At 45.3% G+C, this 72,089-nt stretch overlaps 1 protein-coding gene and 1 long non-coding RNA gene across 4 annotated transcripts; both read right to left on the reverse strand.

The window, feature by feature from the left end:
* Positions 1–34,642: 34,642 nt before the first annotated feature.
* On the reverse strand, positions 34,643–37,551 carry LOC123145076 (dof zinc finger protein 2). Of its 3 annotated transcripts, none has more exons than XM_044564389.1 (2): positions 37,143–37,551; positions 34,643–36,209 (listed from the first exon to the last, which is right to left on the reverse strand). In XM_044564389.1, exons 1-2 carry the CDS (start codon positions 37,164–37,166, stop codon positions 35,058–35,060), a joined length of 1,176 nt encoding a protein of 391 aa, XP_044420324.1. In that variant the 5' UTR covers positions 37,167–37,551; the 3' UTR covers positions 34,643–35,057. The 3 variants fall into 3 exon arrangements, with proteins under 3 accessions (XP_044420324.1, XP_044420325.1, XP_044420326.1); XM_044564390.1 differs by lacking the exon at positions 37,143–37,551 and adding an exon at positions 36,520–37,115; XM_044564391.1 differs by lacking the exon at positions 37,143–37,551 and adding an exon at positions 36,496–37,115.
* Positions 37,552–47,546: 9,995 nt separating this feature from the next.
* On the reverse strand, positions 47,547–48,122 carry LOC123141638 (uncharacterized). Its single transcript, XR_006470382.1, has 2 exons — positions 47,904–48,122; positions 47,547–47,818 (listed from the first exon to the last, which is right to left on the reverse strand). It is a non-coding gene; the product is annotated as an uncharacterized lncRNA (long non-coding RNA).
* Positions 48,123–72,089: the final 23,967 nt, after the last annotated feature.

Consider the following 72,089-nt stretch of genomic DNA (forward strand, 5'->3'; position numbering starts at 1 on the left):
TGTTGTGGCATGCGGCATCACGAGCTGTTCACCATGCCTCCTCAGACTAATGCTTCATATTGTTTTGCATGTTGAGCTAATGTTTGTGATTTGCATGTTATGAAGATCATCCTCTTCTGTTGTTTCTGTGCTTAAGAAGTTCATTGTCTTATGTTTCATTCATAGCCTATACGACAACTCGGGTAGGTTAGAGGTGAAACTATATGATCTTCCGACCAACTCATCATCTTAGGCCGTGATTGGATCGTCGTTTTCCAACCAAAACCGCTTGTAAAACTGACGCTTGTAAACTAAAGCATATGGTCTCGGGCAAAGCGCTTGGTTGGTCGATTTTGACTAGTAAAATATACACTGGTCTCTCAAATTACACGCGTAACACGCTGGTTTTCGTTACAGACCTCGGACCCTCGGTTTCATTACGCCTGTATTTTACGCGTTGTTTTCGATGACGAGTAAATTACACTTGTATCTTAATACAGGTGTGAAATAAACCAGAGCTCCCAAGCGCGGCCTTACCATTTCATGCTGTCTCAGTCTCTCGAAGGTGCTCACAGGTGTCTGATGATCCTGGCTTCCTGAATGAGCAGCAGGCGTTGTATCAAACCATCCGTAGGGCCCGCGAGGCCCTCTCCATCGTCCTTCGAGTTGTTGCGCTCGCCGTGGCACCGACCATTGTCAACATGGTCAACGAACATGAGGATTCAGGAGATGACTTTATTTTGACTGGATGACAGTAGAGACCCACTAGGGCCATAGCCGTACGTATGCAAGTGCCTCCTTATTATGTACAACTATAATTTTTTTGCTTCCTCCTAGTTTCCTGACATCACGGTCCCACACCATTGTCAATCTATGTAGTCAATAAATGAGAGAACTGCACAAGGAGCGGCCGACAGCTGGGACCAAGCACCTCGAGCAGTATTTGTGTTTTTGAGGTGTGAGCACTGCAGAGTTTTTCTTGAGTGATGTTTTCGTTATTGTTCAGAGGAGAGCAGGGTATTAACTGGGCGGGCTGTGGCCCGTCTAGCCCAGGCCAGATATCCAGCCCAGATATTATTTTTTTTCAAGTTGAAAATGGCTAGCTCAGCTATACTTTTTTTTGAGGAATACCCAGGCAAGGTCAACTTGTTATTCTCTGCCCTGCTGGGCTGCAAATCTTTCCTAGGAGGGATGCATTAGGCTTAACAAGAAAATTGGATTTAAGAAATAATAAATGGGATGTAATTATAAAAACTATGCAGTAACTATAAAAATGCAACCAACATGTAATTAGTTTATAAAATATTATTTTTAGATTTTGAAAATTTTAATTTCATTAATTGTTGCGTGCGCAATGTTTCGTTGGATTTTTACGTAATACAAATTTATATTGAAATTGTATTTAATCTGACTAGAAATTTCGGGACAAAAATATTTTTGATCCCATCAAAATGTGGGAAATTTTATTGAATTCTGTTTTGAACGGTTGGTTGAAATTATTAATCGTTGTCCTAGGTAGAAAATGGGTTGTACTTTTAACAAACTGTAAATGGGTTGTAGTAAATTCCATTAGAATTCAAAAATGGGTTGTACATTCTTACAAATCGTAAATGGGCTATAAGTTCTCTGCCACACACTTGTGGTCCTACTAAGTTGACGCATGCCCTCAAAAGAAAAGTAAGTTGACGCGTATGCAAGGCTTTGTCAACTTATAGTCAACACACAGTTCTAGCAGCAGTGGCCGTTGGATGTCCATCCAACGGATGTCATGCTTCTTCTTCAATCTCGAATATTCTAGCTTCAGCCGCCCAAAAAATGATTCCTCCCCCTGACATCTGGGGCGCACTGTTTCGGAGGCTGACCTATGGGCCTACTAACTTGACGCGTACCAAGGGCTTTGTCAACTTAGTCAATATAAACGATTCTAGCTGCAGTGATCATACGATGTCCATCCAATGGCTGTCGTGCTTCTTCAACCTCTGGTCTTCTTGCTCCAGCCGCCCAAAGCAGCGCCGGTCGTGCCGCCTGCTCCTGCCTCCCGTGGCCGATTGTGCTGCCGCGAAGGCCTCACCACCCCCTACTACTCCCACCGCTGGCCAGGCCATCCCTCTACTCACCCACACCCCCTGTTATTCTACGGCGATGGCAGCCTCACACCGCAGCCGAACCAGTGAACCCTTGTACTCCTCTCCGCGTGGGCATCCACTGTCGCGTCTTCCCCAGCTCCGCGTCGTCCCCTTCCTAGGCCTCGTCGTCGTCCACCGCCCTCGTGCTCTCAATGCGGCGTGGTCAACGTGGTCAAGGAACGACTTCCATCGGAAGAGTACTGTACGTGGATAGGCTAACAGATGGGTCCAAGGCTGCAGCAAGAAAGTGCCTCCTTATTACGCAGAAAATAATGATTCCTCCACCTGACAGCAGGGACCCATCGGACGGGCCACCATATTTCGCAAAAAAAAGTTTCCCCCTGACTGCTGGGACCCACCAGCTACATCTTTGCACGCAAGGAAGTGCGTCCATATTACGGGCAAAAAAAATGATTCGCCCCCTGACTGCTGGGACCCACCAGCTACATCTTCGCACGCAAGGAAGTGCCTGACAGTCGGGACCCACCTGGTCGAAGCGTACGTAGCATTGTCATTCTGGTCGCGAACGTGCACGTACATTCTGGTCGATCGGTCGCTCTGCAACGATGAACCGTGGCCGCGTAAGTAGCGGCACATGTCATAGTAGAGCCCCCACGTAGCAGTTCAGGCTGTCCCCTCTAAACTGTGTACACGTACATACAACCACACACCAAAAAATACAGCCACGTACGTACATACGGGCGGGGTCTCGAACGCCTACTCACGCATACGTACGGCCAGGGCTCATGTACATGCCTGGTTCGGAACAGAGAAACTGTGTCGTCGTCGTGTTCATGCAGAGGCAACGGAATGCGTCATGTTCATCGGGAGGCAACAGAATACGTCGTGTTCATCGGGAGCCAACCAGCTTGGACGGAACAGCCGATCGAAACGAGGCCTGGCATACCATAGAACGGAGCAAACGGCCTTGTGTTCGACCGGCCACGGTCGAAATGGGATCTTGTTCATCAGGAGGGGTCTGGCATACCGCAAAACGGAGGAAACGGGCTTCTCTTGGACCTCCTACGGTCGAAACGGGGTCATGTTGATCGGGAGGGGTGTGGCGTACCGCAAAACGGAGGAAACGGACTCGTGTTGGAACGCTACGGTCGAAACGGGGGTCCTGTTCATCGGGAGGGGTGTGGCGTTCCGCAAAACGGGACTCCACGGGATACTGTTCATCTCCATCGTCGACCTCCTCTAGCCTCCACCTGCGACTATTCATCCACGGCGTCTCCCCTCCTGCCTCCACCTGCGACTGTTCATCCACAGGCTCCTGTTCATCCAGCCTCCACCACGCGCTCCTCCGCCGGCTACTGTTCAACCAGCCCTCTCCACGGGGTCTTGTTCAACCACCCCTCCACGGGCTACTGTTCATCCAGCCCTCCACCGGCTACTGTTCAACCAGCCCTCCATGGGTCCTATTCATCCAGCCCTCCACGGGGTCCTGTTCATCCACCCCCCCAACCGGCTCGATCGATCAGGGTCCTGTTCATCCAGCGGCAACGACCTCTACTACCACGGGGTCCTGTTCATCCAACCCCCCACCGGGAACTGTTCATCCAAACCCCCAACAAACGCTCACTGTTCATCAAGAGGCAGCATCGATCGGCTTCAATTAGCAGCAGTAGCGAAGGAATCACTCGGGTTCTGTTATAAGCAAGGGATCGATCGCTCGGGTTCAGTAACCTAGCTAGTGCAATCGCTCGGGTTAAGTAACGCAGCTAGTGCAATCGCTCGGGTTCTGTTAGAGCCCAACGCCTCACTTGGGTTCTGTTAAAGCGCAACGCCTCACACACACACGCATACGTGTACGAGAGAAACACGCATCGCTTGGCCCTCGACCACCCACCGAAACCGGGAACTCCCCAATATTTTCCTCGCCCTCACTTCTACCACGGTTTTCTCCGTCATGGACGGCCCAAAGAATGTCATGCAGCTACGTCTCCGGCCTGCCCAGTACGAAAAGCCCATTTTCTGTCATGATTTTTTGTCATAGAAGTAGGAGCCCACCACATCTATGATGATACCGGGTTTTGTCACAATTATCGTCATAGAAGTGTCATAAGCATGACAGAAAAAAATTCGTTCGGCCCAAAATGTCACGGATGTGTCTTTTTTTTGTAGTGGGAGAAACATCATAAGATCCAACTATAATAGCAAAGCTCGCGATACATCATGATTGTGCCAAATCAAGAACACGAGAGAGAGAGAGAGAGAGATCAAACACATAGCTACTGGTGCATACCCTCAGCCTCGAGGGTGAACTACTCCCTCATCGTCATGGAGAGTGCCAGGATGATGAAGATGGCCACTGGTGATGGTTTCCCCCTCCGACAGCGTGCCGGAACAGGGTCCCGATTGGTTTTTGGTGGCTACAGAGGCTTGCGGCGGCGGAACTCCCAATCTAGGTTTATTTCTGGGGGTTTCTATATTTATAGGATTTTTTTGGCGTCGGGAACAAGTCAGGGGGCTCCATGAGTCAACAACAAGGACGGAGGACGTGCCCGGGGGGGTAAGGCGCGCCCTCCAACCTTGTGGTTGGCTCGGGACTCTTCTCGCCCAACTCTTTTGCTTCGGGGGCTTCTTCTGGTCCATCAAAATTCTCCGTAAATTTTCAGCTCATTTGGACTCCGTTTGACATTCCTTTTCTGCGAAACTCAAAAACAAGGAAAAAACAGAAACTGGCACTGGGCTCTAGGTTAATAGTTTAGTCCCAAAAATCATATAAAATAGCATATAAATGCATATAAAACATCCAAGATAGATAATATAATAGCATGGAACAATCAAAAATTATAGATACGTTGGAGACGTATCAAGCATCCCCAAGCTTAATTCCTGCTCGTCCTCGAGTAGGTAAATGATAAAAAAAGAATTTTTGATGTGGAATGCTACCTAACATATTCATCCATGTAATTTTTTCTTTATTGTGGCATGAATGTTCAGATCCATAAGATTCAAAACAAAAGTTTAATATTGACATAAAAACAATAATACTTCAAGCATACTAATAAAGCAATAATGTCTTCTCAAAATAACATGGCCAAAGAAAGCTATCCCTGCAAAATCATATAGACTGGCTATGCTCCATCTTCATCACGCAAAATATTTAAATCATGCACAACCCCGATGACAAGCCAAGCAACTGTTTCATACTTTTGATGTTCTCAAACTTTTTCAACTTTCATGCAATACATGATCATGATCCATGGACATAGTACTATAGGTGGAATAGACGGTGGTTGTGGAGAAGACAAAAAGGAGGAGATAGTCTCACATCAACTAGGCAAATCAACGGGCTATGGAGATGCCCATCAATAGATATCAATGTGAGTGAGTAGGTATAGCCATGCAACGGATGCACTAGAGCTATAAGTGTATGAAAGCTCAAAAAGAAACTAAGTGGGTTTGCATCCAACTTGCTTGCTCACGAAGACCTGGGGCAATTTGAGGAAGCCCATCATTGGAATATACAAGCCAAGTTCTATAATTCAAAATTCCCACTAGTATATGAAAGTGACAAATAGGAGACTCTCCATCATGAAGATCATGGTGCTACTTTGAAGCACAAGTGTGGTAAAAGTATAGTAGCATTGCCCCTTCTCTCTTTTTCTCTCATTTCTTTTTTTTTGGGCTCTCTCTTTTCTTGGCCTCTTTTTTTTTACTTTTTTACATTTATTTTTCGTCCGTAGTCTCATCCCGACTTGTGGGGGAATCATAGTCTCCATCATCCTTTCCTCACATGGGACAATGCTCTAATAATGAAGATCATCACACTTTTATTTACTTTGAACTGAAGAATTACAACTCGATACTTAGAACAAAGTATGACTCTATATGAATGCCTCCAGCGGTGTACCAGGATGTGCAATGAATCAAGAGCGACATGTATGAATGAATTATGAACGGTGGCTTTGCCACAAATACGATGTCAACTACATGATCATGCAAAGCAATATGACAAGGATGGAACGTGTCATAATAAACAGAACGATGGAAAGTTGCATGGCAATATATCTCGGAATGGCTATGGAAATGCCATAATAGGTAGGTATGGTGGCTGTTTTGAGGGAGTTATATGGTGGGTTTATGGTACCGGCGAAAGTTGCGCGGCACTAGAGAGGCTAGCAATGGTGGAAGGGTGAGAGTGCGTATAATCCATGGATTCAACATTAGTCATAAAGAACTCACATACTTATTGCAAAAATCTATTAGTTCTTGAAACAAACTACTATGTGCATGCTCCTAGGGGATAGATTGGTAGGAAAAGACCATCGCTCGTCCCCGACCGCCACTCATAAGGAAGACAATCGATAAATAAATCATGCTCCGACTTCATCACATAGCGGTTCACCATACGTGCATGCTACGGGAATCACAAACTTCAACACAAGTATTTCTACCAATCCACAATTACTCACTAGCATGACTCTAATTTCACCATATTTATATCTCAAAACAATCATAAGGAATCAAACTTCTCATAGTATTCAATGCACTTTATATGAAAGTTTTTATTATATCCCTCTTGGATATCTATCATATTATGACTAAATTTATAACCAAAGCAAATTACCATGATGTTTAAGACTCTCAAAATAATATAAGTGAAGCATGAGAGTTCAACGATTTCTTCAAAATAAAACTACGGTCGTGCTCTAAAAAGATATAAGTGAAGCACTAGACCAAATGACAAACTACTCCAAAAGATATAAGTGAAGATCAATGAGTAGTCGAATAATTATGTAACCATGTGAAGACTCTCTAACATTTAAGAATTTCAGATGTTGGAATATTATTGAAACAGCAAGCAGAACAAATAAAATGACACTACAAGGATAGCACATATCATGTGAAGAAGCAAAAACGTAGGCTCAACCAAAACTGACCGATAGTTGTTGAAGAAGAAAGGTGGGATGCCAACCGGGGCATCCCCAAGTTTAGATGCTTGAGACTTCTTGAAATATTGACTAGGGATGCCTTGGTCATCCCCAAGTTTAGATGCTTGAGACTTCTTGAAATATTGACTAGGGATGCCTTGGTCATCCCCAAGCTTGAGCTTTTGTGTCTCCTTAATTCCTTTCATATCACGGTTTCCCTAAATCTTAAAAACTTCATCCACACAAAACTCAACAAGAACTCGTGAGATAAGTTAGTATAAATCCATGCAAAACCTTATCATTCTCTACTGTAGAAAATCACTAAAATTCTTATTTGATATTGCATACTAAATGCCTCTGCATATTTAATAGTCCTATCCTCAAGTAGAATCATTAAACAAGCAAACATATGCAGACAATGCAAACATAACAGAAATCTGTCTAAACAGAACAGTCTGTAAATAATGCAAGAGGAATCATACTTCCCTAACTCCAAAAGTTCTGAAAAATTACCACACTGTAAAAAAATTGTTGTTACTCATTTCGTAAAAATTTCAAGATTTTATCATGTCCTGACTATTCACAAATATTCAAAACATAACAACAAACTTTCTGTTTTTAAAACAGCAACATATGGACTTGCAAAATAAGCATGGTAAAGGTTATACTTGACCTTTTTATTGAACTAAAAGATGCAAAAAAATACTCTAAATAACAGAAAGAAAATCCTAATAAAAGAAAATTATGCTTCAAGCAAAACACATATCATGTGGTGAATAAAAATATAGCCCCAAGTAAAGTTACCGATGAACGAAGACGAAAGCGGGGATGCCATCCGGGGCATCCCCAAGCTTAGGCTCTTGGTTGTCCTTGAATATTACCTTGGAGTGCCTTAGGCATCCCCAAGCTTAGGCTCTTGCCACTCTTTATTCCGTAGTCCATCAAAACTTTACCCAGAACTTGAAAACTTCACAACACGAAACTTAACAAAAAAACTCGTGAGCTCCGTTAGTATAATAAAACAAATCATTCACTTTGGTACTGTCAAGACAAGATTTGTAATTTTTCTCACATGATTACTAATGTAACCTATTACAATTTATATTAAGCAATATAAGCCATAGAAACTAGAAAACAAGCAAACTATGCATCGAAAACAGAATCTATCAAAAACAGAAAAGTCTGTAAAGATCTGAATTGAAATCATACTTATATAACTCCAAAAATTCTGAACAATTAGGAAAATATAGAAAATTTGTATATCAATCTTGTGTAAAAAATTCAGATACAAATCACGTTCCAGTGAATTTTCAAAATTCCTGGACTTGGAGAAAAGGTTTCTGTTTTTGCACAGAATCAAGTCAACTATCACCCATACTAACCCAAAGGCTTTACTTGGAACTTTATTGAAACAAAAGCTATAAAGAATGATTACTACAGTAGCATAATCATGAGAACACACAAAAACAGTAGGTATAATATTGGGTTGTCTCCCAACAAGCGCTTTTCTTTAATGCCATTCTAGCTAGGCATGATGATTTCAATGATGCTCGCGTAGAAGTAAAGAATTGAAACGCGAAGAGAGCATCATGAAACATATGTGGCAAGCATATTTAAGTCTAAACCACTTCCTATGCATAGGGATTTTGTGAAGAAACAATTTATGGGAGCAAGAATCAACTAGCATAGGAAGGCAAAACAAGCATAACTTCAAGATTTTCAGCACATAGAGAGGAAACTTGATATTATTGCAATTCCTACAAGCAAATACTCCTCCCTCATAATAATTTTCAGTAGCATCATGAAAGAATTCAACAATATAATCATCACATAAATCATTCTTTTTATGATCTACAAGCATAGAAATTTTACTACTCTCCACATAAGCAAAATTATTCTCGTGACTAGTGGTGGGAGCAAAATCAACAAAATAACTATCATGTGAGGCATAATCCAACTGAAAATTAAAATCATGATGAAAAGTTTCATGGTAATCATTATTCTTTATAGCATACATGTCATCACAATAATCGTCATAGATAGCAACTTTGTTCTCATAATCAATTGGAAGCTCTTCCGAAATAGTGGATTCATCACTAAATAAAGTCATGACCTCTCCAAATCCACTTTCATAAATATCATAAGATTCAACACCCTCCAAAATAGTGGGATCGTTACCTAGAGTTGACACTCTTCCAAACCCAATTTCATCAATATAGTCATCATACATAGGAGGCATGCCATCTTCATAATAAATTTGCTCATCAAAACTTGGGGGATAAAAAATATCATCTTCATCAAACATAGCATCCCCAAGCTTGTGGCTTTGCATATCATTAGCATCATGGATATTCAAGGAATTCATACTAACAACATTGAAATCATGCTCATCATACAAAGATTTTATGCCAAACATTTTAATGCATTCTTCTTCTAACACTTTGGCACAATTATCGAAATCCTTATTTTCACGAAAGACATTAAAAAGATGAAGCATATGAGGCAACCTCAATTCCATTTTTTGTAGTTTTCTTTTATAAACTAAACTAGTGATAAAAAGAGAAACTAAAATATTCGATTGCAAGATCTAAAGATATACCTTCAAGCACTCACCTCCCCGGCAACGGCGCCAGAAAAGAGCTTGATGTCTACTACGCAACCTTCTTCTTGTAGACTCGTGTTGGGCCTCCAAGCACATAATTTTCTAGGACAGTAGCAAATTTACCTCAAGTGGATGACCTAAGGTTTATCAATCCATGGGAGGCGTAGGATGAAGATGGTCTCTCTCAAGCAACCCTACAGCCAAATAACAAAGAGTCTCTTGTGTCCCCAACACACCCAATACAATGCTAAATTGTATAGGTGCACTAGTTCGGCGAAGAGATGGTGATACAAGTGCAATGTGGATGGTAGATAAAGGTTTTTGTAATCTGAAAATATATAAACAGCAAGGTAGCAAGTGGTAAAAGTGAGCGAAAGCGGTATTGCAATGCTCCGAAACAAGGCCTAGGGTTCATACTTTCACTAGTGCAAGTTCTCTCAACAATGATAACATAATTAGATCATATAATAGTCCCTCAATGTGCAACAAAGAGTCACTCCAAAGTCACTAATAGCGGAGAACAAACGAAGAGATTATTGTAGGGTACGAAACCACCTCAAAGTTATTCTTTCTGGTCGATCTATTGGGCTATTCCTATAAGTGTCACAAACAGTCCTAGAGTTCGTACTAAAATAACACCGTAAGATACACATCAACGAAAACCCTAATGTCACCTAGATACTCCAATGTCACCACAAGTATCCACGGGTTTGATTATACGACATGCATCACACAATCTCAGATTCATCTATTCAAACCAACAGAAAGAACTTCAAAGAGTGCCGCAAAGTTTCTACCAGAGAGTCAAGACGAAAACGTGTGCCAACCCCTATGCATAAGTTCACAAGGTCACAGAACCCGCAAGTTGATCACCAAAACATACATCAAGTGGATCACGTGAATATCCCATTGTCACCACAGATAAGCACATGCAAGACATACATCAAGTGTTCTCAAATCCTGAAGGACTCAATACTATAAGATAACTTCAGAGGGAAAACTCAATCCATTATAAGAAGGTAGACGGGGAGATATATCATAAGATCCAACTATAATAGCAAAGCTCGCGGTACATCGAGATTGTGCCAAATCAAGAACACGAGAGAGAGAGAGAGAGAGAGAGAGAGAGATCAAACACATAGCTACTGGTACATACCCTCAACCCCGAGGGTGAACTACTCCCCCATCGTCATGGAGAGCGCCGGGATGATGAAGATGGCCACCGGTGATGGTTCCCCCTCTGGCAGGGTGCCGGAACAGGGTCCCGATTGGTTTTTGGTGGCTACAGAGGCTTGCGGCGGTGGAACTCCCGATCTAGGTTTATTTCTGGGGGTTTCTATATTTATTGGAATTTTTTGCGTCGGGAACAAGTTAGGAGGGTCCACGAGTCAACGTCAAGGACGGAGGACGTGCCTGGGGGGGTAGGGCGCGCCCTCCAACCTTGCAGTTGGCTCGGGACTCTTCTGACCCAACTCTTTTGCTTCGGGGGCTTCTTCTGGTCCATAAAAAATCTCCGTAAATTTTCAGCTCATTTGGACTCCGTTTGATATTTCTTTTCTGCGAAACTCAAAAACAAGGAAATAACAGAAACTGGCACTGGGCTCTAGGTTAATAGGTTAGTCCCAAAAATCATATAAAATAGCATATAAATGCATATAAAACATCCAAGATAGATAATATAATAGCATGGAACAATCAAAAATTATAGATACATTGGAGACGTATCATGGTGCTATCGTACGTCCACGTTGATGGAGACTTCAACCCACGAAGGGTAACAGCTGCGCGAGTCCACGGAGGGCTCCACACATGAAGGGTCCATGAAGAAGCAACCTTGTCTATCCCACCATGGCCATCGTCCATGAAGGACTTGCTTCACTCGGGTAGATCTATACGAAGTAGGCGATCTCCTTGCCGTTACAAACTTCTCAGTTCAACTCCACATCACCACGGAGGCTCCCAAGTGACACCAAACCAATCTAGGAGAAACCGCTCTCCAAAAGGTAATAGATGGTGTGTAGATGATGAACTCCTTGCTCTTGTGCTTAAAATGATAGTCTCCCCAACACTCTACTCTCTCTCTCTCACACACAGATTTGGCTATGGTGGAAGAAGGATTTGAGTAGAAAGCAACTTGGGGAAGGCTAGAAATCAAAGGTTCAAAAGGCTGGAATGGAATATCTTGATCTCAACACATGAGTAGGTGGTTCTCTCCTAGAAAATGGATGGTGGAAGTGTAGGCACATTCTGATGGCTCTCCTCAATGAGAAAGAAGGGGTGGAGGGGTATATATAGCCTCCAGAAAAATCCAACCATTACTTACACACTTTTGACTCATCTCGGTGGCACTGATTAGGAAACTCGGTGGCACTGATCTGTTTAAAAATATAAACATTACGAATCTAGGCGGGACCGAGTGGAACAATGATACATCTCCAACGCATCTATAATTTTGGATTGTTCCATGCTATTGTATATTCTGTTTTGGATGTTTAATGGGCTTATTTATACACTTTTATATTATTTTTGGGACTAACTTATTAACCGGAGGCCCAGCCCAAATTGTTGTTTTCTTGCCTATTTCAGTGTTTCCAAGAAAAGGAATATCAAACGGAGTCCAAACGGAATGAAACCTTCGGGAGAGTTATTTTTGGAACGGAAGCAATCCAGGAGACTTGGAGTAGACGTCAGGGAAGCTTCAAGGTGGCCACGAGGCAGAGAGGGGCGCCTGCTCCCCCTGGGCGCGCTCCCCATCCTCGTGGGCCCCTCGTGGCTCCCCTGACCGACTTCTTTCACCTATATATGTCCATATACCCTAAAAACATCGGGGAACAGAATAGATCGGGAGTTCTGCCACCGCAAGCCTCTGTAGCCACCAAAAACCAATCGGGACCCTGTTTCGGCACCCTGCCGGAGGGGGGATCCCTCACCGGTGGCCATCTTCATCATCCCGGCGATCTCCATGACGAGGAGGGAGTAGTTCACCCTCGGGGCTGAGGGTATGTACCAGTAGCTATGTGTTTGATCTCTCTCTCGGGTTCTTGAGGTGGTACCATCTTGATGTACCGTGAGCTTTGCTATTATAGTTGGATCTTATGATGTTTCTCCCGCTCTACTCTCTTGTAATGGATTGAGTTTTCCCTTTGAAGTTATCTTATCGGATTGAGTCTTTAAGGATTTGAGAACACTTGATGTATATCTTGCATGGGCTTATCTGTGGTGACAATGGGATATCACGTGATTCACTTGATGTATGTTTTGGTGATCAACTTGCGGGTTCAGTGACCTTGTGAACTTATGCATAGGAATTGGCACACGTTTTTGTCTTGACTCTCCGGTAGAAACTTTGGGGCACTCTTTGAAGTTCTTTGTGTTGGTTGAATAGATGAATCTGAGATTGTGTGATGCATATCGTATAATCATACCCACAGATACTTGAGGTGACATTGGAGTATCTAGGTGACATTAGGGTTTTGGTTGATTTGTGTCTTAAGGTGTTATTCTAGTACGAACTCTATGATAGATCGAACGGAAAGAATAGCTTCGTGTTATTTTACTATGGACTCTTGAATAGATCGATCAGAAAGAATAACTTGGAGGTGGTTTCGTACCCTACAATAATCTCTTCATTTGTTCTCCTCTATTAGTGACTTTGGAGTGACTCCTTGTTTCATGTCGAGGGATAGTTATATGATCCAATTATGTTATTATTGTTGAGAGAACTTGCACTAGTGAAAGTATGAACCTTAGGCCTTGTTCCAACGCATTGCAATACCGTTTACGCTCACTTTTATCATTAGTTACCTTGCTGTTTTTATATTTTCATATTACAAAAACCTATATCTACCATCCATATTGCACTTGTATCACCATCTCTTCGCCGAACTAGTGCACCTATACAATTTACCATTGTATTGGGTGTGTTGGGGACACAAGAGACTCTTTGTTATTTAGTTGCAGGGTTGTTTGAGAGAGACCATCTTCATCCTACGCCTCCCACAGATTGATAAACCTTAGGTCATCCACTTGAGGGAAATTTGCTACTGTCCTACAAACCTCTGCACTTGGAGGCCCAACAACGTCTACAAGAAGAAGGTTGTGTAGTAGACATCAACCTCTTTTCTGGCGTTGTTGCCGGGGAGGTGAGTGCTTGAAGGTATATCTTTAGATCTTGCAATCGAATCTTTTAGTTTCTTGTTTTATCACTAGTTTAGTTTATAAAAGAAAACTACAAAAAAATAGAATTGAGGGTACCTTATATGCTTCATCTTTTTAATATCTTTCATGAAAATAAGGATTCCGATAATTGTGCCAAAATGTTAGAAGAAGAATGCATTAAAATGTTTGGCACTAAATCTGTGAATGATGAGCATGATTGCAATTTTGTTACTATGAATTCTTTGAATACCCATGATGCTAATGATATGCATAGCCACAAGCTTGGGGATGCTACATTTGATGAAGATGATATGTTTAGTCCCCCAAGTTTTGATGAGCAAATTTATTATGATGAAAGCAAGCCTCTTATTTATGATGATTATTGTGATGACGCGTATGCTATAAATAATAAATGTAACCATGAAACTTGTCATCATGATTTTAATTTTCAATTGGATTATGCTTCAAATGATAGTTATTTTGTTGAGTTTGCTCCCACTACTATTGATGAGAATAAATTTGCTTATCTGGAGTGTAGGAAAATTTCTATGCAAGTAGATCATGAAATGAATGCTTTATGTGATAGTTATATTGTTGAATTCATTCATGATGCTACTGAAAATTATTATGAGGGAGGAACATATGCTTGTAGGAATTGCAATAATATCAAGTTTCCTCTCTATGTGCTTAAAGTTTTGAAGTTATGCTTGTTTTGCCTTCCTATGCTAGTTGATTATTGTTCCCATAAGTTGTTTGCTCACAAAATCCCTATGCATAGGAAGTGGGTTCGACTTAAATGTGCTAGTCATATTCTTCATGATGCTCTCTTTATGTTTCAATTCTTATCTTTTATGTGAGCATCATTGAAATCATCATGCCTAGCTAGGGGCGTTAAACAATAGCGCTTGTTGGGAGGCAACCCAATTTCATTTTTGTTCTTTGTCTTTTGCTCCTGTTTAGTAATAAATAATTCATCTATCCTCTGTTTAGATATGGTTTTATGTTAAGTAATGTTTCCGCCAAGTAGAACCTTTGGGAAGACTTGGGTGAAGTCTTTGCGATCTTGCTGTAAAAAACAGAAACTTTTGCGCTCACGAGATTAGCTGCAATGTTTTACTGGAGAGTGCTTTTAGGTTTATTCTTTTTGCAGATGATTAATAGACAAATTAATCACGTCCACCAATTTATTTCAGAATTTTTGGAGTTACATCAGTATTCGAATGATACAGATTACTACAGACTGTTCTGTTTTTTACAGATTCTGTTTTCATTGTGTTGTTTGCTTATTTTGATGAATCTATAGTAGTATCGGAGGGTATGAACCATAGAGAAGTTGTAATACAGTAGATATTACACCAATATGAATTTAGAATGAGTTCACAACAGTGCCTAAGTGGTGGTTTTATTTTCTTATACTAACGTAGCTTACGAGTTTTCTGTTGAGTTTTGTGTTGTGAAGTTTTCAAGTTTTGGGTAAAGATTCAATGGACTATGGAATAAGGAGTGGCAAGAGCCTAATCTTAGGGATGCCCAAGGCACCCCAAGGTAATATTCAAGGACAACCAAGAGCCTAAGCTTGGGGATGCCCCGGATGGCATCCCCTGTTTCGTCTTCGTTCATCGGTAACTTTACTTGGAGCTATATTTTTATTCACCACATGATATGTGTTTTGCTTGGAGCGTCATTTTATTTTATTTTGTTTTGCTTGCTGTTTAAATAAAATACCAAGATCTGAAATTCTTAAATGTTAGAGAGTCTTCACATAGTTGCATAATTAATCAACTACTCATTGATCTTCACTTATATCTTTCGGAGTAGTTTGTCGTTTGCTCTAGTGCTTCACTTATATCTTTTAGAGCACGACGGTGGTTTTATTTTGAAGAAATAGATGAACTCTCATGCTTCACTTATATTATTTTGAGAGTCTTTAGAACAGCATGGTAATTTGCTTTGGTTACAAATTTAGTCCTAATATGATAGGCATCCAAGAGGGGTATAATAAAAACTTTCATATAAAGTGCATTGAATACTATGAGAAGTTTGATTCCTTATGATTGTTTTGAGATATGAAGATGGTGATGTTAGAGTCATGCTAGTGAGTAGTTGTGAATTTGAGAGATACTTGTGCTAAAGTTTGTGATTCCCGTAGCATGCACGTATAGTGAACCGTTATGTGATGAAGTCGGAGCATGGTTTATTTTTTGATTGTCTTCCTTATGAGTGGCGGTCGGGGACGAGCGATGGTCTTTTCCTACCAATATATCCCCCTAGGAGCATGCGCGTAGTACTTCGTTTCTATAACTAATAGATTTTTGCAATAAGTATGTGAGTTCTTTATGACTAATGTCGAGTCCATGGATTATACGCACTCCCACCCTTCCACCATTGCTAGCTTCTCTAGTATCGCGCAACTTTCGCCGGTACCATACACCCACCATTACCTTCCTCAAAACAGCCACCATACCTACCTATTATGGCATTTCCATAGCCATTCCGAGATATATTGCCATGCAACTTTCCACCGTTCCGTTTATTATGACACGCTCCATCATTGTCATTTTGCTTTGCATGATCATGTAGTTGACATCGTATTTGTGGCAAAGCCACCTTCATAATCCTTTCATACATGTCACTCTTGATTCATTGCACATCTCGGTACACCGCCGGAGGCATTCATATAGAGTCATATTTTGTTCTAAGTATCGAGTTGTAATTTTTGAGTTGTAAGTAAATAAAAGTGTGATGATCATCATTATTAGAGCATTGTCCCAGTGAGGAAAGGATGATGGAGACTATGATTCCCCCACAAGTCGGGATGAGACTCTGGACGAAAAATAAAAATAAAATAGAAAAGAGGCCAAAAAAGAAAAAGAAAAAGAAGAGAAGGCCCAAAAAAACAAAACAAAATGAGAGAAAAAGAGAGAAGGGGCAATGCTACTATCCTTTTACCACACTTGTGCTTCAAAGTAGCACCATGATCTTCATGATAGAGAGTCTCCTATGTTGTCACTTTCATATACTAGTGGGAATCTTTCATTATAGAACTTGGTTTGTATATTCCAATGATGGGCTTCCTCAAAATGCCCTAGGTCTTCGTGAGCAAGCGAGTTGGACGCACACCCACTTAGTTTCTTTTTGAGCTTTCATACACTTATAGCTCTAGTGCATCCGTTGCATGGCAATGCCTACTCACTCACATTGATATCTATTGATGGGCATCTCCATAGCCCGTTGTTATGCCTAGTTGATGTGAGACTATCTTCTCCTTTTTGTCTTCTCCACAACCACATTCTATTCCACATATAGTTCTATGTCCATGGCTCACGCTCATGTATTGCGTGAAGATTGAAAAACTTTGCGAACAACAAAAGTATGAAACAATTGCTTGGCTTGTCATCGGGGTTGTGCATGATTTAAATATTTTGCGTGATGAAGATAGAGCATAGCCAGACTATATGATTTTGTAGGGATAACTTTCTTTGGCCATGTTATTTTGAGAAGACATGATTGCTTTGTTAGTATGCTTGAAGTATTATTATTTTCTTGTCAATATTAAACTTTTATTTTGAACTTATGGATCTGAACATTCATGCCACAATAAAGAAGATTACATTGATATATATGCTAGGTAGCATTCCACATCAAAAATTCTATTTTTATCATTTACCTACTCGAGGACGAGCAGGAATTAAGCTTGGGGATGCTGATACGTCTCCAACGTATCTATAATTTTTGATTGTTCCATGCTATTATATATTCTGTTTTGGATATTTAATGGGCTTATTTATACACTTTTATATTATTTTTGGGACTAACTTATTAACCGGAGGCCCAGCCCAAATTGCTGTTTTCTTGCCTATTTCAGTGTTTCGAAGAAAAGGAATATCAAATGGAGTCCAAACGGAATGAAACCTTCGGGAGAGTTATTTTTGGAACGGAAGCAATCCAGGAGACTTGGAGTAGACGTCAGGGAAGCTTCGAGGTGGCCACGAGGCAGGGAGGCGCGCCTGCCCCCCTGGGCGCCCCCCCCCCCCCACCCCTGTGGGCCCCTCGTGGCTCCCCTGACCGACTTCTTTCGCCTATATATGTCCATATACCCTAAAAACATCGGGGAACAAAATAGATCGGGAGTTCCGCCGCCGCAAGCCTCTGTAGCCACCAAAAACCAATCGGGACCCTGTTCCGGCAACCTGCCGGAGGGGGATCCCTCACCGGTGGCTATCTTCATCATCCCGGCGATCTCCATGACGGGGAGGGAGTAGTTCACCCTCGGGGCTGAGGGTATGTACCAGTAGCTATGTGTTTGATCTCTCTCTCTCTCTCGTGTTCTTGAGGTGGTACGATCTTGATGTATCGCGAGCTTTGCTATTATAGTTGGATCTTATGATGTTTCTCCCCCTCTACTCTCTTGTAATGGATTGAGTTTTCCCTTTGAAGTTATCTTATCGGATTGAGTATTTAAGGATTTGAGAACACTTGATGTATGTCTTGCATGTGCTTATCTGTGGTGACAATGGGATATCACGTGATTCACTTGATGTATGTTTTGGTGATCAACTTGCGGGTTCAGTGACTTTGTGAACTTATGCATAGGGGTTGGCACACCTTTTCATCTTGACTCTCCGGTAGAAACTTTGGGGCACTCTTTGAAGTTCTTTGTGTTGGTTGAATAGATGAATCTGAGATTGTGTGATGCATATCGTATAATCATACCCACGGATACTTGAGGTGACATTGGAGCATCTAGGTGACATTAGGGTTTTTCTTGATGTGTGTCTTAAGGTGTTATTTTAGTACGAACTCTATGATAGATCGAACGGAAAGAATAGCTTCGTGTTATTTTACTACGGACTCTTGAATAGATCGATCGGAAAGAATAACTTTGAGGTGGTTTCGTACCCTACAATAATCTCTTCGTTTGTTCTCCTCTATTAGTGAGTTTGGAGTGACTCTTTGTTTCATGTTGAGGGATAGTTATATGATCCAATTACGTTATTATTGTTGAGAGAACTTGCACTAGTGAGAGTATGAACCTTAGGCCTTGTTCCAATGCATTGCAATACCGTTTACGCTCACTTTTATCATTAGTTACCTTGCTGTTTTTATTTTTTCATATTACAAAAACCTATATCTACCATCCATATTGCACTTGTATCGCCATCTCTTCGCTGAACTAGTGCACCTATACAATTTACCATTGTATTGGGTGTGTTGGGGACACAAGAGACACTTTGTTATTTGGTTGCAGGGTTGTTTGAGAGAGACCAACTTCATCCTACGCCTCCCATGGATTGATAAACCTTAGGTCATCCACTTGAGGGAAATTTGCTACTGTCTACAAACCTCTGCACTTGGAGGCCCAACAACGTCTACAAGAAGAAGGTTGTGTAGTAGACATCAAACAACTCGGTGGGACCGATGTGCTAAGGCTTAGGGAAAACATCATATCGGTGGCGCCGATTGCACCAACTCGGTGGGACCGAAGTGAAGCAATAAGCAACAAAGAATCTGTCAAGCCAACTCGGTGAGACCGATGGCATAAACTCGGTGGGACCGAAGCGAATGCAATAGATCACAGCGCGCTGGCAAGGCCATATCGGTGGGACCGAGATCCATATCGGTGTGACCAAATCGTTAGGTTTTCTGGTAGTGGCTATGTCAAGAGAACTCGGTGGCTCCGGGTTGAAAGAATCAGTTGGGCCAAGTTTGGAATTAGGGTTTTCACATATTTGGATGGAGAAAGTGGTTGTTTTGGAGCAATATCACTAAGCACTTAAGAAACTAGACCATTAAGCAACACCTCATCCCCTTTTAGTAGTATTGGCTTTCCTACGGACTCAATGTGATCTTGGATCACTTAAATAGAAATGAAGATTCTTGAGCTTTTGCCAAACTTTGTCCTTATCATTTTGAGGGGTCCACGTCTCTAGTCCATGCCATGCCAATCATTGAACATCCTGAAATATTTATCTTTAATGGATATTAGTTCAATGAGCTATATGTTGTTATGAATTACCAAAACCACCCGTGGATTAGTTGCACTTTCAGCTAGATAGTTTTCGCTCACTTGCCTCACATGGGTTGCCTACATGATTGTGATCCATCTGATATATTCTGTTGTGTTGTTTATTGCAATGGGATGAATTGTCACTGTATGATCGGATCTATCCATTAATTCTTCTGAGATCAATTTGGTTTCTTTGCTACATAATTCTTATTCATATACACTCTCTGATCTATTTGTCTTTCTTTGGAATTGATAGATGATCTCCAAGAGGTTGGAAGAATGCACGGTGAAGACAATATAACATATACATCATGTCATCATATCTAATGCAATACTCTGCCTTGTTACTTAATACTTTAAGATGCATGATGGATAGCGGTCTTGGGTGGAGTATTAGCTGCAAATGTAGTTGTATAACGGTTTGTAGATGTTTGGACATGATTCTCATATGTAGTTATGCCATGTATAATCATACTCATAAAAACTACAATTTAATCGATGTGCAACTGTAATTTGTTCATCACACCATGCTAGCTTTTCGAGAGAAACCACTGGTGAACCTATGGATCCCGGTCCATTCTTCCTCCTATTTCTTCCAACCTCTATTAACGCTCTTTACAATTCTTAACTTTAACTCTTTTCCTGTGCGATCAATCTTCCATACACACTTGTGTTTAACCCTTGTAACTAGAAAGGGTAGTAAGACTGTCAGTCTTACTAGTTATGCTAGGGGACAAGCAGTTTTGAATTTGTGTGTGCATGTACTGATCATGGCTGCTTAGGAAATTCATATTGATTCGATAAACCTTAAGGTCATCCACTCTTGAGAAAAAAATGATGCTTGCTACAAATCCTTACACTTGGGGGCCCAACACCTTCCTAGTTGAGAGGAAACAACCTCCAAGAACGTGCCTCCCCTGGTTTCCTTATCATAAGAGCCTCAAGACTATGATAACTCCAAAGCAGATATGAAGAATGTATATAACCAAGATGGAGGCGGCCAAGGCAACTGACCAAGGGGATAATATATAGGCGACCCCTCAAGGAAGTAGGGGACATGTTCAATCAGAGCCAAAAGCATCCAAGGCCTCAAGATCCATCAGATGAGCTTACTGGATCAGATTAGATCCAATCTAGTCATCATGCCTAGATTTTTCAATGCAAACTCGTCGAGTTAAGCCCCCACTCGGCAAGCACATCTTGTACGCGATCATTGTAACCCCTTGATGATATAATTTCAGACAAGAAGGATCAGGGTTGTTACTGGCCACGCAAGGGCGCGAACCAAGGTAAAACAGTCTGTTGGAAAAAAGCAACACCTTATTGGGTGCTTAGTTACGCTTAGGCGCTAGGCCATGGCAAAACGTCTCGTCTAGGGCATAAGTAGTACTCTAGGTTGTGTAAGCAATGAGATGTCCACTCGAATGAAAAATCCTATCATGTTGCATTGACGGGCCAAATGGCCCATATTCCAATGGCAGTAGCTAATAATTTGTTCATTTAAATGTTACAAAATTCATGTATATGCACATAAAATACCCAGAATAGCCCCTAATAGTCAAAACCACAAGAACTCCTAGACCACGCTTATGGTAATTAAGTGTCGCCTAGGCGCTAGGCGATGGTCCACCGTCTTGCTTACACCTAGCGTATTTTTTCAGCCTTCTAAAACTCATGCTCCATGTCCATCCGGCAACATAATATTATGTCCCATTGTCATACTAATAATGTGTGGTTCCTGCATTGTCGTCAGGTACTTGAGGAAGCATATCTCGGCACCCTTTGTGGTACTATAAGGAAGAAGATGTGTCATGAGAATTTGTTTTACTTAAACTTTTTATATGGTCAGTGAGGGTAAAACTAAGAAATGGTTTGATGAACTGCCACATCATTAAGTCACCACCTGGGACGAGTGCACCAATAAACTCATGCATAAATTCTTTCCCAAATCGAAAATAGAAGAACTTCACAAAGAAATGGCGCACTTCCATAAGAAGATAGGATAAAGCTTATCACAAGATCAGGGGAAATTTTCAAAACTTTGCACCAATACCCTAATCATGGTTTTACCAATCATTTTATAATTCATATATTTTACCATGGACTTGCTGACGAATCTATATGTATACTTGATTGTTATGCAGGAGGAATATTTATGTCTTTACTATAATATAATGAAGAAATTTAACCATCAACCGAAGGAAAGATTTACTATAGTAAACACGTTGAAGGTTTCAAGGACGCAATGAGCAGTGAATGTAAAAATGTGGAAACTCAATATGCTGAACCAGGAGACATAGATCTCTTCAATATCTATGAACGGGAAGATGAACTGTATGAAACACTGCAAAGCTTCAAGGGATATCAAGAGGAAGTCAACAGAGAGCTCCGTAGGTGTTGGTCCCCTTGTTGCAAGATCCGCACCAGTCAGGGCATGTACAATGGTGGCTGTCGGTGTCAAAACCGGCGGATCTCGGGTAGGGGGTCCCGAACTGTGCGTCTAAGGTCGATGGTAACAGGAGACGGGGGACACGACGTTTACCTAGGTTCAGGCCCTCTCTATGGAGGTAATACCCTACTTCCTGCTTGATTAATCTTGATGAAATATGAGTATTACAAGAGTAGATCTACCACGAGATCGTAATGGCTAAAACCCAAAGAGTCTAGCCTGTAAGACTATGATTATGATTCTTCTGCCCTCTACGGACTAAACCCTCCAGTTTATATAGACACCGGAGGGGACTAGGGTTGTACAAAGTCGGTTACAGAGAAAGGAATCTTCATATCAGGACGCCAAGCTTGCCTTCCACGCCAAGGAGATCCTATCCGGACACGGGAGAGAGTCTTCGGTCTTGTATCTTCACAGCCCATCAGTCCGGCCCACGTACCATAGTTCGGATGCCCGAGGACCCCTTAATCTAGGACTCCCTCAGTAGCCCCTGAACCAGGCTTCAATGATGATGTGTCAGGCGTGCTAATTGTCTTCGGCATTGCAAGGCGGGTTCCTTCTTCGAATACTCCAACACAGTCTTCAGACTCAACGAACGTGTCCGGCTCTACAAAACAAATACCACACACCACCGCAGAGAGCATAATATTTCACGAGTCCATTCCGCTGACAACTTTTTGTAGCGTGACATCACGTCACCGCCCGATGTTTATATCGAACCGTTTTTCAGCCTGCCGCTTCGAGAAGCGATCTCACTGGCACGTCTTGTCAAAGCAGAGATCGTGTCCCCTTATTATGGGATTCTCATCAATATGGGCGTGGGTAATCCAACCATGTCGTCTGCACGACCCTTGGGAACATGCGAGTTTTAAGGCGAGTGGGGAGGCGCTTGATATTCACTGCCTTTATAAGGAGATAACTGATTCCCCTCTTTCACCCACGCCTTCTCTCTCTCTGCCCTTCCATTCTCGAGCTCCAGCGCTCAAATCCTCATCTTTTCCGCCTTGAGAAACGCTCGACCATGTCCGGATCTGGAGCGCAAGGCAAGTGGATGGCCTCCTCCGTCAAGGAGAAGGACATCACCAATCTTCGGGAGGCCGGGTACCTGGCGAAAGAAATCTCCCATCGGCTTCCGGCCAAGGGGCAAATCGTCCCCACACCAAAACCCAATGAAAGGGTGGTGTTCATCCCCCACTTCGTCCGCGGGTTAGGGTTTCCTCTCCACCCTTTCGTCCGCGGACTCATGTCCTATTACGGGCTAGATTTCCATGATCTAGCCCCGAACTCCTTCCTCAACATCTCGGCATTCATTGTCGTGTGCGAGACCTTCCTCCGCATTCCACCCCACTTTGGACTGTGGCTTAAGATCTTCAACGTGAAGCCGAAGGTGGTGGATGGCCAACACGCGGAGTGTGGACGTGCCATGGTGAGCAAGATGCCCAATGTCACATGGCCCAAAGGTACTTTTGTGGAGACCGTCAAAGAGTGGCAGAAACTGTGGTTCTATATCACAGAGCCCCGCGACGCCACCTGGGCCGCGGCTCCCGAATTCTAGTCCGGAGCTCCAATGCGGCTAACCTCCTGGATAGAGAAGGGCCCGAATTGGTCTTCGTCGGATGAGCTGATAACACTGCAAACGCGCATCCAAAGCATGGTGGACAAAAACATCAAGCTCGTCAACGTGATCCAGGTGATGCTAGTTCACCGTATCCTTCCATGCCAGAGCCGGGCCTACCCTTTATGGGAATTCGATCCGTAGGAGCACCAGACCTTGGAATGGCCCTTCGGAACCACGCACGAAGATATCTGTAAGTTGCTCTTCAAGGGCAACGAGACGCCGCCGGAGGCAACCGAGGACCGCGGGCACGCCCTGGCCCATCCCGCCAGTGCGATAAGTATTTCACGTTTCAGGGTGCATACTTTACTTGCTTAGTCCTGGAGGATATCTAAACCTCACTATTTTTTTCTCTAGGGCTGGACAAAGAAGGCGAAGCGGATTCGGTGTCCGGCTCCGCTGCCCGAGGAACCAGCAATCCCGCTTCTGACGAAGATGCTGGTTCTGGCGCCCTACCAGGCGCCGGAGAAGAAGGCCAAGGGGGTCCGGAGTGGCCCCCGCCGCAAAGGAGCTTCGGACATGACGTCCGAAGACAGCGAGACTCACTCCTCCGCCGCCAAAGACGACGACGAGGAGGAGGAGGAAAGCAGCTCTCCCCCTGAGGGGGGAAGGAAGAAGAGGGCGGCCTCCACAAATCTGGAGGCGGATGCGTCCAAGAGGGGGAAGAGCTCCCTCACAGATAACTCTGCGTGGGACGTTGACAGCAGCCCAGAGCCGCGCCCCCGAAACAAGCCCCTGGCCGCATTGTGAGTACTAAGAAACCCTGATGCGTCCATATATCTGACCTCTCTACTTCATAGTTCTAACATGTTGAATTACGCAATTGCAGTCCGGCCCACGACGGCTCCCTGCGGTCCTCATCGGGGGATTCACTGGATTCAAAGGCGATGGCCAGCGAGTCACCACCGACGGCTCACTCTCCCAGGCCAAGGGCGACGCCGAGGTGCTGTCCCAAGGACCTTCCCCGGCCAGGGAGAGGTTCAGGAGGCCGTCAGGGTGGCGCCAGAGGATGACTCCTCGGCCGCCGGACACATGGGGGAGAAAGCCCCCATGGAGACTGGCGATGGGGGCCATATCCAATTCAGCCCCCAGCCGGATACCATCCCAGAGACCTACACGGCTCCGGAGTCAAGCAAGCAGCCTCCTCCAAAGGGAGGAGATGTGCCTATACCGCCGGTGACCTCTGTCCATCCAGAGGCACCGGATAATCTGTTGGAAGCGCTACGAGGTGCTTCCATTGTGGAGGAACACTGTATCCTTATGGGTACGGTGGTTGAGAGGGTTCAGTCCATCAAGTGTGGACTGACCGAAGCCTGCACCAGCCTGCTAACAGGCTTTGAGGTAAGCGACGCAAAAGAGAAAGCCATAGTATAGACAGTAGCCCCTGAGACACTGTCCGGTGTTCGGAAAGAAAAGCCAGACAGAGGATCAAGTAATTTTCGCTGGAAACTAACTGAATATGTCTTATGTGAATAAGCAGGCGTCGTTGCTGGCCACAACCTCTCATGTTGCTGAGGTCTCCGGACTGAAGCAGAGTCTGGAGAGGGCCGAAGAAGAGCTCGGCCTTGTAAAAAGGCAGCTGGAGGACAAGCAAGGTATGTGGTGACTTGCTGTATATTCGAAAAGAATAAATGATGTGTGCTGACCATAGTGCTATGATATTTGTAGGAGCGACTACTGAGGTTGAAACCCTCAAGAAAGCACTGGCCGAGGCCGAGGAGAGGGCAGCGAAGGAACAAGACGCCCGGAAAAAGCATGAGGCCAGGGTTGGGGAGGTCCAGCAGGAGCTCCAGGACACCTTGAAGAAATACGAGTCCTTGGAGCGCCAGCATGCGGACCAAGAGTACGAACTCGCGAAGGCCCACCAAAGCGCACAAGAGGCCCGGGCCAAAGTCCAAGGCGCCCTCCAGGAAATCCAAGAGGCCAAGAAGATCGCGGCGGGTAAGGATTTTATTATGCAAAGCAAGTATATGAAGAAGAGGTATCTCTTACTGACCCGGATTTGGAGTTCTCCAGGGCGTTTGCGGATCTGCCGCGCAGTGTTTCTGACGCTGCTGAATTCTTTCGAGCCGAAGAGGGGAGCTCAACGGAGAAGCTATTCTGGTCGCAATACCTTGCGCCAGAACATCCGGTGCCCTTTAGCGATCAGCTAAAACAGCTGGTCGAGCTGCATAGGGTGGCCGAACTGGCCATGAAGGACTTAATAATCCGTTTGTGGCCTGCCGAAGCCATACCCAGCAGCTACTTTGGTCTCGTGAAGCGGCTAGTCAATGCCTGCCCTCGGCTTGACGCCATCAAGCGGTTAGTCTGCATTGAAGGTGCGTGGATGGCCTTTGCCCGTGTCAAGATGTAGTGGGCGAAGATGAACGCCGTCACGGTCGCGACCGAGGGACCGCCCGCGGGCAAGGAGCACCGCACGCCCGAGCGATATTTTAGCGATGTCCTGGAGGGATCCCGCATTGTGGCGGAGCAATGTACGAAGGATGTAATCTTTGAATGAATACATTCATATTGTCTCGCCCTATATTACGAAACAAGTTTGGCTATGTAATATAATGTTTGTTTAATATTTTACCTCCTGTGCGGCCGTGTTTATGAAATTTTGAGAGTTGGCCAGTCGTCGGCTTCATCCCCCACGTAGGTAGTACGGGGGTGTTCGGGATAGAATCTAAACACTCTTGATCCAATTGTTTGGTCCTTCAAGGAGGTGTTTAGCGCAACGAACCAGGCAATCGGACTATGTGGCTTTATCACCCTCACTTAGCCATAGGAGTTTGACAATGAAAATTTAGGCGCCACCCCTAGTATCCAAACAAGGGTACCGTAAACACCTGATCGGGTAAGAGCCGATTCATCGCATAATGCGGAAAAAATTGCTAAAGATTTGAAACCTCCGAAGAGCTGACCGAATCTCGCCGCATCATGACAGTCAGTTTTCGGCTTTCTCTACTGAGGTGCTCATCCAGATAAACCATGACACAATCGCAGTAGTTCTCCCTTTACTACCCTAGCCGATATAGCGGAATGTAAGGTAGTAAGCACAAGAGCCGGGCAACCCAACTATTGACCAAAGACATGATTCGGAGCCAATGCATATAATGCTAAATTCGGGGTGCCGAACTATATTGTAAAAAGTGTTCGGACTTTGTTGCCGTATTATGGGTCGCAATGAAGCCCCTGGCAGAGTAAAGCGTACCAAAGTGTATGGGTGCAACTTGAGAAGATTACCCCAAAAAAAGGAAAAAGGGTGTAGTAGGCTAGTGCCATAGAAGTTGGGCCGCAAACAGTTTCCATTATAGTTTGATTAATACATCAAAGCGTATTTGTACAAGTGGTGCGATAAGCAACCGGGCTATTTAACACGCCACGGCCAAGGGACAGCTGCGTGCGGGTCCTGAAAACAGGTAGAGTGATCGTTAAAGAGACCACCTAGAAATTCCCTTGTACGCCAGTGCTTCTTGCCATCTTGGTGTACCCATCCTGTCGAGAGGACCGATGATCAGGTCGTCAGAAGAAGCCTGCGAAAAAGAAACCTGAAAAGGATAAAAAAGAAAAATTGAAAGTATGTGTGTCCAGGAGCGGTCGAGCCGTATTTTGGATAACATGCTAGTTATGCCTCCGACTATGCCCATGGTATTTTGAGTGCGTAGTTATGTACGTGCGGTATGAATGCTGCCACTTGGTTGGGAGTGGGACGGAGGCCAAATTGCTAGTCGAGCTCTTGACGAGCTGGGCTGTCCTGCGGCAGAGTAGTCCGGACTCGTTTGACGGTGTCCGGGAGCTGGGCCGACGAATTAAGGTTCTGCTTGAGAAGGCCGCTTTGTACTTCTGCTGCTAACGCAGTGGTGTGCTCCTCGGTATGGAGGGAGCCTTCCGTGTTTCCATTGACTGTTATGACGCCGCGTGGTCCGGGCATCTTGAGCTTGAGATAAGCGTAGTGTGGCACCGCGTTGAATCGAGCAAGTGCGGTTCGTCCAAGCAGTGCGTCATAGCCACTGCAAAAGGGGACGATATCAAAGATCAACTCTTCGCTTTGGAAGTTGTCCGGGGATCCGAAGACAACCTCTAGTGTGATTGAGCCCGTGTAACGGGCCTCTACACCTGGTATGACTCCTTTAAAGGTAGTCTTGGTGGGCTTAATTCTTGAGGGATTAATGCCCATTTTGCGCGCTGTATCCTGATAGAGCAGGTTCAGGCTGCAACCACCGTCCATTAGGACTCGCGTGAGGTGGAATCCATCGATGATTGGATCGAGGACCAGTGCGGCTGAACCGCCGTGACGGATACTGGTCGGATGGTCCCTGCGATCGAAAGTGATCGAACAGGAAGACCATGGGTTGAACTTTGGGGCGACTGGCTCCATCGCGTAGACGTCCCTAAGCGCGCGCTTGCGCTCCCTCTTGGGGATGTGGGTGGCGTATATCATGTTCATCGTTTTGACCTGAGGGGGAAACTTCTTATGTCCCCCTGTGTTCGGTGGACGGGGCTCCTCGTCATCTTCCTCGCTTTGCGATCCCTTCTCCTTGTTTTCGGCATTTAACTTGTTGGCCTGTTTAAAAACCCAACAGTCTCTGTTGGTATGATCGGCTGGCTTGTCGAGGGTGTCGTGTATCTGGCATGGGCGATCGAGTATTCGGTCCAAATTGGATGAGCCCGATTTGTTCTTTTTGAACGGCTTCTTCTGCTGGCCGGACTTGGAGCCACTGAATCCGGCATTGACCGTCGTGTCATCGGTATTATCACCGTTGTTTCGACGCTTGTGTCTGTTGCGTCGGGGCTTGCCATTGTTATTTCTGGCTTCTGCAGTGCCAGGTTCGCTTGCATTGTTATTGCTACGGGCTAGCCAGCTATCTTCGTCCGCGCAAAAGCGGGTCATTTGTGCCGTAAGGGCTGCCATGGACTTCGGCTTTTCTTGACCGAGGTGTCGGCCGAGCCATTCGTCCCGGATGCTGTGTTTAAAGGCCGCTAGGGCTTCGGAATCCGGACAGTCGATGATCTGGTTCTTTTTGGTTAAGGACCTAGTCCAGAGTTTCCTGGCTGACTCTCCAGGCTATTGAATTATGTGACTTAAGTCGTCGGCATCCGGAGGTCTTGCATGTGTACCTTGGAAGTTGTCAAGGAAGGCCTCTTCCAAGTCCTCCCAGCCGCCGATAGAGTTTTCGGGCAGACTGTTCAACCAGTGCCGAGCTGGTCCTTTGAGTTTTAGTGGGAGGTATTTGATGGCATGGAGATCATCGCCGCGGGCCATATGAATGTGAAGAAGAAAATCCTCGATCCATACCGCGGGGTCTGTTTTCCCATCGTATGATTCGATGTTTACGGGTTTGAACCCTTCTAGGAATTCGTGTTGCATTACCTCGTCAGTGAAGCAAAGGGGGTGTGCGGCACCTCTGTTTCGGCCCACGTCGCGACGTAGCTCGGATGGAGTCCATCTGCGGTTCTCGGCCCGGGCGTGAGTGTGATTGTTGCGTTCGGCTAGATAGCCGTTGTCGCGTGTCGGGGCGTGTCCCCATGATCCATAGATCAATCTGTGCTGACCTGCTCTACTGTCCAAGTCCCGCCGCAGGTCGTAGTTATGTCCCCGAGCTGTTTTATCTCTTCCTTTGCGGTGAGGTGGGGCGGGCTGGTGTTCAGCTTGAGTTGCCGCTTTGTCCCGACCACATGGTGGTCGGTCAGCCGCATTGCTCGATGATGGCACAGGCTCCAGCGCCTCATCATCGAACTGAGGTAGCAATTTATGCTTCGGGTAACTTTTGGTTGGGCGCTTGAGGCCGTGTTCCTCGGCTGTCAGGACATCAGTCCATCTATCGTTGAGCAGATCTTGATCAGCTTGAAGCTGCTGCTGCTTCTTTTTCAGGCTCCTTGCAGTGGCTATTAACTGGCACTTAAAGCAAACGTGCTCGAGAGGTTCCTCAGTCACGATAAAATCCTCGTTGCCGAGACTCACCTCCTCCTCGGAGAGCGGAAGATAATTACTGTCCTCCGAGTCTTCGTGTATGGCCTGTTCATCAGGGCTAACTTGCCCGTCTTCCCGTTCGTCCTTTTCGGAAGTTGCCTCAACGGGGTCTTCATTGTCTTCGGCATCGTCCGGAGATTGTTTTCTCCGGTGCTGGTATTGCTGTCTTTTCCACGGCGTCACTTGGAGCGGCGCCGCTGACGTCGGCGCTTTGGTTGTATCTCAGGAGGTTTGTCCTCGACTGGGTCTTTCTTGTCGTCGTCGCTGTTCTCTTTGGGCGTGTCCACCATGTATATGTCATACGAGGAAGTGGTCGTCCAACGTCCGGTAAACGGCGGGTTTTAGGCCTCCTCTTCTCCGGCATCGTCGTCCATACCGTCGATGTCTTCGGAGCCGTAATCGAGCATGTCGGTTAGGTCCTCGGCAGTGGCTATGAAGTGGGCGGTGGGTGGGAAACGAAATTCTCCGTCATCAGCCTCTAGTTCGAACTGGATATAATTCGGCCGTGAGTCCCCTGCTAAGGAGAGTGTTTTTAATGAGTTTAGCACGTTGCCTAAAGGCGAGTGCCGGAAGATGTCCGCGGAGCTGAATTCGACGATCGACGCCCGATCAAGCTCGTCGTGCGCGGACGCACATGCTTCGGAACCTGTAGCCGGAAACGTGTCCGAGGTTCCGATAACACAGATCCCACTTGAGGTTGGGCCTGTGTGCGGCTCCGACGCCGCTGAATCTGCGGCCTCCGTGTCGGGGTTGAGCCTCACGTCCTCGGATGGCGTGATCTGCTCCGGATCTAGGGCCAGAGCAGTTGCAGGCGCTATCTCCTGGGTATGGTCCGATGACAGATTTAAGTCATGTTTATCGCGGTGACAGGGAGCGGTTGTCGCAGTCTCGAATCCGTCGAAGATCAAATCTCCGCGGATATCCGCGACGTAGTTCAAGCTTCCGAATCTGACCTGATGGCCAGGGGCGTAGCTGTCGATCTGCTCTAGATGGCCAAGCGAGTTGGCCCGCAGTGCGAAGCCGCCGAATACGAAGATCTGTCCGGGGAGGAAGACTTCTCCCTAAACAACATTGTTGTAGATGATTGACGGGGCCATCGAACCTCTTGACGACGACACAGAGGTAATCTCATGAAAGCACCAATGTCGGTGTCAAAACCGGTGGATCTCGGGTAGGGGGTCCCGAACTGTGCATCTAAGGTCGATGGTAACAGGAGACAGGGGACACGACGTTTACCCAGGTTCGGGCCCTCTCTATGGAGGTAATACCCTACTTCCTGCTTGATTAATCTTGATGAATATGAGTATTACAAGAGTAGATCTACCACGAGATCGTAATGGCTAAAATCCTAAGAGTCTAGCCTGTAAGACTACGATTATGATTCTTCTGCCCTCTACGGACTAAGCCCTCCGGTTTATATAGACACCAGAGGGGGACTAGGGTTGTACGAAGTCGGTTGCAGAGAAAGGAATCTTCATATCAGGACGCCAAGCTTGCCTTCCACGCCAAGGAGAGTCCTATCCGGACACGGGAGAGAGTCTTCGGTCTTGTATCTTCACAGCCCATCAGTCCGGCCCACGTACCATAGTCCGGATGCCCGAGGACCCCTTAATCCAGGACTCCCTCGGCGGCATATGGATACAGATGCCTCATGACAAAAAGTAGTTTGAGGCACCTACATTTATTTTTTCTCCCCAATGCAAACTACCACTAGTGGGCCTCATTAAGAAATAGAAAATGAAGACTCTAGTACACATGTATCTCTACTTTTCACTCCAACTTTTTCAGCTTTTGACACAGGACCACACTTTTTCTCTCCAAGCACTCGCCTCTTGTAGAGGATCCCGCTTCCCTATCCGAACCTACTTTATCTGTTATCTGGTCCTACATGGCATGTGAGGCATCACCCTGGGGCTATGCATTGTACATGCCTTATCAGCTCAATGCGATTCACAAAAAACCACCATATAACTACAAAATGGACATCGAGGTACAAAGAACCTGCTGACTGGGCAGAATTTTAGTTTGTTCCAAAGTAAAAGCCGTAAATATATTAGATGGTCGAAAGTCCTGTTCTGATCCCGAGCTCAACCATCTATATTTAAGACGGCTGGACGGCTGAGATTTTTCATATGTCTTAGTCGTTCAAGAGAAGTGCAGCTGTAGTTTGGTGAGAAGTGCAGCTGTAGTTTGGTGAGAAGTGCAACTTGCACTTCTCACATGGTTGTTTCGCTTAACTGTCATCGCACTTTCCAAAATAAAATACATGAGAAATTCTTAGGCAACTTAGTAGTATTAATAACAAATCCAATGTTAGAATGTGTAATAGACAAAAACTCCTCCCACGCGTTCTCAAGAATACTAGCCGCTTTAGCATGTTGTTTTCTGGTTTCTAGGCACTTTGCCTCAAGATCACTAGAGACATGTTATGGAATAGCTAGAGCACAAGCAGGAAAATATGGTGATCATTTGAGGTTATGACTTAAATATTTGTGACCACGGGCTAAATGGCCAATTGTAGTACGCTAGTAGCATAGGAAGGATGATGCACAGAGAGCTATGGGAACCAGATGTATGGGTCAGTGGCCTACTAGAACTGTAGGACATGGTTGCACTTGCATTGCACACATACCCAAACATACCATACCATATCTTATCTTCCTTGATGATGAGTAGTCGTAGCAGCACATTAAATATGACAGTGGTAGTATATTTGTATATAAGGTTGGGGTTGGCCAAATGCAATAAGGAGACGAACTACTGTACTGGTACTGCATCCCTAGGAGAATGTTTTTGTGGGCTCCAAAGAATTGGAGCACTTGTTTTATATAGTAAAATGGTACTCCTAGAATTCAAGGAAAACAAAAGATTAAAAAAGAGGCCAGGTACTCTGGGCAGGATGCAAGGGGCGTGCAAGATGGTGATGAGAATAGGCTAGGGTACCTACTGGCTTAGAAAAATGCCATGGTCTCATGGATCGTACAAACGAGCACGCCATGCACTCACAAATGGTCTACCATTTGATAATGTCTCGTGTGTGTAGAGAGAGAGAGGGGGGGGGGGGGGGGGGGGGGGTGAGGGTGCTTGTCATACATACATATTCTCTCTTTCTCCATTCCGCTGCTTTTGAGTTAATTACGCTATTAGTACACAAACTTGCACGGTGCGTACAAATTCATACATAAAGTTAAAAAATGACACAAATTAACCCTACAACTTGTGTTTGAGGTACATTTACATACATTTCCGTCAGTGACAGTTAACTCACTGCTAACTTTGCCTACGTGGCACACCAGCGAGGCCAGGCCCGCACTCTCTTATTTGTGGGTCCCACCTATAAGTGAGAAAGAGAAAGAAAAAAAGAATAATGTAGCACTGTTGCTGCCTAAACTCGATCTCAAAAGCTCCCGCATAGGGGGTGTTGCACAAGCCAATTAGCCCCTTTCTGTTTGCTTAGTTGCATTTAGATACACATGTTTATATATCTTAGAAAAGGTCTGGAACAAAAGATTTTCACATTCTATTATTTGAATCGGCAGAATTGTTTTATCTACGTTCAAGAATTTGTTTCTTTGTATTCTACTATTGAACGAGTTTGAACCATCTGAATAGACTCTTTTTTTTGTAAACCGGGGTAAAAACCAGGGCGCTGAATAAGCCATACGCGTGCAGATAAATTATAATAGAAATTAGTCCACATGGATTTTGATACGATCCTAGGTCGTTACAGTAATCGCCTTCAGGTTTGGCCCAATAACCATCACACCCAAGATACCATATTATTGTCTAAAAAATTATTTATAGATAATATTTTCTAAAAAATAATAATTATAGAAACTGGTGGTATTTGATCTCTTTTTATTTAGTGCCTAGAAACAAGTTGATTGACCAGTAGACCGGCGGTCTGACCGGTAAAAATCAGAACCGAAAGGCTAGTCGGCTCGGTTTCCAAAATTATGGGAGAAGAAACAAAAAGCTCTGGAAGTGATATAAACATAGGTACCTACTTCTACTTCTCACCTCAGCTGCAGTTGCTGCGCAATTTTATTTTTCTATTTATTCTTCTTTTGCAACTTACAGGTCGGACCCACACAAATAAGGGAGTGCGGGCCCGGCCTCGCTGGCATGCCACGTAGGCAAAGTTAACTGAGAGTTAACATCCACTAACAAAAATGTATTTAAATGTACCCCAAACACAAGTTATAGGGCTAATTTGTGTCATTTTACAACTTTATGTATGAATACAACTTTATGTATGAATTTGTACGCACCGTGCAAGTTTATGTATTAATAGTGTAATTAACTCGCTGCTTTTCTCCTCCTACCGGTAGTGCTTTTCATGGCTGGAAGATTCTTTGGGATGATGGTGAGATACGACATCTCAGAGGTAGCCTGCCTGCTACAAGCAAAGAGCACACAAGGAGGGGGTAGATATGTCTTGACAGGTATGCAAGGAAAAAAATACATATTGTGAATGATGAGGGAAATATGTCTATATTTTAATGTATTTTGTATAATATAAACAACAATAAAATACACATTACAAGTTGTTCTAAGCCCTGGATTAATCAGGAATCACGATGTAAATGAACAAATCAAGAAAGCACGCCTGCTACTCAGTAGGCCTCCCCTCTAGATCAGCACAGCAAACCGATCTAGTATATCTCATTATCTCTTGCACGGACTCTGCAGCCTGCACAGTGTGTCTCAAACCGACTGTAGAGCAATGCGTTGAGTGTTGACTGACTGAGGAGTGATGATGCCAATCTTCCATGCATTGAATGAACCTTTGCAACATCCATTCACCCACATACTGCATGGTCCGATGCATGCATGCAAAATCCAAAGACAAAACAAGAGTCTGGCCAATGCCAATCTACTTGTATTCAACCCGAACGATGTACAAAAAAAAGGGTGCATCCGTGCAGATTCTACATGAACAGCTTCATATGAAATTCACACAAGGAACACCCTCGGAAATGAGAGATTCAATTGGAGAAGACAAATAGTAGTTACTTAATCTGTGTACTCAGCTGTGTTAGCCCCCCAAGTCTGATAACCACACACATGAACAAAACACCAAGAAATTAATAAGAAGGAAGACCAAGAACAGTAGAAAAACCAAACGCAACCAAAAGAGAGATCAAACGCCATATGTAACACTAATCACCACCACCGCTTATTAACTCCCTTGTCTCTATCCCTATCATCTCCACATGCTGACAACCGCGTGTGCATGAGCCATGCATGCATGTACGGCGGCTGGGCTAGCTGTTGCCATCCTACCACGAACCACCGCCGCCGCCACCGCCGCCGCCGGCGTCATTGCTGCTGCCATTCCCGATCATGCTGTTATTCCAGAACCCCAGGGTCTCATGGCCGCCGCCGCCACCGCCGCCTTGGTCTTTGCTGTGCTCAAACTGATCGCCGCCGCTTGCACCTCCTCCACCCGCGTTCGTACCCGGCTTCAAGTCCTCGAACGGGAACAGCATCCTTCCCGTTGCGCTCTCCTGCGCCCCCTGCAATCCAGCGCCGTATCCCCCGGCGTCGCCACCTCCTCCCGTGTCCAAAGAGAACCCGAGCATGTTCTGAACCTGCTGCTGGTGTTGCTGGTGTTGCTGCTGCTGCTGCTGCTGATGGTGTTGCTGATGCTGCAGCGGCATGCGGAACTCGCCAAGCGCGAATCCCGCGGCTGCGTACTCAGGCGGCATCCCGAGCTGCACCTGCGGCATCGGTACGTAGCAGCCGGTGCTCCTCAGCAGCTCCATCGCCGAAAACGCGCCCATGCCCCTCCCGCCACCCGCGCCGTTGGCCGCCATGGTGCCTCCCGGGTTGCAGACGCTGCTGCTCTCCAGGCTAGGGAACGCCGCGAACTCCGACGGGTGCAAGACGCGGCCGTGGTGGTGCGGGAACGCCAGGTTGAGGTCGTGCGCGCCCTCGTGCATCAGCTTCGGGTTCTTGGCCGCCATCCCGCCGATCGGGACCGTCCCGGACGCCGCCCCGGAGGTGGAGACGGCGCCCGCCGCGGACGACACCACCGACGACGACGATCTCTTGTTCTTCCGTGAGCCGCCGCCGACGGGCACGTTCCGGAGCGAGCCGCCCTCGGTCCAGTAGCGGCGGCACGTCTTGCAGAAGTAGCGCGGCTGCTGGAGGCTGTAGTTGTTGTAGTAGCAGAACTTGGTGTTGGTGGAGTTGCACCTCGGGCAGTTGATTGCCTTCTCCTTCTGCGGCCGCGCCGCCTTCCGCTCGGTGGAGCCCGTCCCGGCCGCCGCGCCAGCTCCTCCTGCCGGCGGGCCAGGAACGGGAGCCCTCTGGGCTTCTGCGCCAGACGGTGGCGCCGGCTGTGGGTTCGGGTTCCCATTAGGATTAGGATTAGGATTTGGGTTTCCAGCCATGATCATCTCCTCCATGGGCTTCACGAGTCCTAGCCCCTGTTGACGAACACATATTGCACCTCATTAGTAGATATCACAAAGCCAAATCCTCGATGTTAGGGCAGGTAAGAACTACTAGTAATAAGCCAAGAACATGCTGTATATGGGAAAATGGATGGGGGTATGACATGACTATGAGAGCCTGAGGTGTGAGGATGATTCTTATGGTTATGGTGCAACAAAGAACCAAGCAAATGGATACAAAGTGAGATTAAAGGGAGGGGAAAAGGAGAATGAAAAGGTTGGGGGGGAAAGGAGACGAAAAGATGAGAGAGAAACACACCACCACCACCACACAAAACTCAACTTTGTTTGTAGGGTTGCGCTTGTGGCAGTACTGCTGCTGCTACATCATCCAAGACATGGCTGCTCTTTTGATGCAAGGCGCCGGAGGAAAGAGAAGGGGAAAGAAAGCTAGGGGAAAAGAGAGATGAAAAGATGAAAAGGATGAGGGGAAAGGATAAGAAAGAAAGGCAGGAACAAAGGCAAAGAAAAGCGGTGCGTGCCCGTGAATGCGCCTTTCGAGGATTAAAAGCGGAGACAGGGGAGAATTAAAGGCCCCGAGCCCTGAGCTCGACGCCAACGGAGAAGACAACACGCGGACAGAAGAGAAGGGGGGAGAAGAGAGACATAGATGGCCATACATGCATAGATCTGCGCCAGCAACAAAAGGTTGGCCATGGCGGTTCCCAAGAAGAGAAAAGGCGCCCAAGATCGTCATATCCCATCAGGGAAAGCGAGCGTGGAGATCAAGGGCACGGTAGAAAAATAGTCGACCAAGAAGGCAAGAACATAGCAGCAAGATCCACAAGAACAGAAGCCATCGGGCCAGCCTGAGGCGGGAGATCTTGCATGCATGGCCCTAGATGCGTACCGATGTTGTAGTAACCTGGGTTTGAGATGGTCACGTATGAACATCAATCAGCTTACCTGGTGCCACTGGGCCGCATCCATCCAAGGATCGATCCCAATTGCTGCTCCTGCTCAACAAAAATCCTCGCAGGCTGCGCTACGAACAGGAGGAGAGAACGAGGAGCGGGGCGAGGGAAGGAGGAGCAGCTAGATGTCGTCTGGAGCACACGGAAGAGAGAGAGGAAGGAATGTCTTGTGGATGACCGTAGTGGGATTGCTCGCCCTTCTCTCTCCTCCATATGTCATGAGATAGTGGGATTCTTTTTCTCAGTAGTTGTATTTTTTATGTCTCCGGACTAGAGCAGCGGAGGGGGAGGAGGAAGAGGGAGGGAAATTGCTGCGCCAGCTTCGGTAGCTAGCATGTGTTTTTGCCTTCTGAATGAACGACGCTGATGAGCGCTCTTGTCCTTCGTTGGTCGCGGAAGTTTGTCCGCGTGTAGGCTTTCCAAGTGTGTTTTGTGTTGTTGCGAGTTTTTGGTGCCGTTCGCAGAGGACTTCGGATGAGTCGGTGAGAAACTAGTCAACCCGAGGGCAGGGCCAGGGGCAGGGGCGCTGCTCTGATCGGCGTGATGGTCCTTGGGGCCACGCACGTGCGTGGGACGCCCTGCCACGTGCGGGCAACTAACCAGTGTGTTTCTAGTGTTTAGCAGTGGCCAGTGGGTGTGAGCAGAGTAGATACTGGACTGACCGGCTTGGACTCCACCTCCTTCATTTCAAATGCATAGCAATAATATAGTAAACTGAAGTGCAGTTGTTCGTATCCGATCAAAACCAAAACAAAGCGGTTCATAGTTTTATGAACGCCTGATCATAAATGTTACAATCCGGCAGTTCAGGTAAGAAAACAGAATTTTTGCCCTCCCAGATTAGTTGTCCGAACCTCCTCGCTCACCCTGTCACCAGCCCCTCCTCATCAGCCACATCCTTCTCGGTTGTCTTCATCTGAGCTGCCAAGCCCTTGAACATCCTAACACAGATGATGCGTATGATCATCACTGCGGCGGGATCCAACTGCTCCATCGTCATGATCGGTATCTTCCGAAGCGGCCGCGAGCTCAACCTTCCTCTCTTTAAGTTTGATTTTCTTCTCAGTCGCCGCCATTAAGATGTTAAACCTCTCCGCACGTACCAGGCGGCGGAGGTCAGTGACTACTATCGACAGCCGAAATTGCTCCAGCGTGGGCAGCGTGTGCATGGACGGCGGTGGCTAGGGCGCACCCATCCTCGCCCCCGCCCGCCACCTGCCCTCCTTTCCCACCCCCGTCCGCCACACCAGCCTCCCTTCTTTTTGCCGGCCGCCTCTGCCTCCAGATCCTTTGCCATACTTTTGAGACGGCGGGTTTATCGTGTCGCTAAGTTGATCTTGTCGTGTCCTTCGAGTTGATCCTCGACCTCTGCCGTCTTCGGCAGGTCTTCGTACGGGTCCTTGTAGCGGCGAACAACGAAAAGCATGGGAATTGGGGTGGAGGGTGGCGGCGATCAGAGCGGACGGAGAAGGTTTTGATGCAAAAATAGTGCAGCCCGCTTCAAATGTGCGGGCTACACCTCGAATTTGATTGGGCCAGGGGTGTTGGAGTTCTACATGGTAGCGCGATCCAGACTCCCGCAAAGCCCCTAGTTTTATTTCGGTTTGTGAGAAAACGGACGTGCGGACTTGTCCACGGACAAATATGAAGCCATTGGGATGTCCTAGTTTGCAACCGATTTGAGGGTCCACGTTGGAGATTCCCTAAATAAGAACGACCAAATCATCTTAGCACTACTTTTTTACTTGAAAAAAGTACTCCCTAAGATGAAGTGTCATTACATTAACTAATTATCTCAGGACTTCCATAAAGTAGGTCCTCATTTTCAGTTTAGTAGATCATCCCTAGGAGCAGATTACATGTTAGTCTGTTGGTAAAAAAATAATCGTATCAACAAGTAACAACTCGTTCCCGCAAAAAAAAAATACTAACTCATAATACAGAAGTGCATCTAATTTGTCACAAAAGTGAAAAGGGTGTGTATTAACGGGAAAAGCAAAGGAGCTCTTGGGTGCCCCATCCCTTATATGAATATCAAATTCAAAAAATACCAGGAAAATTTAAAAGAATCTAGAATCTTGGGATATGAAACATGGGTGCTCAATCTACTCCCATTTGAAGTTTCCTGAAAAAATACCAAGAAATGTATCCCTGACAAAAAAAATACAATCCGACGTGAAGTTCCATAAAAGAATACCAAGAAATGTATTCGTGACGAAGAAAATAAAGTCCGGCCTATGATCCACCCAAACAGTTTTCTTTTGTACATAGATTTTTTTTGTCTTTTTTACTGAGAGTACCACGAATGTCAATTTTTCGCGAAACTTCACACGAAAGTAGATTGGGCACCCAGATTTGATATCCCCAAATCATGGATGTTTTCTGAATTTTCTTGATATTTTTTTTTTGAATTTAATGTTCAAATAGAGGAGTGGAGCACCGAGGAGCCAAAAATCCGCGTCTGTATATTAACATTTTGTCTAATAGTCCCTCCATCCTGAATTATTTGTTGCGGAAATGAATGTCTGAAGACCTGAAATACATCTAGATACTGCGACAAGTAATTTCGAACGGAGGGAGTACGAACTACCCCGTATGAACTTGATATACGATTTCAAACATTGCCCACATCACTTACCCAAAGTCGACAAAATGAAAATAACTCTAGATGATGAATTTATGTATTTGTTATTTCTACATTATTGAATTTATTGTTGTTTCTACACTCAGCAAAGTCTTGCAATCAAAATCCCAGCTCTACATTTATAAACCAAATGTTGCACGTAGTTTCTCTCTCGTAAGGAAATAAAGGATGCACATTTCGTAAAACCTGCAACTACCAAAAATTCAAAGGGAAACATTTCAGCGCGGTGCGCCGGCCGAACGATTCGGCCGGTCGCTTGCGAGCCACGCGATGAGCCCCCCATCGTACGCCTCGCGCATCACCCTGGCCCACCTTATCTTCTCCCTCTTTCTTCTTCCTCCCGATCCCCTCCTTCTCTCTCAGCCTAGCACGCTGCTGGCCCTCTTCTTCCTCCCTCGGATCCCGCCGGCGGCCAGCCCTAATCCCGTGTAGGTCCCTACCTCCAACCTCAGCACCCTTGCCCACTTCTCCGTTGCTGCCCCCCCCCCCCCCCCCCCCGCGCGCGCGATACAAGTTCCCCCCGCCCCGGTGAGCCTGAGTTGGAAGCCGCCATGGATATGCCATCCGCGAGCAGCTGTACACGTGCTGGAACCACCCACCGGAGATGCTACAAGCTCGGCGGCGCCTGCACCAATGTTGCAACCGATGACCCAAAAAGCTGCAACCGATTGATTCAAAAGCTTCAACCGCTCGTATATAAAGCTTCAACTGGACACCACGACTGAAAAAAGCTACAATCGTTCATACGAAAGCTTCGATCGTAGTTTGCAAAAGTTTCCAACAGACCACCCATACAAACTGAAAAAGCTACAATCGTTCATGCGAAAGCTTCAAACTGTATTTGAAAAAGCTTCAACCGACGAAATAGATAAGTTTCATGCGAACACTACGAAAGAAAAAAAAGCTACAACCGTCGGCTTGGAAAGCTTCAACCGTGAATTGAAAAGCTTCAACCCGCTTTATACAAGGCTTCAACCAACTGTATAGAAAGCTTCACCCCCACGAGTACACAACAAAAAAAGTTGCAATTATTGACATGAAAAGCTTCAATCGTATTTCTGAAAAGCTTCAACCAGAGACCGCGACAAAAAGCTTCAACCATATTTTTGAAAAGCTTCAACCGTATTTCTGAAAAGCTTCAACCGTATTTCTGAAAAGCTTCTACCAGAGACCGCGACAAAAAGCTCGAATCGGCAACTCACCATTGATGCAACTGACTACTGCGGTGGCCTCCCGGCGGAGCTGCAACGGCGACGAACTCCAGGCACCGGCAGGGTCGATTTTTGTTTGCTGGGTCCATTTTTTTTGCTGCATCTGAGGGGTGGGGCCATGGGGCACCTGTGCTCCAACCGGCGAGCGGCGACGGCGAAGGCGACGGCGAGCGGCAACGGCGAGGGCGAGCGGCGAACGGCGACGGGGATGACGACGAGGTAGATGCCCGTGGCTGGGTGTGGGATGGCCTGTGGCGCTTGCCGTTGCTCGATCTGACGCGGAAGGTAGACGACGATGCGGAAGGGGCTCGATCTGACGGTTGGGAGGCAGTGCATCGGACGGCCTGGGCTCGACCGGCCCAACTGTTGGCCCGGCGCACCGGCGCAGATCACTGCCCAAATTCAAAAGTTGAAAAGTCGACGTCCATAATAATTTATTCTGAAATAACAGTTCTCCTCCACCCCTCCCCCCCCCAACCTCACGCAAAAAAATACATGTGAGTTTAGCAGTCAAGTAATCAATAGATGATTTTTCAAGAACAATAAAAATACGACGCCACTTGGCAAATCAAACTTTTTAAGGCGAGGATGGTGATTTTCTCTATTGAGCATTGAAAATCCTAGCAAAAAATGAACATGGCAAGATTTGGCTTGCTTGCTAAAAAACCTGTCATCCTAGCGGCAATATAATTTATCATCTCAGGCGTTTGATTTGCCATGCTCAAAAATTCCTGTCAACATAAGAATGAAAGCAAATTGGGCAATACTTACAATAAAAAACAATTTAGACTATAAAATTCATGAAATGGTAGTGAAGATTCCAAGACTTTAAAAGTGTGTGTCATTCATAAATAGAATGCAAAGCCATGTGTTTTAATGAAAAATTCTTGATCCTTTATAGATCAGCCAAGTCAAAAGATCAAGGAAAGCAATTTTTAAAGCAAACTGATTTTTGATAGATTTTTTAAATATATATAATAATAGTTTTTATAAGAAACTCGAAATATATATTAAAACCCAGAGTACTCAAATGAAAAGTATGAAATTAACATGGAAACTAGAAAATTATGTAACTACGAAATGAGAAAATAGGTATAACTAAAAAGTGAGTGAAATTTTAGAAAAAATTAAAAATTATCCAGATGCATGGTTTTTCATGATATTCAATACTATTGCATATTAAAATCCACTGATGTATAGTGATTTCTTGGAACATTTATTTCCTATGATCATTTAGCAAGATTTCCTATTGGCTTCGAAAGTGCACATCATTCATAAATATTATGGAAAGTAGGAAACTCTCCTACTGTTTCAAGCTCATAAAATATATTAGGGCAAGCCATGGATTGTAATAATAATAATAATAATAATTAAATAACCTTTGTTAATCAGCCAAGTGGAAGAAGAAACAAAATCATATAAATATGTTATTTATGGCACTCAATAGATTTAAAACAAAATTTTCTCCTAAATTTCATTATATGAGATTTTTCTATTTTTTGCGTAGGTCATCATATCATCGCCACAAACGCTTTCAACGGACATATGACCAATTTAGATGGTTTTTACAATGAAAACAAAAACCTAGTAACTAGTTAACGATGTGACTAGTTAACCTATTTGCAAAAAAATAAATTAAATGTGAACAATCAAGCATTGCTACACAGACGACGATTGCGGACGATTTCAGCACGACACTCCTTATCGCACCATCCATTCAAAAAGCTAATGTACAGGAAGTCGTTGGATTAGGCATCGGCCCAGGATCGTGCAACCACATGTCGTCCGTGAAGTAGTTTCGTTCAAATTTTCACAATAGTGGATAGACCAAAAATATACCTTCTCCAAATAGCTAATAATGGGAGTCTTAGATCAATTCTAGTAGAGTCGCCATATTTACGACCGCCATCCGTCACATGGAGTGCGCATCACATGGATATCAAGGCTACCGGGCTTGTGCACAAACTCAGAGTTTTAATACTATCTCCGTTTCAGTTTACAAGTCCTACGCGTATACCTAGGTTGCTAATTTTATCACCCTAATATAAACTATATAACACAAAAATTATATCATTTGAAAATAGAATATCTGAAGTTTATATTGGTATATTTTTTGTAATATATGACTTGTATTAGGATGGTCAAATTGACGACCTAGGAGTACACGCACGCACTGTAAATTGAGAGAGAGGTAGTATTCTCTTGTCTCCATAATTATGCGATCCACTTATCAATAAGAAAAAAAACTCACATGAGGTGGGAAGGCACCTAAAGTTTCCTTCGCGTTACATAGAATCACACGTAACTACCCATATGCAACACACTCTAAAAGGCAGCCCCAAGACGCTGTATATGGCGACTGAGAGGAAGACATTTTCACAAATTACGGTGATCCATGATAAGATGGTGACACTCCTGCAATGCATTGTTTTTTGGTCGAAATCACCATAATAGTGATTACTATGGCGATCAGACCGATATGGTGACTCTGCTCGAGTTGCTCCTGTGGGGCCACTTGAGACTAAATTGATGGTCTCTGATACGTCTTCGTCGTATCTATAATTTTTTATTGACTCACCCCAATATTCTATAACTTTCACATATTTTTGGCAATAATTAATATGATTTTCTTGTACTAACATATTGATGCAGTGCCCAGTGCCAGTTCCTGTTTATTGCAGGTTTTTTGTTTCACATAAAACCCAAATCAAACGAAGTCCAAATGCTATAAAATTTTTACGGAGGATTTTTTTTGGAATATATGTGATTTTTGAAAAAAAATGAATCAGCGTAAGGTGGTGGCCAACAGGCCCCACGAGCTCACGGGCACGCCCCTGCACTTGTGTCCACCTCGAAGGTGGTGTCCTTCTGCCGCAAGGAATCTAATATCCGGATAAAGGTCCCCTCAAATTTTTTGCCCAGTCAGAGTTACGGATCTCCGAGAATATAAGAAAGGGTTTTCGGCCAGAAAATAGGAATGCCAAAGAGAAGAGAACAGAGAGAGAGAGAGATCCGATCTTGGAGGGGCTCCTGCCCTCCGGGAGCCATGGCAGCCAAGGGCCAGAGGGGAAACCCTCCTTCCATCTCAGGGGGAGGCCAAGCAAGAAGAAGAAGGAGGGGGCTCTCTCCCCCTCTCTCCCGGTGGCGCCGGAGCGCCGCCGGGGGAACCATTGTGACAGCGTTCTACATCAACAACTTCACCGCCGTTATCACTATCTCTCTCCCCCTCTACGTAGCGGTGTAACACATCTTCTCCCCGCTGTAATTTCTACTTAAACATGGTGTTTAATGCTATATATTATTATCCAATGATGTGTAGCAATCTTACGATCTTTGAGTAGATTCTTTTTGTCCTACGGGTTAATTGTGCTATGGTGTGATTGATATGAGTTGTATGTTAAAATGGTGCTGTCCTATGGTGCCCTCCATGTCGCGCAAGCGTGTGGGATCCCTGTTGTAGGGTATTGCAATACGTTCATGATTCACATATAGTGGGTGGCGAGAGTGACAGAAGCTTATACCCAAGTAATGGAGTTATTGCGTATGGGAGTGAAGAGGGCTTGTTACTTAATGCTATGATTGGATTTTACCTTAATGATCTTTAGTAGTTGCGGATGCTTGCTAGAGTTGCAATGATAAGTGCATATGATCCAAGTACGAAAAGTGTGTTAGTGTATGTCTCTCCCTCATTGCATATGATAAGTATCTATCGTGTTATATTCAATTGCCTATGGACAATCTTTCTCATCATTCTATAAAAAGCTCTCTATTAAAAAAACTAACTTCTATTATCTCGCAAAGTAGTCCTAATTTTATTCTTGCAAAGTAGGTCTAGTTTTACTCTCGCAAATTAGTTTCATACTTGTTCTAGGTAAATCAAACGTCGGTGTGCGTAGAGTTGTATCGGTGGCCGATAGAACTTGAAGAGAATATAAATTCTATATTTAGCTCCTCGTTGAGTTCAATACTCGTACTTATCGAAAAAGGCTACAAACAATCCCATGTACTTGTGGGTTATCAAGACCTTTTTCTGGCGCCGTTGCCGGCGAGCAATAGCGTGGGGTGAATATTCACATGTGCGCTTGTTGGCTTTATCTCTAAGTAATTTTTATTTTGTGCTCTTGTTTTCTATCTTTAGTTATGGGTTTGAAACGCAAAACACCAAAAAAAATAGTTGTACTTGCTAACCCAGTGGTTGAGGAACCACCCAAAATCTCCCATATTGTTGAAGCTTTTTATTTGGATCATCTTCGATCCATTTTTGCTCGTGCTGAAAAACTAACTAACTTAGTTGAGGGAAAATCATTAGATAAGCAGGCTTATTTTGTGCGCACCGCTTGTCTCAAAAAGGGAAACTCTTATGACATCAAATTAATTGTTTCATTGCTATGCTTGGAATTTATGCGAAATATATGATTTTACTTCTTGTTTTGAGGACCCTAAAAAACACCTTCCCTGCCAATGTGAGTTTAGTGGTAATGAGGTCTAATCTTCTTATGCCAAGGGTGTTTATAGTTACTATGATATTGAACAAATTGAAGGATTTGTTGCTTTTAAGGGTGCATATGAAATTGCTTCTTTGATTGAAAAGAATGATGCTATTCTTTACAAATCTAATTTTTTTGCCATGCTTAAATATTGCTATGAAAACTATGTTTCTAATGCTTATGTTAAAGAATTTATTGAGAGTATGTTTGCTGCCTTGAGAGAAACTAATATTTTGCAGGAATCTATGTAAGAAGAAATTGATGAAACTGTGAGCTCGTAAGATGAGAAAGGTGAGGAGAAGAGCGAAGAACAGAAGGAGGAAGAGCGGATTGATCACCCATGTCCGCCTTTTGATGAGAATAACTCTTCAACTCATATATTGTTTAATTTTCCTTCGTGATTACCGAAGGATAAATGCTATGATAATTGCTATGATCCCTTGGATTCGTTTGAAATATCCCTTTTCGATGAACTTGATGCTTGCTATGCTTGTGGCTATGATGCCAATATGAAATATGCTTATGGAGATGAACTTGATATAGTTTATTATGTTAAATATGAAATTATTGCTATTGCACCCACACATAATAGTCCTATTAACTTTTTGAATTCTTCCAGGTACACTACAACGGAGAAGTTTGTGTTTATTAAGGATTATTATATTTATGGGTTGCATCTTACCGTTGCCCATGATGATATTAATGAATATAATATGAATGTGGTTGCTGCTCCTACTTGCAATTATTATGAGAGAAGAACTACATATCCACCTCTCTACTACAATAAGTTTTGCTCAGCTCCGACGAGGGAGGGGCGATATCGGCGACGTGCCTTCAGCGCGCTTCATTTCTTGTAGTCGCAGCTAGGTGGTCTATGAATCTGGATATAATTTTTATTATCTCTGATGTTCGTTGAACTGCCATGATTGAAGATGAATAGATCCAAAGTTCTTAAAAAAAGATCGTGACCTTTATGTATAAAAAAAGAAGAGAGTGTATGTGAAGCTAAAATGCCTTGCATGTTTTTTTTGCGGAAACTGTCGATCTATTCATCTTCAATCATGTTAGTACAACGAACACCAGAAATAATAAAAACTACATCCAGATTCATAGACCAACTAGCGACGACTACAAGCACTAAAGCGAGGCGAAGGCGCGCCACCGTCATCGCCCCTCCCTTGCCGGAGCCGGGCACAACTTGTTGTATTAGACAATCGAGAAGTCGTCATGCTAAGGTCCCATAGGACCAACGCCCCAGAACAACAACCGTCGTCGATGAAGAGAATTTTAGATCGGAAGGATCCAACCTAAAGACACATGAACAAAGACGAATAAAAACCGGATCCGAGCGGATCCACCAAAGACAACCACCGACCAAATCTCGCGAGATCCGCCGGAGACACAGCTTCACACGCCCTCCGACGATGCTAGACACACCATTGGGATAGGGGCTAGGCGGGGAGAACCTTATTCCATCTTCAAAAAACCGCCGCCGCCTCGTCTTCTTAAGCAGGACACAAACCCTAACAAAACTTGAAGAAGCACCTGAAAACGGAGCCCTCCCGCCGGCAAGGGCCGGGATCCACCGCGCGCCCATGGCCCTAAGGCCACAGGAGACGTGGGAGATCGGCGGCGCCGCCGATGGGAGGCAGAAACCCTAGCCGCCTTTTCTTGTGAGGAGACTTCAAAAGATGGATTAAATATTTCTGACATCAAAATGCCTTGCATGTTATTTCAGAAAATGTCATGTACTGTGCCTAGTATCTACTTTCTGTTGGGGGAACGCAGATAGGATTAGGCCATGTAGGTGGCTCAATCAGTGGGGTTGGAGAGAAGCATGGGATGCCGTTTCGAACGGAGGACGTTTGCCATGCCAGTGACAAGCGATACATAGCATTAGGACATGCGGATGTGTGCTAGGTAAATCATTTGGGGGGGGGGGGGGGGGGGGGCTTCTTTATTGGTGTTGTTATGTCAACTTTCTGGCCCTGTTTGGGATTACAAGGCTTCTTTAGGATGTGTTTGGTTCCCGGGATAAGTTTGGGTGGTTGAGGGTATCCCCAACCACCTGGCTAGGGATAACCCTTTTTTTGTTTGGTTGGGTGGGATGGTTAGAGATAGCCATTTTAAGTGTTTGGTTTGAGAGACTGAGGGATGGATACGTTGTGGTGATAACTAAAAAATTCCTGCGATGACCATGCATTATTTTAATCGAATAATTCCATATCGAAGACACTAGTGCACAACCACAACAATCTTTGTATCAAGTACTGGTGATAGGTGAACTGATCCATCTGTGGTCTGCATCTTCGCCGATTCTCAGAACCTATCAGATGACAGAAAGAACAGTGCACATTCAGAGCAGAGAATGCAAATTGGTACACGAATGCCCTGTACAAATTGAGGTTTACTAGTTGAACGTGTAGAAGAGCTTGAGCTCATCAGCCATCTCCTGCTCGTACCACTTTCTCTCCTCATTTTCTCCTGATGCAACTGGTGCCACCCGCCAGATCAAATCGAAGTTGTTGCGCCCACCAGAAACAGATCGAGAACAGAGGCGCATATCAAGATCGAATAAAACCAGCATCACGTACCCAAAGATCGAATAAAACCGGCATCACGTACCCAAAGATAGAGGCACTGAAGCCGCCGCCGCCGCCACTCTGCATCGTAAGTCACCGGCGGCGCGCTCCCATTTGGCGGGGCACGGGTGGGGGCCGCAGGCGTGTGCCTATCTGGGTCCGACCATGGCAGCGCGGCCGCCGCCGCCGCTCATGGCTCGACCATTCCACTTGTACGATTCACCAGCGTGGTCGCTCACCAGCGAATCGAGAGGATAATGTTTCCAGGAGTGTTTTCTGTTCCAGAGAGGGGTGAGAGCGAGAGAAAAACGCTTCGGGCGTGAGACGAGAAGGGTGGCTGGCTTCGCCCGCGAGATTTCGGCGGCTCCGCACATCCCCCGTTTTAGGGAATATTCCAGGAATAATGGCTATCCTTATCCCTTCTATCCCTCAAACCAAACGGGTGGCAACCATTTAAAAAGGGGATATCCCTGTCCCCCGAGGGATAGCCTCTGAACCAAACACATCCTTAGGGCCTGTCCAGAGCCTCGCCACTCCGCACGACTCCGCTCCAGAAACGGTCCGAGCTTCAGATGAAAACACGGAGTGAAGAAAGAGATGCTCCGCAGATTCTCGTATTTCTCGGAGCGGTCGATTGCCGAACATGTCCTTAGTCTTTAATTCTCAGGATTTGAAAAATACAGAAACAAAAAAAACACAAGTTCACGATCTCATGTCCATTTGAATTCTACATGAATATGTTTTTTTTTTTTGCATTACAGGAAATATTTATGATGCCAAACAAGCCCTTGTACTTCTCTGATAAAGTTCAAATCACATCATTCAGTTTAGGTTCGGGGGTAAAAGATTTGGTCCACCTTAGATTTTGCGTGTGCTAACCATGTCACACATTGCTACACACCACTGGTTAAATTTCCAAGTCACCAATGCAGAGCCCAGGCTGGGGTTTCACCTCGTTTCCAAAAAGAAAAGAAAAATCCCATGTGTTAGTAAAGTACTACTCAGTATTTATTTTGATCGCCTAACTTAACCATGTTTTCCCCATGTATACGAATACGAGTACTATCTTAAGATGGTTGGTTAAAAGGTAGTAGTACGAGAAGTGTCTTTTCACGCTCAAGTTCTTTTGATGACTCCAACGTGGAAATTGCTAGCCGGATAGCGGCATAGGCACGCAGCGGGCCGGTGAGACGAGGGGCTGGTGCGCGCGCCGACTGCCTCTGCCAAACCATCCGCGGTGACAAATCGCACTCGATCATCATCAGTGGGATCAGGAACCGAGGGGGCAAACCCTGCGTGCATGCCGAGGCGCGGGGCCCCGCCGCTCCGACAAGAGGTAAAGCGGCCGCGCACGCCTGTGCGCTGTGTGGCCGCCCACCGCAGCCGGCCGGGCCCTCCTCTCCCGCTAGTGCGCGCGGATGGGGTGGGAACTGCTCCTGCCGCTGCCGCTGCACCTGCACGCACGCCTCCTGCCGCTGCCGCTGCCGCCGAACGAACGGTACTGATCGATGCGAGTAGCCACAGGGCGGGAGGATGTGCGTGGTGGGGGCGCGTGATATGGGCGCCTGCCATTATTGCCGGGCCGGCAAGCGGCAACGGCGATCGATCGAAATTCCTTCGCCGTGTCCACATTCACCTACGACGGCCATGCATCATCCATGGAGCCACCCTCCGCGCGCGCCGGCTACGTACTCCTCCTATACGGCAGGTAGCCCGGCTCGGACGATACCCCCTTCCATTTGGGGGGAAGGTGAACTCCGGCCGCTTCTTTCGTCCCAAACCCCAAAGCCCGAAAAGCTAGTTCGTTTCGGCTAGGTAATAACAAAAATTCTGGGAAAGGTGGAAGACGAAGCTGGATAGAGACGCAGAAAGGAAACGAGCCTTTTTTCCTTGGATCATCTCGGCTTCCTCCCCTTTTCATCTCCTTTCCGCTGTCTCTTCTGTGAATTCGTTCGTGGTCGATCACGCGAGCCTTTTAAGCGCTTTAAATTCGTCGGTTTCTTCGGTTACGTTTCGGCTTTCATGGGCACGTACGCAGTTAGCAGCAAGACAAAAGAGAAGTAGTAGCACGATCGAGGGGAGCCGCTAATCAAACCAATCCCGCTTTACTCAAAAGCCACAAGATGGGAGGAAACCCCTTTTGCCGTATGATCACAAGCTCCCTCGAGACCCTAATGTCTGCCCAGGTAGGTTTAACTAGTCGCAAAGGTGGTGACAAAGTGTGCCCGGGAATAAAGCTGCCGCCGGTACGTCGATTACGCGGTTGCCTTTGAGATTGATCGAGGGGATAAGCTATTAAACCCGTGGTATCGCATCATGACTGCTATACGCAGGTCGCCCACGCTTATATATGATAGTATTTGTTTGTTAGGTCGATTAAGCACTCATTACCCTGATCGGTTCAAAATTCCTCCACGTGGCCCATGTATTCGAAATGCGAATAACTTTGCTCGAATTGTTAACAATTTCCCGCTTACACAAGTCGCGCGTCAAGATCTGTCTGGCCTCGTTCGATCTCTCTGGTGCTCGAAAGTCACCTCGCCGCATCATTCTCGGCATGTCGCTGGACGGTAACCTGGGTTTGGCACGCGCTCCGGTGAGTTGTTTGACGCTAAACTGTAGAACCGGAAGAGGTAATTGAGCGCATGCAGCGTTGGCGGGAAGAAGCAAGGCAGGATGATGGCGCGCACATGCATATGATTCCGTGAGCAAGGAAGGAGGAGGCAGGGGCGTGCGCCGAGCCTCCACTATGCCGAGACAGATCGAGAGGGACATTACGAATTTAATGGAGCTGCCCCCTCGTCCTCGATCGTCCTGGTGAAAAAGGCTGCACGCTAGGACGGCTTTCTACTCTCCCACCACCTCTCTAGCCCATGGCCATAGTCCCCGTCGGTCCGTCCTCTCTGGCTATCATCGCGTCCCCGACCGCAAACGAACCGTAGTGTGAGCTAGCGCAGCCGCGCAGTAGCGTTCCTAGGTGTTGTTGGCCTGTCAACCGGCGCCGATCTACGGAGCATTGTCACTGGTCAGCGACGGAGTAGCTCGCATGCGTGCCACTGCATGCCCACTGTGGCACTGTGTGGTTTTTTCAGGCGCATGTGCTGAACCACCTGGGAACGACTCGCGGGGTTTCAGGTTTCACGGTGGGTTTTAACTTTTCAACTCTGGGGATATGTATATACTACTCCCTCTGTTCACTTTTATAAGACCTCGTAGACATTTTAGACAACATGCAAAACAGGTCAATTTCAGTTGTCTGAAACGACTTATAAAAGTGAACGGATGGAGTACTACTAATTCAAGAAATGAATTTTCCAATTATGCATGCGTGCCACTCCATTTTTTTCGAAATACTCCCTCTGTTTCTGCTTTTTACACTACGTGTTAGATTTCTGAAGTCGTACTTTGTAAAATTCGATCAAATTTATATTAAGAATTATCAACATCTACACCACCAAACAAATGTAATATGAAGATATATTTCATGATGGATCTAATGATATTGCTTTTGTATTGTGAATATTAATAATCTTTTGTATAAACTTGGTCAAAAATTGGAGAGTTTGACTTCAGACAAATATAATACGCGGAGTAAAAAGAAAACAGAGAGGGTATAGAACTATTACATGCTAAAAATACATATTCAATGAATAACAAATGGAACTACTATACGTATGCCAGTTGGTGTTCGAACTTTCTATGATGGTGGATTGAATGGTGTCGTATAATTTTGCTCTTTGCATCGACGACAACTTGATTTGTTGTCTCATATGAAAATCACACAGAAACTGTCATGTGTATACCATCATTCAATAACAAATGTACAAACCTTTAGAAAAATCATATTACCTGTTGATAAAAAAATCACATTACCTTATGATCTACACCTAGATTTTGTCTTTTGTAGAATTTATAAGATTCCTTTTGGTCTTGAGGATAGGTTAACATGCATTTTGGGGTACTTTTGCTGTTGGGTCCACATGTATTGGAAGTCCGAGAACAAAAAAAAAACTAATAGTACTAAGTTTTTTTTTGGAATAAAGAAAGAAATTGCATTTTCATGCTGCTGGGAAAACATACGATCGTTTAAATCAGTTTTATGGTAGTTCAAAAGTGCGTAGAAAAAATACGAACAACATTTGCAAAATCACATATGTTTGTCTTGTCATATATCACAACCTACAGGTTGTCATGTTTGTAGGAAAAAACAGTCTAGGCATACTAGTGAGTTGTTGCACGTGAGTTGTGAGATATCGTTACAACACAATGTTGACAGACAACTGACACTTACATATTGCGTGCATGAAGTTCAAGATACAAATTTGTTACTAATGATAGCTAAACCCATTCGAAAAGGAAACCTTAGCTGCATAGTGCTCCAATATATGTATATAGCACATTATATGTATGGACCTTAGAGGTTTAATTTCATGAATATGCCAAGATAGTGTTGCAACATTTGGTTGAATTCTCTTTCACCTTGACTAAAATTTCATAAGTAATCTCATAAATGGATGCATTTTTATTCAAGCGAGAAACTCTAATGGAGCAAGAGCATGCATGGAAGATTCTAGACTAAATCACAAATGGATACACTTATTATTCAATCGAGAAACTCTAATGGAGCAAGAGCATGCATGGAAGATTCTAGGATAAATGAGAAGTGTGTAAAGATAGTATATGTAATAAGTACAAGGGTGTACTAAGTTTTTAACTATGGGAAACCTCTAGATAGTACACATGGCAGAATCTCATGTAATTGATAGGAAATCGAATGGTCAACAACGCTCGGATTTGCCACCTCTTGGCCGTCAGATTGAGTTCATCCAGCGATCCATGATTGTGGGACTAGTCTAGGTCACAATCGTGAGCTACCATCCCACATTTTGCCTGGTAATACTCATTGTAAGACGGATATATGTGTTGGAAATATGCCCTAGAGGCAATAATAAATAGGTTATTATTATATTTCCTTGTTCATGATAATCGTTTATTATCCATGCTAGAATTGTATTGATAGGAAACTCAGATACATGTGTGGATACATAGACAACACCATGGCCCTAGTAAGCCTCTAGTTGACTAGCTCGTTGATCAATAGATGGTTACGGTTTCCTGACCATGGACATTGGATGTCGTTGATAACGGGATCACATCATTAGGAGAATGATGTGATGGACAAGACCCAATCCTAAGCCTAGCACAAGATCGTGTAGTTCGTTTGCTCAGAGCTTTTCTAATGTCAAGCATCATTTCCTTAGACCATGAGATTGTGCAACTCCCGGATACCGTAGGAATGCTTTGGGTGTACCAAACGTCACAACGTAACTGGGTGACTATAAAGGTGCACTACAGGTATCTCCGAAAGTGTCCGTTGGGTTGGCACGAATCGAGATTAGGATTTGTCACTCCGTGTAAACGGAGAGGTATCTCTGGGCCCACTCGGTAGGACATCATCATGTGCACAGTGTGACCAAGGAGTTGATCACGGGATGATGTGAGTTACGGAACGAGTAAAGATACTTGCCGGTAACGAGATTGAACAAGGTATCGGGATACCGACGATCGAATCTCGGGCAAGTAACATACCGATGGACAAAGGGAATTGTATACGGGATTGATTGAATCCCCGACATCGTGGTTCATCCGATGAGATCATCGTGGAACATGTGGGAGCCAACATGGGTATCCAGATCCCGCTGTTGGTTATTGACCGGAGAACGTCTCGGTCATGTCTGCATGGTTCCCGAACCCGTAGGGTCTACACGCTTAAGGTTCGATGACGCTAGGGTTATAGGGAAAGTATGTATGTGGTTACCGAATGTTGTTCGGAGTCCCGGATGAGATCCCGGACGTCACGAGGAGTTCCGGAATGGTCCGGAGGTAAAGATTTATATATGGGAAGTCCTGTTTTGGTCACCCGGGTGAAATCGGTAATGTACCGGGACCACCGGGAGGGTCCCGGGGGTCCACCAGGTGGGGCCACCAGCCCCAGAAGGCTGCGTGGGCCAAGTGTGGGAGGGGACCAGCCCCAGGTGGACTGGTGCGCCCCCCCACCAAGGCCCAAGGCGCATGGGAGAGTGGGATGGGGCAAACCCTAGGTCCAGATGGGCCTTAGGGCCCATCTAGTGGGGCGCCCCCCCTCTCCTCCCCTTGGCCGCCCCCCTTGATGGGATCTAGGGCTGGCCGCCTCCTCTTGGGGGTGGAAACCCTAAGGGGGGCGCAGCCCCCCCTATATATATAGTTGAGGTTTGGGCTGCCCAAAACACACGAGAAAGTCTCTCTTTCGGCGCAGCCCTATCCCTCTCCCTCCTCCTCCTCTCCCGCGGTGCTTGGCGAAGCCCTGCGGGATTGCCACGCTCCTCCACCACCACCATGCCGTCATGCTGCTGCTGGACGGAGTCTTCCCCAACCTCTCCCTCTCTCCTTGCTGGATCAAGGCGTGGGAGACGTCACTGGGCTGCACGTGTGTTGAACGCGGAGGCACCGTTCTTCGGTGCTTAGATCGGAATCAACCGCGATCTGAATCGCTACGAGTACGACTCCCTCATCCGCGTTCTTGCAACGCTTCCGCATCGCGATCTACAAGGGTATGTAGATCCACTCTCCTTCCCCTCGTTGCTAGAGTACTCCATAGATTGATCTTGGTGATGCGTAGAAAATTTTGAATTTCTGCTACATTCCCCAACAATATGATCTATCTTCTCTAATCAACTTTACGTGACTAGTCCGACTCCTCCTCGAAATAGAGAAGAAGTATTTAATTTGTACATGTGGGCTGCGATCCTACAACTAGTCTTTGTAGTTGGTCACTAAACCACCTCTATTTTGCTACAAATGTCACCATTTATTTCACTTCATCTTGAAAAGCTATTGGACTACTAGAGAGTCCTCTCCACAACCAATTGTGCGGTGGTTTTACCATATCCGGTAGTATTTAGGTAACAGGTAGTGCAATTTCTAAGTTGTCCAAAATCAACTCAGCTTTATGATTCATGGCCTAATGTCCTGGTGAACCTAGATATGGAGGCATCCACATGTGGATTTTGTAGTAATGAAAACTTTTAGGTAATGGTGCCATGGAACACACATAACCAACTAAGACGCCAACCACCCTTTCCCCGAAGGTGAAATTATCCAAATACAGAGATCTTACTTGAAATGTCGTCTGATTTATAGCCATTTATGTCTTTGGTAGGTGACTTAACTCCTAGGAACTTAAGGCTTGCTTTGATAATAAAAGAGTCTTGGATAGATATAGTAGTCCAAGCATGATCTATCAACCACATTAGAAATAGTTAGAACACCTTTTTGTGACAGTTTAGAAACACATGTCCTTACCTTTTTTAGGTAGCCTCGCAAGATTTAAACACTATTGGGTTCCATGCTCTAATGAAATCAATATTTGGGCATTTTATGTTTTTACCTAAAAGATTATGAGAATCGTTGATTCATGGGATTTTCAAAACATAGAAATAAAAAAACTCATGATTGGAGTGGCATGTCATGTTGAATCTTATAGGGTTTAGTAAAACCACAATAATTCGGAGCAATACGTGCTTGATGTCATGGAAATAGATATGAGTTGGAAAAAAAGATTTGAGCGGATGCAAATTTCCCTCCAAAGTAGAGTGCAAAGCAATCCTCATGAATTTTTTTCTAAGGATTCCAATCGTATGAATCAAACCGTTTGTGCATGAAAAATTACCAAGGAAACAAATCCTTCAAAATCCTACGAAGTTTCTTTGAATCAAAGAAGTCTACACGTGCATGTTTCCATGGTCTAAGAACATGTAAAATTTGTGGAAACGTGTGCGTTTTTCCAAGCGTTGAAGAAAAGGTAGTACATCCAAAGTACAAATACTCGCTATATTACCCATTTTTCTTCTTAATAATGGCAACACATGAAACGAGTGTCAATTTTGTGAAGTTTTGCTAACTAAAAATGAAATGCTATGTACTGTAAGCTATTTTAGAAAAAAAAATCCTATGGAGTTTTCGTAGTTAAGCAATCTAGTGAGTGCGTCGTGTGGAAATGCCACTCGATGACGTGTCCCGGTGACGCCGAATCCATGCGCGGCCGTTGCAGTAGACCTGGTAGCAGCGGTGGCAAAATTTTCACCGCAGTCGAAGGATCCGGGAAGAAATCCCGACGGGGCCCAGGCGCTGCCCAGTCCCTGGCATCTCGACGTGGACTGCACGCCTCCTCCCGGCGTAGTGGATGCTGGCGTCACCCGAATCCAGCGCCTTTGGACCCAGGCAGGCAGGCCAACTGCCACTTTCACCCCCGAGCATATTTTAACTTGCCCTATGAAGTTACTACTAGTACCATAAGTTCATAACCATGCCGCATGCACCCACCCGACCCGAGCATAGTGCTTTGTTTCTCATGTTATCGTTGTCAGATTATGCTTCGTTCTTCCTTTTGTTTTTCTTGCTCTTCGTGTTGTCTCTTGCTATTCGGGATGACGGGTTGATGGGGATAGAAACTTATGGAGTGGCGGCCGGAGCAAGTGGCAGAATGAGAGGAGTGGCAAGAAGACAAGAGCGGTTTTGTTTTTGTGATAGCTGGGAAAGTATTGTTGGTTGGTCAAACGTGACGGTCGAGCTCGAGGTCAAGCATGGTCCAAGCACGGTCAATAATTTTCCACCAAAAATTGTTTTAACTTACATTTGTTTTCTGAAACAAATCGGCACTGTGCTTGAGAGAGAGAGAGAGAGAGATATTATAAGCAAACAAGGAATTACTCTTGCTCTGAGCGACTGAGCTGGTTAACGTATCTAGTGATATGATGCGAGAGGCGTTCGGATCACAAGTTCACAGCGGGCGAAAACTGAAAGCTGAAATCTACAGCTCATGCAACGGGTGGATCCTCGTCGACTACTAAACACAATAGACAGATCGGTTGGGCACTTGATAATACGGACATCCCCATTTGTGTAGACTTTTTTTTTTGCGAGGACCATTTGTCTAGACTTACGTATTGAGTATACCATGCACGCTGCCATGCCAAATCGCGTTGAATCGCGCCACAAATTGTGCCAGCGATGGGTCTCGGAAAAAAACGTCAACCGCTCATATCGCGTTGAAATACGTGCGTGCCGGAGGTCGAAGCCCCCGATCGCGATCTTGCAAAAGCAAAGGCCCTCGAATCAAGAAGGCCCAACGAACCACCCCCTATCTGCTTTGTACTATTCGTGATGGAAAAGTCAAGAGGACGAGCCAGGGCGATCAGCCCAGCTCATCAGGTTTAACAATTGCAGTGCAGTGTTGTAGTACTATATGGTTACAGAAGGCACGGAGACGTTTGAAGGCATTCGTCCTTGTCTTCCCCGGATCGAGAACAAGCGTAGCAAAGCATTGAGATGGAGACACACATCTGAAAGAAGAGTGGAGACAGGCGCAACGCGACGCAAAACCTCGCGGACAATGTACAGGCGAAAGTGCCAGAAATCTGCTAACTTTCAGGGCGACTTTCAAGCTCATGCGTTGTAGGTTGGGCCCGGAGCCGGTTGCTAGGGAAGTTGCGAAATTATTCGTCTGTTCCAGCAAATGTTCAGTACGTACTCGTGTGTCATCATTCGCTTGCTTTATGGCTATCTCCTTTGTAAACTCACGGCCTTTCGAGTGACTGATGGCGGATCACAGTGTGGATCATATATTCCACCTTGTAAAGGAGGAGCTGCACAGCGAACTAGTTACAGGCTTACAGCTTCACGGCCACGGCCGGGAAAAATGTACTGGTGTAACATATTCACGGCCACGGTCAAAAGAATCTCCGTTTTTGGATTGGCGGTTCCATTTTATCTCTTCACGCAACCAAGACGTCTGGGGTACGAATATTTTCATGAATCAGCATAGTGTATTCCATAGAACAGTGGAATCCATCAATTTCAGACAGGTGCAAGGCCTAGTTTGCACCAACTCAGCCGCACCACACAGGTGAGCACCAACACAGATTCCAGTGACTGACCGGTCTCCATGACCGCTTCTCCATGACCGCGTCCCCCACCTCACCTCCCACTTCCCCCGCCGTCGACCACCACCTTCTCCACGCAAACTACGCCGGCGGCGAGCTCTCGGAGGCGGGGAGCGCTCGGCTCCGCTCGCTCGATCGCTCAGGCCCCGGAATCGGTTTGGGGATCGTGCTCAACGATCCAGATCTAATTAGGGATGAGCGAACCACCGAGAGAGCGGAGGACGGCGATAGAGGATCTGGAGGCGCTTCTGAAGACGGCGAACAGGCTGGAGAAGGCGGCGAAAAGGGCGGCGGAGAAAGCGAGGGATGCGAAGCTGGCCCTAGTCGAGCGGATTATGGCAAGGGCGACAGAGGAGGAGATCGAGCGATTGTTCCGATTGGGCTCATCTCTAGAGCCGGAGCAGGTGCTGGACTAGGCGGCCGAGGAAGCGGCATCGACGTCGAGGATTCAGAGGGCGAGATGGCGAATACTCCGGCGAGATCCCTGGTAAGCACTGGGCGACTTGGGGAGGTGATGATTGGAGTGGTATCAGTTCTGTTGATTCGATTGGAACCACGAGCAAGTACTCCTTGTCGTCCCTCCCCGTCCCGGGCAATTCCGGCGAGGGCACGTGCTTGCCGGCGAACGGCGGCGGTGCGGGAATCAGCCGGAGTTGCTGACCAATGGGCCCCGAGTGTCAGCGTGCGGGCGCAGAAGACGGACGTGGGAGACTGTTTTCAGCAGAAGAAAGCGTACTCTCAAAAGTTGCTTCCTCAGGATGGTGATGAGGTAGTTGAAGTATTTGGGCAGCTTTGGTCCGTGCCGTCCCCCAACAGAACTAGGGTTCCGCCACCAGGAGGGGGGCTGGTCTGGATTCGCAAGGACCTCTTCCTCTCCAAAAAATTCACACCAGAAGATTGCTATCCTGCAAGAGTGGGGGGAGGCAGATCCAGGCGAAGAAGATCAGCTTCTCGAAGGAGTTGTGGCGGGGTGGTGCTGATCGGGCGACCTACGCTGAAGTGGTCAAAGGGATGGCACGCAACAGGGGAGGGGGTCGCCGTGGTGGAGGGGGAGGTACTGGCCGTGGAGAGGGGCATCGCCCGGTCGGCCAGGTACTCACTCAAGCCTCGGCCAGATCCCGATCCAATCTGGTGGCCTGAATCCACAAGGGCCGCAGGCGATGCAGCAGATACATCCAGGTACCTTCCAAAACATGCATCAATTTGGGGGTGCTAGCAACTTACAGGGGATGCCGCCTTGGCAAGGGATGCAATTTCCTCAGTTCAATCAGTGGCCTCAACAGTACTTGCCTAGCTTGCCTGTGATGCACCAACAGCAGCAGATGCCGATTATGCATCACCAGCAGCAACAGATGCAATATGGTCACACCTCAGAGCAGATGCAGCCTGGTAACTAGATGCAAGGATTTGGAGAAGGGCAATCTAGCACTCATCAACAGATTTCTCAAAACCAACAGAAGAGAAAAAACAAGAGCTTCTCACAAAAAGAAGTGCAAAGGAAATCTGGGGATGACAAAGCTGAGAGCTCTCAGAGCAGGAATGAGGAAGTGGTGATCAATTATGACCCGAAAATGAAAGATGTCATCTGCTATAACTGTGGAGAACCAGCACACACTACAAAAAAATACACTTCCGTGATGATACGTGTTTGTCACAGTAGGTCGCGTTTTTTGTCATGCATGTACATCCATGACAAATTTATGACAGAATCAAGATAGTCATACCTGTGTTGTCGTAGAAGTGTTCCATGACATTACCAAAATTATCATCACGGAAGTGTCCATTTCCATGATGATAAATTGCGCGTCACAGAAGTGCTTTCGTTAAGGGTGACCGACACGTGGCATCCACCGTAACGGAACGCCGTTAAGCTATCGGGTCGGGTTTTGGATCCGATAACCCGTTAACAGCCGCGACCAATGGGGATTTTCCACGTGTAAAATCATCATTGGCTGGAGGAAACACGTGTCGGCTCATCGTTGGGACAGATGTCATCCACTCATTGGACAGAAGGCGCCTATGATACGTCGACACATGGCACGACCCATCAAGTTTAAATGGGCCGGCCCAACTAAAGGCCCACAAGATTTTGCAGACCATAATGGGCTGGCCCAGCTAAAGGCCCACGAGATTTTGCGGACCATAATGGGCTGGCCCAGCTAAAGGCCCACAAGATTTCGCGGGCCATAATGGGCCGGCCCAGGTAAAGGCCCACAAGATTTTTGTGTGCCATAATGGGCCGGCCCAGGTAAAGGCCCACAAAATTCTTGCGGATCATAATGGGCCGGCCCAGCTAAAGGCCCACGAGTTTTCGCCGACACTAATGGGCCGGCCTAGCTGTAGGCCCACAAGATTTTGAGGACCCTAGTAGGCCGGCCCATTAACTGGCTGCCATGTTTTGGGCCAAATGCCGGCCCATATTTGATCCGGTCCATTAATGGTCTGCCACATTCCGGGCCTAATAATGGCCCATATAAGATCCGGCCCGTTAAAAGCCTCCCACGTTCTGGGCCAAATCACGGCCCAGATCAGGTCCGGCCCTTTAAGAGGCTTTGGCCTCAATTATGGCCCATATCAGATTGGGCCCGTTAACTGGACGCTATGCTTTTGGGCCCACTTGCTAAAGGCCCATTTAGTAATTCGGCCTGGTATTAGTTTCGGCCTGTTAAGGGCCCGTTTAACATTTCGGCCCTATATTAATTTTGGCCTGTTAAAAGCCTGTCATATAGTTGGGCCTAACTACGGCCCGGTTTGCATCCGGCCTGCTCGCAGCCGATATCTGATTGGGCCAAACAAGGACCGAGACAATTTTGGCCTGTTAAAAGCTCGTGATTTGACTCGCACAATCATGGGCCGGGGTCCATTTCGGGCTGCTGCCGGCCCGTGAGCTGTTCGGCACGTTTCAGGCCCAACCTACTTCTCAGCCTCCTAAAAGCCCATTGAGTTTTCTTGCGAAAAGAGGGCCGGGGGTTACTCGGCCTATTAAAGGCCCGAATCTACTAGTGGGCCAATTTGACGAGGCCCATGATGCGGATCATACATCGTGATTGCATGACGGCCCGATTATGTACCGTAATTTTACGGTTTGGCCGGTTTACTGCGAAGACAGGATATATATACAGTAAAATAACTGCAGCATCGTGAATAAGAAAAAACCTAGACTATACAATAAAGAAATTACGGCATATTACATCCACTGGGCATCAAAGTTTGCCACTATGATAATAAAGCACAAGCAGACAACAGATTACATACACTGGGCATCAAAGATCGCCACCAGTGCAAATAAACACACCGACAAAATAATATACAAAACCAACAACACTTCAATAGAGTTAAAGAAAGGTTAGCCCTGCTGGCGAGCTGCAGCGCAACCACCTGAGCAAGATGATGAGACTGCGCTTGTTCAACACTTATATCTTCCTCACTCTGAAAGATAAACAAGCAGACCGATGACAGGTTTTGCACATAAAAGTATCAGTGCTGACAATTCATCACATTTCTTACTGACGAATAAAGTGACACAGTTTAAAATTGCATTAACACAATATGGTATTGTTCAGGTGAAGACATGGCAGGAAATGACATTGTGAAGGAGTTGGCAGCTTCACGACACCACTGGATTACAGATTAAGAACTCATAAGTATCAATGGTTAGTGTGCTGTCAATTTATCCCATTTTAGATTGGCAAATAAAGAGACGGTTTAAATAATAGTAGAACGATATGACATTGTTCATAGTTAAGACATTGCAGAATATGACATTGTGTTGTAGTGGGTAGGTTCACCACACCACTGGATTACGGATGAAGAACAGAAGCATACATGCAGTGCAAAAGAAGATCACTTGCTCTGTATAGTTTAATTTACATGGTATGAAGAAGAAACTTGGTTGTACAACTGAAAACTTAAATTGAGAAGGACAAACTTTTGTTTATGAACTACATAATAAACTTTAAACATGCAATTTGATGCAAACACCAAAAATAAATAGCTGTTGCAGTCATGCCTAACCAAATATACACAACAAAGTTTAAAGGCTTGAGAAGGACAAACTTACATTACTGTTGAAGACAGGCTCTATAAAGCCCTTGTCCATGCTGATGGGGGGGGGGCAATTCAAAAAGTTTACCACAGAATCTTCTTCATAAGCATTGCCTTTATTCTACATTTTGTTAAGAGTAAATATAGATGTGATAATATACGAAAAAATGGAGAATATTTAAGATAAGATGAAGAGTGATGCTACATAACCAAGTAGTTATAAATGTATGTGCAGCGATACAGGCAAAAGGCACAACCAAGAGCAATTCACAGCTAAACTTCTTCAGTACCAACCTTATGGTAAGAGTAAATATAGAGCTGATGTGTAGAAAATGGAGGGCAAAGGAAAATAAGCTGCGGAGTGATGGTACATGAACAACTACCTGTCAATATAAGTACACTAATAAAGGACATCATGTACTTACAAGAACAATGCAGAGCTAAAAAAATCATTGGCATTGGATATATTCTACACTAATGTAACCATTCATACAGATCAGATAATTTGGAGCGAACAATTGATAAGCAAGCTATCATGCATACTGCTGTCACATAATGAACAAGGTATGTATGCAAGTACAGTGATACAGGACAACAGGTACTAACAAGAGCAAAGCAGCGGGCAGCATATTTGTGATATCCTGTCGTTCTTTTCAAACCGGAATTCTTCTTCGAGCAGATTTCCTGCAAAAAAGATCCGTAAGGCACATGCGGAAAAGTAGAAGTTCAAATTGTCATTTGATTTCACATACAGTACCTCATCCTGGGAACGAGACCAGTGCATAACAAGGTTTTCCCATTCAATGTCTTCTAAATTTAGCACAAGAGACTTCACCAGAAATTCGTTTATAGACTTGCCATCAAAGTGTGATTTCCTCAGGTAACACCGATACTGCTGCAATGCTTCCTTGAAAAGCACAAGGAAGCTTTGCTCGTCATGACTATCCAGATTGACCCTCGCCTAGTTACAACAATGTAATGTAAATCGTTGATGTATTCGATCAGCAGAAAACAGGAAAATAATAACCATGAATAATAGCACTTACACGTAAGTTGGACAGGAAGATGTGAAAATGGTGTTTGTCTTCACTATAATCTTCCCATGATGGGAATATATGCACGTAGTCCCTAACAACATTGAAAGCATTGTCTTTTAAACTGGGAATAAATGGAACGGGGTTCCAATCTGCAGGAATTGGCCGTCTCTGCAGTTGGGATAGGTCTTCGGCCGGTGGACTTGCTGTACTTTTTGCTGGAGTGGGATTTTTCTGTGGTACAGCTGGTGCTATGGCAAATGAAATCGGTATACCTTTTGCTGGAGTGCAGGTCCTGTGTGGTGGGGCTAGTGGTGTGGCCAGTGAAGTATGGGTACAGTCTGCTGGAGTCAGTCCTACGTTTAGTGTCACTGGTTGTACAGCCAATATAAATGGGGCGCTGTCTGATTTCTTCGGCACCACCATGTTTTTCAAGGACTTTGTTGGTGCTCCTTCAGGTTCGGCAATCACCCTCTTCCTTTTTGATGTCTGATGCACAAGAACAACATTTGAGTGGAAAAACATGGTATGATGACAGATGGAATATGTATTGATAATGGATGGGCATGGCATCTCGAGTTATATGATGAGTAAACTAAGTAGATGGCGGTGCAACAAAGTTGAAGAAATGCAAGAGAACATATGCAAGATACGTGCAATCAATAAAACCTTGCCAAATTAGAATAGGCACCTTGATGGGTGAACAGGACAGGTCATCTGCCTTTGGCTCCTCGAGGTTAGAATAGTCATTAGGATGATATTCTGAACAAGAATCAACAGGTGGGGAGCGTATGAGTTTCATTGCTTCCAGAATGGCACTCAATGCCTTGGTGCTAATTTTGTAAGTCATTGCAGTGTTTCACAATATTCTTCTGATGCGCGGATTCTGATATTCACTGTAATTGCGTATAATATCTGAGAACCATGAAAACATAAATAGTTGTGAGATTATCTTTATAATGCAGATGATATTCTAATATAGGGGCGCCCCTGTAAACACTTGTGTGCTATCACTGGATTCTGATGAGAGAGCTCATGTGTTCTGTAATATGGTGCGTGCATTTATATAATCTGGCACAAGTACACAAAAAAATAGGCTCCAAAAGTAAGGATAGCTGGCAGATGATAGGTTCATAATATACTATATAGAGAGTTTATTGCCAAACCATGGTAACAAGAGCACACAACAACTAGGCAGATCATAGTGTACATAACAGGGGTACACCATAACCATGATATATAAATCGGGAAAGTGGAACTGGCTTGAAAATACGGTGTTGTATTGCCGCTAGTAATTGAAAGCCTATCGATCACGTACAGGCCAGCTCTATCAGCTGTTGACTGCAGATGTCCCTGCGCCCCTTCCTGACAAGGAACATACTGTTGTAGCGACCATACCTCAAATGGTCTGTGCTGCTGTGCACCAGTGTCATCCCTGGAAAAGTAATGCTGACACGCACAGTACAAATGGAGGATTTATAACAGAGTAGCAATCACACACTTATTACATCGAATATCTCCAAAGAGAATAAGTATGATAAACATGGCTTAAGGCCATCTAACAACGATAACAGCGGAAGACTTGGAAGATAAGTGAGTCCATCAACTCCAGCGGCATCACTGAGTATAAGACCACGACCTAAGGCACCTTACTCGTCGTCTGAAAAGTCTGCAACATGAAACGTTGCAGCCCGAAAACGGGTCAGCACATAGAATATGCTGGCAATGTAACACATAGAGAATAATGAACAATAACAATGCTATACTACATGCATATATGGCTGGTGGAAAAGCTCTATGGTTATAATGTTTTTGCGAAAAGCCAATTTTATCCTACCTCAAAGGAATAAATTTTATTTAACTATCATGGTGGTTGTGAAACATTGAGATGGTTGACAGCATCTCAATCCCAATTAAGTATCATCATTAACCCAACAAGATTAATTAAAGTAACATGATGAGATCAACGAGATAATCCAAGAACTAGATACTCAAGATGTCCATAACCGGGGACACGGCTAATCATGATTAGTTTGTACACTCTGCAGAGGTTTGTGCACTTTTCCCCACAAGACTCGATCTCCTCCGTTGGATTACTCGCACTACATGGTGTTTGAGTAACGGATGACCGAGACACAGTCTTTCAAAAGTGTTTGCACCTTACGAATGGGTAGACCGTTACACCTACTTTCCCCTACATCTGCTAGTCTACCACTGTAAGAGTTCACACAACTTAATCAACTATGCTAGAGCCCATAATAGCTTGCGGCTGCACACGGAAGTTTCTAGCATGAATAATCTTATGATCCCTTTGAACCTGGGTGGCGGTCCAAAAGAAAAAACAGGCAATCCTGGAATACCCAGGTACCTCAATCCACCCAGATGTGAGTTTTAGTTGCCACCTTAAGTAAACCATTAATTAACCATCTCACATCTGTCATGGAAATCTCTCAAACCCAATCCACGTCTACGAGCATAGCATGGCAATAATAATAGCAAACGTAGAAGTAACTCCCAAGGGTTTGAATAGAAAACAGGTAATAGGTACTACAACAGCTACTTCCCAATACCCACAATTTAATTAGATCCTAATCATGCAAGTGTTTGAGGAAAACCGATCTAATGCAATAAAAACTGGGTATGGAAGGTATATGATCAAAGTGTTACTTGCCTTGCTGATGATCCGCGAAACCTAGCGATTCGAAGTAACAAGCGGCACACTCCGGGTACTCTATCGCAAACAAACAAGCATACAATCAGTACTCATCTAATACACAGGTAAAACTCGAATGAAAGATCCAACCAGAAAGTTCAACTTAAGAACTCCGGTTTGCAAAAAGAATCAACTCGAAAGAAACAACGAAAGTCAAACGGCGAAGAAAGAAACTTCGTTTACTAATCTGGATCTAGGTCAAATTTTACTATAGCAAAAACTTGTTTGAGTAGGTTAAACAGAAAGAGAATTTCGAGACGAAACTCTAGGCGCTTGAATCGCCTGATTCCGATAAACGAGCGAGAAGTTAAACAGAATCGAAAATTCGATCAGAAATCGAATCTGAGATAATCGCAGAAAAATCCGACGGAAAAGAAAAACGGACGAACGGTTAAAGAACGGACGTTCGTTAACAGAGAAAAACTGACGAACGCGTTCGTGAAAACGAACGGTTTCGGTGAACGCTCGCAAAATAATAAAACCGAAAAAAACCGATCTAGGTTTTTTTTTTAAAAAACGAAGGTTTTTTTTAACAAAAACCGGCAACGACGAACGGGGCAGCGGCAGTACCTCGTCGGGGCGGCTCCGGCGAGGGCTCCGGCGGGGCGTGGGGTGCGGGGGTGCGGGCGAGGGCGAGGGGCGGCGGCGGCTTCCGGCGGCGGCGGCGGCTGGCAAGTGCGGCGGCGGCGGCGGGATGAGTGCGGCGGCGGCGGCAGGTTGAGGGGAAGAGAGAGAGGGGGGTATATATGGGGGGGGGGTAGCAAGCTTGGAGGAGGGGGCAAGCTCCGGGGCGGCTCGGTCCCGTGGCCATGGCGGACTCCTGCGGCGCGGCGGCTCCCGTGCGGAGGAAGGAGAGGGCGCGGGCGGGCCGGCGCTCGGCTGGGCTTCGGCCCGGTCGGGCGTCGCGCAGTTTTTTTTTTCAAATAAGTTCCGCGAAAACTAATTCGTAGAAAAATAAATAAAATTCAGAAAAATAAAAAATAAATTTTCCCCGTCTAGTTTGAAAATCTAGAATAGGGTGAACATTTTTTTAAATCAAAATAAATATTTTGAAAACATGCAATATTTTTAATGCAATAAAAATTGCAAAAAAAAATCCGAATAAATTCCAATAAAAGATTTTAACATTTTTCCTCCAGTATTTCAATTGTTTTGGAGATGTCATATTTTTCTCCTCTCGTTTATTTTTAAAATGAAATATTTTTCCGGAGAGAAAATAATTAAAACCAAAAATCCTCGTCTTATTGTTTGATGAAAATCAAATATGAAAACTCGAGAAAATCCCCAACTCTCTCCGAGGGTCCTTGAGTTGCTTAGGATTTATCGAGGATTTGTCAAAATGCAATAAAACATGATATGCAATGATGATCTATGTATAACATACCAAATTGAAAATTTGGGATGTTACAAACCTACCCCCCTTAAGATGAATCTCGCCCTCGAGATTCGGGTTGGCTAGAAAACAGGTGGGAGTGGTCCTTCCGTAGATCTTCCTCTCGCTCCCAGGTGGCTTCATCCTCCGTGTGGTGACTCCACTGGACTTTGCAAAACTTGATAACCTTGCTGCGGGTAACTCGGCTGGCATACTCGAGAATCTTAACTGGTTTCTCCTCATAGGTCAAATCACTTTCCAACTGAATCGCTTCCAGTGGCACAGTATCTCTCAGTGGTATTTCAGCCATCTCTGCGTGACACTTCTTCAACTGGGAAACGTGAAATACATCATGTACTCCAGACAATCCTTCGGGCAATTCCAGCTTGTAAGCAACTTCTCCCATACGTTCCAACACTCTGTATGGTCCGATAAAACGGGGCGCTAACTTTCCCTTAACTCCAAAGCGCTTTACTCCACGAAGTGGTGATACTCGAAGATACACTCTGTCTCCGACTTCGTGAACCGTCTCCTTTCGTTTAGAATCAGCATAACTCTTCTGCCTGGACTGGGCTACCTTGAGCCTATCGCGAATCAACCTCACTTTCTGTTCAGACTCCTTAATCAAATCTGGTCCAAACAACTGACGGTCTCCAACTTCGTCCCATAACAACGGTGTTCTACACCTCCTTCCGTACAAGGCTTCGAAAGGGGCCATCTTCAAACTGGTCTGATAACTGTTGTTATAAGAAAACTCCGCATATGGCAAATTGTCGTCCGAACTGGATCCATAATCGAGTGCACATGCTCTCAACATGTCCTCCAAAATCTGGTTGACTCTCTCGGTCTGTCCATCTGTCTGTGGGTGGAAAGCTGTACTAAATTCCAGCCTGGTTCCCAACGTTTCATGTAACTGTTTCCAAAACTTCGAGGTAAACTGGGTTCCTCTGTCTGATACAATGGTCCTCGGAACTCCATGCAAACATACGATCCTGGTCATGTATATCTTTGCCAACTTAGCACTGGTGTAAGTGGTCTTTACTGGAATGAAATGAGCCACTTTCGTCAAACGGTCGACTACAACCCATATTGAGTCATAGCCTGAACGAGTCCTGGGTAATCCGGTGATAAAATTCATGCCTATTTTATCCCACTTCCATTCGGGTATCGGCAATGGCTGTAGCAATCCTGCTGGCTTCTGATGCTCTGCCTTCACTCTCTGACATACATCACAAACTGCTACATATTCCGCAATATCCTTCTTCATTCCGGTCCACCAGAAAATATTCTTCAAATCCAAATACATCTTGGTATTCCCTGGGTGAATCGAGTACGGTGAATCATGGGCTTCTTGCAAAATCAACTTCCTGATCTCCGGATCATTTGGCACATATACGCGGTCCTCAAACCATAAGGTATCGTGCTCATCCTCACGAAATCCCTTGGCTTTTCCTTTGCTCATCTTCTCCTTTATCTCTTCAATCTCCTTGTCTGTCTTCTGAGCTTCTCTGATCCTTTCCATCAAGGTAGACTGAATCTCCAATGTCGCTAAATAGCCTCTTGGGACTATCTCCAAACATAGCTCGCGAAGGTCCTCGGCTAACTCCTGAGGTAACTCTCCTGTCATGAGGGTGTTGACATGACTCTTGCGGCTCAACGCGTCTGCTACTACGTTAGCCTTTCCAGGGTGATAATGCAATCTCATATCATAATCTTTAATGAGCTCCAACCATCTCCGCTGTCTGAGATTTAACTCCTTCTGCGTGAAAATGTACTTCAAACTCTTGTGATCCGTGTACACCTCACAATGGTTTTCGATGAGAAAATGTCTCCATGTCTTCAATGCATGCACCACGGCTGCTAATTCCAAATCATGCGTAGCGTAATTCTTCTCATGGGGTTTAAGTTGTCGTGAAGCATATGACACAACTCTTCCTTCCTGCATAAGCACTGCTCCAAGTCCTCGACGAGAAGCGTCGCAATAAACTTCATAATCCTTGCGTTGATCTGGCAGAATCAACACTGGTGATGTAACCAATCGTTTCTTCAACTCTTGGAAACTAGCTTCACATTCCTCAGTCCAATTGAATTTGGTGTCCTTCTTCAATATCTCAGTCATGGGCTTAGCAATCCTTGAGAAATTCTCGATGAATCTCCGGTAGTATCCTGCAAGTCCAAGAAAACTCCGGATTTCTCCAACTGTCGTGGGTGATTCCCAACTTGTCACTATGTCAACCTTGGCAGGGTCTACTGCTATTCCTTCTCCAGAAATAACATGTCCAAGGAATCCAACTTCCTTCAGCCAAAACTCACATTTGCTGAACTTGGCGTATAATTGATGTTCTCTGAGCTTCTCAAGTACCAATCGTAAATGCTCCTCATGCTCTTCCTCATCCTTGGAGAAGATTAAAATATCATCAATGAACACCACGACGAACTTATCCAAAAACTCCATAAACACTTTGTTCATCAGGTTCATGAAATAGGCAGGTGCGTTAGTCAGTCCAAATGACATAACGGTATACTCATACAATCCATATCTGGTGGTAAAAGCCGTCTTGGGTATATCCTGCTCTCAAATCTTTAACTGATGGTATCCTGATCGTAGGTCGATCTTGGAAAATACTTTAGCTCCTTGTAGGCGGTCAAACAAATCATTGATCATCGGCAGTGGGTACTTGTTTTTGATGGTCACTTCATTCAATCCTCGGTAATCAACAACCATCCTCAGCGATCCATCTTTCTTCTCCACTAGAAGTACTGGTGATCCCCAAGGTGACGAACTTGGGCGAATATAGCCTTTATCCAGTAACTCCTTGATCTGCTTCTTAATTTCCTCCAAATCCTTTACGGGCATCCTGTACGGTCTCTTAGATATTGGCCCTGTGCCTGGCAAAAGTTCAATCAAGAACTCAATGTCTCTATCCGGTGGCATGCCTGGCAACTCTTCTGGAAATACATCCGGATAATCTTTCACCACTGGTACTTCCTCCTGTACAACTCCTGATAAGGAATTTACTTGAGTCCTCTTCGGCATATGCCGGGATACATACTTGATCCTTTTTCCTTCTGGGGTGGTAAGCAAAATCGTCTTGCTGGCACAATCGATGTTTCCTCCATACAACGATAGCCAATCCATTCCCAAAATCACATCCAAACCTGGCAATTCCAAAACAATGAGGTCTGAGGGAAAAACATGCCTACCAATGGCCAATGGTATCTGAAAACATCCTTGGGTGGCCATATACTCTGCTCCTGGCGAGGTTACTAACATAGGGTTTCTGAGAACTTTGGTGGACATCTTAAACTTATTCACAAATCCCCTTGATATGTATGAGTGCGATGCACCAGTATTGAAAAGAACGGTTGCAGTAAATGACTTAACCAAAATCTTACCTATTACTGCATCAGGCTGAGCTTCAACCTCCTCCACGCTCACGTGGTTCACGTGTCCTTTGTTGAACGGGTTCGGCTTCTTCCCAGAGATTCCATTGCCATTTCCATTTTGGGCTTCAGGACATTCATTGGCATAATGTCCATTCTTCTGGCACTTAAAGCAAGTGACTTGGCTCAGGTCCCTCTTGGCTGGGGTAGATGGGTTGGTGCGGTTCTGTCCGTTGCTTTCTCCATTTCCATTACCATTCTTGGAGCCATTATGGTTGTGCGAACTACCTCCTCCATGGGTATGCTGAAACTGTCCTCCCGGCTTTGGGGTAAATCGAGGCTTCTGCTGAGCTCCTGAGTTATACTTCCCTTGTCCGTACTTCCTCTTACGGTTTTCAATCTGCCGTTGCTTCCCTTCAATCATGAGAGCTCTATCTACCAGCTCCTGGTAGTTGTTGAAAGTTGCTACCATCAACTGCATACTCAGCTCATCATTCAGCCCTTCCAAAAACTTCTCCTGCTTGGCTGCATCTGTAGCAACGTCATCTGGTGCATAACGTGCTAACTTACTGAATTCCTCCACATACTGGCCTACGGTGCGTCCTCCTTGGCGTAGGTTGCGAAACTCACGCTTCTTCATAGCCATAGCTCCTGCTGAAACATGAGCTGTACGGAAAGCTTGCTGAAACTGGTCCCATGTGACAGTGTCAATAGGGTGCGTGGCTGTATAATTCTCCCACCATGATGCTGCGGGTCCATCAAGCTGATGTGCGGCAAAATGCACTCTTTCCGCATCTGTGCATCCTGCAGTGGTCAACTCCCTTCCAACTTTGCGGAGCCAATCATCTGCAACAATCGGCTCGGTGCTACTGGAAAACACCGGCGGGTTTAGCCTCAGGAAACGGGCTAGGTGATCAACAGGTGGTGGTGGCGGTGGGTTGTTGTTGTTGTTGTTGTTGCCTTGGTTCTGCACTAACACTTGCATCAGGGCATTCTGTTGCTGAATCAACAGGGTGATCTCTGGCGGGAAAACAAATCCGGTGTCGCGTCTCGAAGGCATCTGATAGGTTTAGAAAAGATGAGAGTTAAGAATAGAATGAGGTCTAGGGAGAAAACACTACCCATATGCTCATGAGACAAATTCAATCAATATCACTCAATCAATTCAAACAAGGCAAAACAATCGATCTAACTAGCGTTACAAAAGTGCTTGAACTATACTATTAAATGGGGGAAAACTACTACTGATATGGTGGTCTACTAGAAACTCTGATCCGTTGAAGACTCCATGATGTCTGCTCCAGCTTCATCAACCCAGTCGTCTTCACTTGGTTCTGAGTCGGTGTCGTCGATGATGATGTAGTTATCCGGACAAGTGCATTCGTCGACTTCTGCTTTTGGCACTGGATTTCCCATGAATATTCCAATCTTCTTTTCCAGGTCGTCATTCTTCCCTACTAGTGCGTTGATTTCCTCCAAATAATCTTC

Source organism: Triticum aestivum, chromosome 6D (assembly GCF_018294505.1).
Source record: "Triticum aestivum cultivar Chinese Spring chromosome 6D, IWGSC CS RefSeq v2.1, whole genome shotgun sequence".
NCBI classification, from domain to species: domain Eukaryota; kingdom Viridiplantae; phylum Streptophyta; class Magnoliopsida; order Poales; family Poaceae; genus Triticum; species Triticum aestivum.

What these genes read in the sequence shown, in the direction of transcription:
- LOC123145076 (XM_044564389.1), bottom strand. Translation starts at nt 37,166, where the DNA reads ATGGATGCGGCCCAGTGGCACCAG. An exon ending in ATGCGGCCCAGTGGCACCAG is followed by an intron (nt 36,210 to 37,142) that starts GTAAGCTGATTG and finishes GTTCGTCAACAG; the next exon opens with GGGCTAGGACTCGTGAAGCC.